Genomic DNA, 72,089 nt, shown 5'->3' with positions numbered 1-72,089 from the left:
AGGATTATTGTGCGTGGCTGTGCTCGGGCCGCGCTCGGGAGGTAGAAACTTTCAAATATGCGCGGCCGCGCATCTAACCGCACATATGATATAGGTCCAGTAAGATGGCCATAATTTTCTATGTACATATCCAAATGAGGAACGGTTTGATGCGTTGGAAACTAGACTCAACGGGCTTTAATTTGGTAGGCTGTGAATCACATAAATCTTTATAAAACTGAAGATACGCTAGTCCAAATTTTAGTCGTGTGCGTACTCGATTAGAATTTTAGTCTATCATGTAATTTTTCAACTTGGCTTAGACTTAGGCCTCTACTTAGACCCCAAATTACATATAATATGACTTATACACTTATTAGCATATCTAATTGATATTCATTATATCATTAATCCTTGTTTGCACACAAAATAAAATAATTAGCCTACCCTGGCACCACGAAATCTTAAATTACTTAGCAAAGTTTTCCAGGGCTTTACACATCTACTACAACACTCTGACAATATCAAGACTAACATAGCCATGAAATAACTGAATACAACTAACGAAGGATAAAGAGGGAGAAAAGCAGGGCTACGATCGCCATATAGCTACCTTACTAACTCCGATGGACCTGCCACTGAGTAATCAATACCCACTACCGGGTTCAAAAATACCTGGATCTGCACACAAGGTGCAGGGAGTAATGTGAGTACGCCAACTTAGTAACTAATAAAAGTAAATATAGATTGAGCAGTAGTGATGAGCAATAAAACATATACTGTTCATATCATGAAATCTCAGTAAAATATAGGAGGCTTTTAAAATCAAGGTTTTGAATCAACTCAACTCATTTAAATCCAGTTTTAGTAAAACCATTTAAAATTTCTTTCAACAGTTTTCAACGAAGTGATGACACAATGATAAAAATGATGAAAACATAAACATCCCCGCAGGCAAAACTCACTCGTATACAGCCCCTCAAGCAACATAAATCAAGAACAGCCACTCGGGCAAACATGAATCATAAAGAGGCACTCGGGCAAACTTCATAGTCAATCATATACAGCCCCTCGGGCATTACATTACAATCGCTCGTACACAGCCTCTCGGGCACAATATGAATCAAGAACGTCCCTTTGGGAAAAACATCATATCACTCACTTAGGGTACCCGCACTCACTAGGGGTGTACAGACTCCGGAGGATCTCCTACACCCCAAACGCTATAACAAGCCACCTAGTGGCATAAATCAATCAGGCCCTGGGCCTCATAACAAGCCACCTTGTGGTATAAATCAATCAGGCCCACGACCTCACAAAAATCATGAATCAATAACATTATACTGCGGTGTGCAGCACGAACCCATAATATCCTCACAACATAGGCCCTCGACCTTACTCAGTCTGAAAACTCTCATGCTACTCGGGTAATCAGTAAAACAAGGTGCTCAGCGTAAAATATTATTTTATGCATAAAAACGGATTAATAAAGACTGTGTTATGAAATTAGTAAATACAGCATCACTGACATAAGGCCCAAATATGACACTCAGCCCAATTTATAGGAAATTCTTTCTAAAACACATAAGTATCATATAATTTAAGTCAAATACGCAACTTTATAATTGCTACGGGATGGAGCAAGTCACAGTCCCCAATGGTGCACGCACACGCCCATCACCTAGCATGTTTATCACCTCAAAATAGTAAAGAAATGTGAAATCCGAGGTTTTATACCCTCAGGACTAGATTTACAATTATTACTTACCTCAAACAAGCCAATTCCAATCCGAGCGAGCCAAGCGATGCTCCAAAAAATGTCATCCCGTGCGTTATAACCTCTAAATAGCTTGAAACTAACCAAAAACAACTCAATACATCAAACAATGCTAAAGAAACCAATCCCAATTGAAAAAAGTCGAATCTTTTATCAAAAGCCCAAAATCGTCCAAAAAACTCAACCCGGGAAAGCATCTCGGAACCTGACAAAACTCAAACAAATCCGACAACCCGTTTAATTATGAGTTTAACCATACTATTTTCATTCAATTCCGACTCCGAATCAATATTCAAAACATAAAAATTTACTTTATGAAACTTTAGGCAAAAACCCCCAAATTTTACTTTGAAATCATCAATCAAATGCCCAAAAAGAAGATGGATTCATGAAATATAACAACAATCGAGTAGAGAACAATTACCTCAATACATATGATGAGAATCGCCTCAAAAATCGCCCAAATCCGAGCTCGCCAACTCAAAATATGACCAAATGAACAAACCCTTATTTTATATATTTTTCTGCCATCTATTCTGCCTCGATTCTCATGCCAAACTATCCCGAATTTTGCTTTTGATGCCTCCAATGGATTTCTAATGAAATTTTAGTCATGTTAGGGTCTTCAATCACTCCATTTGACCTTATATTGAAAGAGATATATTGGTTTCAATATTTTAAAATAATACAGATTTTTAAATACGAATTCAGTGGCAATTTCGTAATTAATCTTAAAAATCTAGCCACCCAATTCATAGTAAAATGACCATTAAATCCCCATACGATGTCTAAATTCGAAGATTCTTTTTGCTATAGCTCTGTAATTACGATACGGATCCAATGCTTTAAGAAAAACAAAAATCAAAGCTCATTTGCATAATGTAGTACCATTTATGCTTGAAAACGACGTCGAAACATAAAAAATGAGCGCAACACAACCCAAACCTAGCCGAAACTCACCCGAGCCCCTCGGGACCCTATTCAAACACACCAAAAAGTTACTTATCATAACACGGACTTATTTGAGGCCTCAAAACACACATAAGAACATTGAAATGACGAATCACACCTCAATTCGAAATCAATGAACTTGAAACTTAAAACTTCCATAACCGATGTCAAAACCTATAAAATCATGTCCGATTGACCTCAGATTTTGCACGCAAGTCACATTTGACAATATGAACCTGCTCCAACTTCCGGAATCAGAATCCGACCCTAATATCAAAAAGTCCACTCTCGGTCAAACTTTCCAAAATTCCAACTTTCGCTATTTCAAGCCAAATTCTACTATGGACCTCCAAATCACACTCCGAACACGCTCCTAAGTCCAAAATCACCCGACGGAGCTAACAGAACCATCAGAAATCCAATCCGAGATCAAATTCTAAAAAGTCAAAACTTAGTCAAACCTTTCAAATTTAAAGCTTCTAGCTGAGAATCATTTTTCCAAATTAATTCCGAATAACCTGAAAACCAACGGCAATTCACATAAGTAATATTACTTTCTACGGAGCTACTCATGCTCTCAAACAATTGAGCAAAGTGCAATTTCTCAAATGACTGATCGGGTCGTTACACTAGCAAAAGGGATGTCAGTGCGAAATAATGTATCGAGTATATAAGCCAGCAGAATAACTGAAAGCTTAAACTGAGATGACAATATAATAACTAAAAGTAACTAGGAGTCAAAGATAATCTAAAGATATGCTTACCCACTAAAACTGACTCAACTCTCTCAATATAGTAAGTAAAATAATTGTCCGGTCCTATAAGGCTCGGTATTTATAACTACTCTGCCATAATAGGCTCGCTCATAGGCGCTCAGCCATACTAGGCTTTGTATTTAGGCCATTCTAGGCTCACTCATAGACGCTCGGCCACAGTAGGCTCGGTTTATAACTTACTATCTTATTAGAGGTTGCCCAATAGGGGCCTGCCCACCGATTATAGCTCGATGGTGCTGAAAATACTGTAATACTACCCAATAGGGGCCTGCCCACCGATTATAGCTCGATATTGGTGAAAATACTATAATATTGTGTGTGTATATATATATATATATATACCCTCTGCTCTCTTGACTGAAAAAAGACAATACTTAACTTAATGTAAAGTTCCGATAAGGAGAATACTATAACTTATAAGACTAGGATAATGTATGTAAATTAATAACGAGTCCAACTATACAAAAATTACTCAATTCCGATCTCAACTCGACCTTCAAATCCTCAAATTATAGTCTATGAAGTTTCACAAATATTTCCCAATTTTTCCAACCCAAAACACTAATTAAATTGTAAAACCAATGATAGATTCATGTATAACAACCAAATTCGAGTTAGAATCACTTACCCTAATTAACTCCTTGAAAAATCCTTCATGAATCACCCAAATCCGAGGTCTCTAGCTCTAAATATGAAAAATGAGTTTAAACACTTGATTTTGATATTTAACACTGCTGCCCAGTGATTCCTCTTCAAGATCGCGGAAATTCCATCGCGATCGCGAAGAACAAAAGAATGTTGCCCTCACATATGACCATCGCGAACGCGGAAATCCAGCCGCGAACGCGATGCACAGGAACTCGAAGCTACGCGATTGCGAACCTCCTCACGCGATCGCGAAGAACAAACGCGTGCCTCAGCCCCATCCTCGATTCCTTATACGCGAATGTGGTCATATCAACGCATTCGCGATGCACACGCATCTCAAACTTCGTGTTACTTCGCGAACGTGAAGAGTAAAATCCAGCCGTCCTCAAGAACCCTTCACGATCACGATAAAGGAAACTAGAACACAAAAATGAGCAATCCCATTTCAAGAACAATTGGTCTGAACTCAACCCGAAACACACCTGGGGCTCCCGAGAAACTGTCTGAACACCAACATGTCCTAAAATATCATAAGAACTCGCTCGATGCCTAAAATTACATCAAACATCACAAAAAATACGAATCACACATCGATTCAAACCTAATAAACTTATGAACTTCTAACTTCTAAAACTAATACCGAAACATACCAAATCAACTCTAATTGAACTCAAATTTTGCACATAAGTCATTATTGACACAACAGACCTATTTCAACTGAACGACTTGAAAGCTGAGCCCGGTAACGACAAGTCAACTCTCGGTCAAACTTCTCAACTCTCCAAACTTCTATTTTTCCAACTTTCACTGATTCAAGCCAAAATAACTTACGGGCCTCCAAATCAATATCCGGACACACTTCTAAGTCCAAAAACCATACAAAGTTATTGGAACCATCAAAACTTTATTTCCAAGTCATTTACATATAAGTCAATATCCGATCGATTCTTTCAACTTAGGCTTCCAACCTTGAGACTAAGTGTCTCAACTCATTTCGGAGCATCCTCGGAACCAAACCAACTATCCCGGATAGTCATATAAGAAGAATGAGCAAAGAATAAGTAATAAATGGGGGAACGGAGCTACAATACTCAAAACGTTGGATGGGTCGTTATAAAAGACCTGCTCTCTCTATCTTGAGCAGTCCAGCTTTCAGGCTTAGATTCAGGGAGAAAACAGTCCGGCCATGAATTATAAAGTGTCACTTTGGCATGGAACTTCAACTTGTCATGATCAAACACCCAGAGACCTTGGTTTTCTAGGACAAAAAGCCACTTTGTGTATATAGGCAACATATCTTAGAAGACACAAACATGGCAATGGAGAATAAACATAACAGTAGTATGTTATCCACAAGTTTGGATTGCACTATGGTCTGCAATTTTCTAAAACCTCAGAACAAAATCAAAACCAAAAAATCCTAAGTATTAAAATAACTAACACAACCAGATAAAAGACATACCTATGAGAGCTCTAAGTGTCATAAATTTTGGATTACTCAGGTTCTCTTATGTGCCAAGTCGGGTATAGACCCATTTAAGTAATTTGTTGGATAGTTAAGACTCGAAATGGGGTAAGACCCCTCTATTTATAGGGGAAAAATTATTTAGCCATAAAGTAAAACTTTCTAAAAGATAGGCATTCACTCTAATTGCAATTCTATTCATAACACTCCCCCTTGAATGTCTACTCAACAAATAATGTGCCTCGTTAAAACCTTAATTAAAATAAAACCCAATGGGAAAAAAATTCTAAAAAGGGAAAAAGAGTACACATGTTTAATAATACACCTTTTGGTTGTCTCGTTAAAAACCTTGCAAGAAAAACCTAGTGGGACAAAACCTTATAAGGAAAAAAGAGTACAACACGTCTTAAACTCCCCCTGATGAGAGCATCAATTCACATCCTTGAGCCTTCGCATCCCAGTCTTGTGTACTAGCTTCTTGAAGGTTGACGTCGGTAGAGATTTTGTGAAAAATCAGTCATATTATCACTTGACCGAATCTATTGCACATTGATATCACCGGTCTTTTGAAGATCATGTGTGAAAAATAACTTGGGTGAAATTTGCTTTGTCTTATCTCCTTCTATGAATCCTCCCTTCAATTGGGCTATGCATGCTGCATTATCTTCGTACAAAATCTTTTGTAGTTTGTCATATTTCAAACCACATTTGTCTCGAATAAGATGTATTATAGACCTCAACCACACACATTCTTGACTTGCTTCATGAATAACAATTATCTCAGCATGATTAGATGAAGTAGCTACGATTGATTGATTAGTCGATCGCCAAGATATGGAAGTACCTCCACAGGTAAACACATAACCTATTTGAGATCGAGCATTGTGTGGATTGGATAAATACCCAGCATCGGCATAACCAACAAGATCAGGACTGCAATTATTGTCATAAAATAAGCCCATATCGGTAGTCCCTTTTAGATACCGCAATATGTGTTTGATTTCATTCCAATGTCTCCTTGTAGGAGCAGAGCTATATCTTGCTAAGACATTAACTGGAAAAGTTATGTCAGGCCTTGTAGTGTTAGCAAGATACATTAGTGCACCAATTGCACTAAGATATGGTACTTCATGACCAAGTAGCTCTTCATTCTTTTCTTGAGGCCGGAATGGATCCCTATTCACATCAAGTGATCGAACAACCATCGAAGTACTTAATGGATGTGCTTTATCCATGTAAAACCGTTTCAATACCTTTTCTATGTAGGCAGATTGATGGACAAAAATCTTGTTTGTTGTAACAATCCGGCCAGTTATTTCATGAGTTACCGCTCCGTTTCCCCCATTTCTACTTTTTTATGTCTTCTTCAGCTATATTATGTGGTATCAGGTTGGTTGGTTCGGGTTCGAAGTGGTTTTGTAGAGGAATGAGACACTTAGTCTTTTTTGAGTAAGCTTAAGTTGGAAAAGTCAACCAGATGTTGACTTGTGTGAAAAAGGTCTCGGATGTGAATTCTGATGGTTTGGGTAACTTCGTTAGGTGATTTGAGACTTAGGAGCGTGATTAAAATGTATTTTGGGGTCCGTGGTAGATATAAGCTTGAATTGGCGAAATTGAAATTTTTGGCTTTTTTCTGGTTTGTAGTGAAAATCTTGATATCGGGGTTGGAATGGAATTCCGGAAACTTGAGTAGGTCTGCTGTGTCATTTGTGACGTGGGTGCAAAATTTCAGGTCATTCAGATGAGGTTTGATAGACTTTTTGATCATTTGAGAGATGCGGAAGTTTTGAAAACCTTAGGCTTAAATCCGAGGGTGTTTTGATGATTCGATGTTATTTTAAGTGTTCTGAAGGTTGATATAAGTTTGAATAATGGTATATGACTTGTTCCTACTTTTGGTTGAGGTCCCAGGGGCCTCGGGGTGATTTCGGATGGTTATCGTGAAGTTAAAAATTAGAGTTTGCAGCTGAAGTTGCTGAGTTCCTGTCATAATCGCACCTGCAAATTGGGGACCACATGTGCAAGATCACAGAAACAGTAGATCAACCGCAGATGCGGCCATATGACAGATGTAAATAGATAGAGGAGTACAACACGGCATGAAAGTTTTCTGGCCATCGTACATGCTATCTGCACTTAAATCTTTGTAATAATGAAGGTTGTCATGAATATATATCAATAAGGTACTGACCACAAGCCTTTTTTCCAACAGAATTCTAAGAAGTAGATCCATAAATAAAACTCAAATCAATCAATAAAAAACAACTGTCAATATAAAGCATCAAATACATGTCTATGCTTAATCAAAGCAAGTAAAAAATGCAGTTAATTTGGTTTGCTAAGGTTTTATCATGCAATGAAGTCAAAAGCTCAAAACAAATAGTCATAAAAAATGCCAAGGACTCTAGTAGTTGAAAGTTCCAATATTGTCCCTCCCTCGCTCTCTCTCGGATTTGTAGATAAGTGATGTAACTGGAAGTGGAATATATTGAAAGTGGAATCCAATAATATATTGAAAGTGGAATCCAATGCCACTAACAACAGTGCAAAAAACCCAAACCATTAACACAATAATTTTTATTACAGTTTACAACAACATATTACTCATTTTTTCAATTATCCAAGTTGAGAAGAATAGTTAAAGCGAGATTTAGTATCGAAATATTATCCAATTATTAACCAAATGTCTTAAAGTTGAAGACTAATTGCTCCATCTTTGGTTTCTCGTGCTTCCATGTAAATCTATGATACATAAAGCCTTGGAAGACAGTTCAACAATGTAAAGAAAATTCGAAGTCTAACAAATAAAATTACAATTAGAAGAAAAAAAATAACACAGGTGAAACAGAAGCAAAAAGCACATTCTGCTCAACTAAAGGAATAATCAATCCTGCAAAAGTGACAATATTAAATTTTTCATTAGTTCCTCTAAGTCTTCGTATATCTCAGAAGAACTTGTTCAAGAAAATCCAACTCAAGCATTACTTGCTTTCCCTAAATTGGAAAAAAAAGTAAAGGAGAATAGTAGAGTGCTTTACCCATGCTGGTTGAACGAGACACTTTTTTCTTCTATTGTCAGATATGGTTGTTATTGCCATCTCTGTACACGGCTAAAATCGGAGAGTCTGATTTTGTAATCATTATGGCATTTCACAGCTTGTCCTTAAAAGCCTCAAAGCGCAGCTCGAGATTCGACCCCGAGGTCTCCCAATGCTTGATCTCGGGGCAGTGCAAATCAGTGATTATCTTAGACAAGCGGAAAATTTCCAAAAGGCACGTGGCTAACGTTGACCAAGTCTACAAGAATAGTACAAGTCTGTACGTGACATTAAATAGTTGTACTAGCTTCATATATTTGTAATAAATGCATATGTGCCATGTTGGGATTCCCCTCATATAGAAAGGGGACCATTGTTATTTCTTGCACACGGGATACTCAATATAAGAACAAGAACATTCTCTGCTCTCTAACAAAAACACTTTCCATTGTCTTTCCTTTGATTTATTATTTATATTTATTGTGTTTCATTGATTGTTATTCACTTAATACTCATCATTGATCATAAAGAGCCGTCATTAAGGCCCTTCGAACTGTTAGAACTTCATCGGTCAGCCCCAATCAAGCGCTCTAGCTCGACCTCGAGGCCAGAATAGGCAAGCTTGAGGCCTCGATTCACAGCCGTCTAGTTTAAATAATCATACTGCCCCTACTCTTACTTTACTTTCCTAGCTCACACTTACAATTGGCCGTATCCATCTCAGTTATACCCTATGAGGGCTAACAGGTGTAGTTTAAGAAAAGGACAGAACATCATGACATAGCTGGGGTTAGAGTAAACCAAAATGGTGAATGGGTTGTTTGTGTTAGTTGACATTTCCGAAAGATATTGCAAGTGTGCTAGTATATCTCCTTGTAAGACACCTAGATGGTGCACCCTAAAATATTAAAGCTATATATGAGCACTGGAAGCCTTGAAGGAATAAATATTACCTTAGTGTGGCTCCCGCCCCCAGTAAAGAAAGAATGTTAGGCAATTGAAAGAGCCAAAGGATGGAGCAAGGGGAGCCAAAAGCAAAAGAATGTTTTGTTCGAGTTTTCAGAGTAAAGCAGTAGACATAGATAATTAGCGGGAGATAAGAAGAGAGTTAATGAAGTATTAAGAGTAAGATGTGATACACGGATGATAATGGTAGGTCAAAAAAATGATGACAGTATTACAGAGTTTACAATCAAGTGAAGGAAAAGACAAAAGATGACAGGCCTTGAGACGATAAAAGAATGTAGGCCATAAAGTCATATCCTCATTTCGAGAAATAAGTTCACAACTCTAGCGCGATTACAAAGAGGAAAAGTTAGACCCCAGAGTAATAGAAGTTAATATGGACTGGTTAACAAGATAAACTAAATATGAATTGGGGACTGAGTGATTTGATAATAGTCAGCATCTTGAGAATTTCAGATCGCGTTCCGACAATAATAGGACGGACAATAGAAGAAGATTCATGAGAAATTCAGAGAATGGTCATTCAGGAAGATGCTTCCCTAAAGCAAGCAATGCTAGTAAAGTTAAGCTTAAGGGACTGTATGTACCAGTTACATTAAGTGTCACCCTCGCGAGTAAGGGAATTTTTCATCCTTGGTATAGAAGGATTGCCGTAAGGCGAGTAAGGATCATTGATGTTGAGAAACGACGCCAAAGATAAAGAGGTAAAACATCTATAGGTATATCCTCACGGCTTCAGCACTTAGTACACCCCTAAAGGGGGGAATATCGAGTGATGTGGCATTAAGTCAGAATTAAGTAGTTCTAGTGATTGTGGAATGGTAAAGGAAGAATGCGATAAATGAAAGGGGAATGAGATGGCACTTATCCAAATGTTACAGATACGCTACGATTCAAGAATATTGTGCAAGCACGATGTCAAGGAGAGGAAGTAAAGGTTCTTTCCCGAGTTGTTATTAATAAATAAGGAGCAAGTACGAGACATAAGTTAAGACAAAGGAAATAACCCAAGAAAGATTACGAGGAATATTTATATGATAATGGGCCAATGAGTTGTTAGTTATTGGTCAGGAAGATCCTAGTTATGGCTAAACAGGAGGTTACAGACGAGTCATCAGATTGTGTAAGATAAACATAGTAGAACATAACATGGAGAATTCAGCCTCGAAGAATATCATTATAATTATTGAGATATATTCAAACAATAGTCGAGGTAGTTAAAGGTATTGTATGAGTGCTACGGGGATAAAAGAAAGTGCCACTAGGAAAGTAGTCAAAATATCAGTTCAGAAGCAACCATACAAGCGCAAGGGCATGGATGTAAGCAACTACAGACGATTATAGGCAAGTAAGGAGATCAAAAAAGTCTGTAATAAGCTCACAGGTTTACGAGAGTCAAGGGTTCTCCCTAAGTAATACAATGAAAGACTAGCTGAGGAGATAAGAAAGAAGGCTTCAACCTAAGTACAACGACCTAAAGAGGAAATGGTCGTGTAACAACAATCTCGCAACAACATTGTAAGCATTCCAAAGGAAAATGACACCTACCGTGGCTAATGAATGGGAAGTAAGAATTTAAAGTAATATTCGAGATCATATGAGTTGTATGAAAACTCTGGAAAGTGTGGGAACTAAGATAAGCTAAGTATGGACACAATAAGGGGGCATAAAGACCAGGAAAATTAATAGCTTACGTTGAAAGAAAGCTAAGAGGGAATGAAAGAATTATTCGATCAATGATCCAGAGTTAGTACGCTATGGATTCACTCAAGATTTTGGAGCATTATCCAGGCAGCATATTTGTTGACAATCATACAACCATAGAACACTCCGGTATAAGTTAAAAGAAATAATTGAGCCCAGGGCATAGACAAAGGATTGAATTGCTAGAAGATTGTGTCATGGATATTCCATAATTCCCATAAAAGGCTAAGGCAATAACTGATGCCATGAGCCACAGATCGGAAGATAGCTCAAGCCTACGTAAAGGCTTATTAGAAGGAAGAGGAAACTAAAGAATTACATCACCCAAGTTAATTAGGAGTCTGATTATTGGACCTAGAAAAATTATAGAAGTTGTGCTTGAGAACATGACATAATCACTCTTAATATTAGATGTTCAAGAGAAATAACACAACAACTATAATCTATAATGGCTCTACAAGGAAGCCAGTTAGAAGAAGTACCAGCCTTATATGAAGTCAGTACGAAGCTCCCACCGGATTGTGTATATAGCAGAGGTGCGAGTATTATAATTGAGCTTCAAGTTATGGACGTGAATTACACCTAGGTGGAAGGGAGGTCAGGAAAGAAATAGAAGATACGATGTGAGATTTTAAGGTAAGTAAGATAAAGTTGAACAACGTACGAGATACTCAAAGGCAGAAGATCGTGAATAGTACATACTTCAGATAGAAGGCTATAAGCACAGGGATATAATAATCAGGAATGATAGCGACATCGTCAGCAGCATGTCCCAGCCTATTATTTCTAAGTACTGAGAAATCTAGCTAAGAGAGTAGAGAAGGGTCAGAGACGATGTGATGTCTCGCTTGACATTCCAAAATAATATAAGAAAATCTATAGTGCAAGTAAGTTGAAGGAAAGTTGCGAGTGGTATAAATAGATTTGTATAGGTCGCAAGCTAAAGTATAGTAAAACCACAAAGTTTAATGAAAAGCTGTAAGAACGAGAAAAGACGAGTGAGAAGGTAACGAGAATGGATTAGTCCTTAGGATTAGGCCCATAAAAATAAGAGAGCTAATGGCTTCTCTATGATATAGTAAGCTCAGTATAGCCTGGATGGACTCAAAGGAGTTACTCTTCATAAGTAGCATTTAGAAGAGATGGAATGTTTCCGTAATAATAGAATAAGAGTGTAATTGTGATAGATAAAGGATGACGTTTGGGCCTTCGATTGAGTAATGATTTGAAAAAAGAAAAGAAAAAGAAAAGAAAAAGAAAAGGGATTCATGAGTTGTACGGGATTAAAATACCCACGTGAGGTGAATCACATTGGGATGCTATAGAATACGGTTATTGAAGTACAGTATCACCGCTAAGTGGATCAGGAAAATTACTTCGAATATTCCTTGATGTAACGTAAGCCCTAGGGGAAAAGTATTACGTAAGAAGTTTCAAGTTATCAGTGGTATATTGTAGATCAATATTGAGGTGAATCAACAATGGATGGACAAAAGTCACAAAGTATGATATAAGATTAGGCTGTCATTCTAAAGATGAGCAGCAATAAGGAAGCATTAAAGGACTTAAATTTATACATATGGAATAAGCAACGAGAGTAAGCTGGGATTTGGTAGCAGACCTCAGCAACGATAAATTATGGCAGTAAAGTCATACGGATGGCTAAACGGACCTATGCGATGAGATATAGCAATATTCGTGAATTCAACAAAGTACCGAGCAGAGAACTTTAGTATACTCATAGATGCCCAAAGGGACATCTTATCAAGCTCTACATATGAATCCTAGAGATTGGGCACATTTACTAGGTCAAGATTGTACAGACTGGATGATGAAATGTAGCAACAGTTACGAGATTAGAAGGATTCCGACTACAAGTTTTGGTGTGAGAAAGAGGCCTAAGGGGAGAATGCCCTGGAATTTGGACTTATTCACAGAACAGTCGCCTAGATGGAAAGGGAAGTTCTAAACTATTCGGAAGATATAAGTTATGAAAATGATAAGTGCATCAGTCAAAATTCGAGGACGAATGTTCCAAATGGGAGAATAATGTTACGCCCCGCAGTATTATGTCGACGTTATGCTCTGCAATAATATATTAGGATGATGCTACACTCTGCAGTAATACATTACAGTGATGTTATGCTTTGCAGTATTAAGTTATGACAGTGTTGCACCCAGCAGTATTATATTACAGTGATATTACGCTTCGCAATATTAAGTTATGACAGTGTTTCACCCAGCAATATTATATTATAGTGATATTACAGTTCGCAGTATTAAGTTACAATGATGTTGCACCCTGAAGTATTTACGTTTAATTGGTCGTAAGGTAATTAACATCAGTCCAAGTAAATGATTATTTGGAGATTATAAAGATTATGCTATTTCACAAGTGATGAGTAAATTCGTGAAGGTGAATGGAGAAGCAAGTCAAAGAAAATGAATTTTCGTCAAGGTTGGGCATTTTTGGGGTAAAATACGGCCCGAGCTATAATACCCGGTATTTATGGACTAGTGCCATACAAGATACTACATGACCATAAGGTGTACAAGGTATGTTAAAAGAGTGTAGTATATTAAGTAAGTGGAGATAATTCTAAATTATATGGGTAATTGGTTAATTATTGGGTAACGGGACATTACCTAGTTAATTATTAATGAAATGAGATAAAGACTAAATGTTCCCCAAAAAACGTGGCAAAAAGCCACAAAATTAAGAAATGACTCATTAGTTTTCTTGCAGGTAGCTACCTAAGGTTAGGTGGGAATTTAACAAAACAAGACTTGTTATAAGTCTTATTTTCCATTTTAACAATGACTTGTTTTCCATTTGAACAAAGACTTGGAGAAGGAAAGTCAGAATGTTCAATACCAAGTAAGAATCCTATACACAATTTCCTAGTTTCAAATGGCTTCAAAAGCCAGAAGCTTAGTTTGACCAATTGCTTCAAAAAAGCAAAAGCTTAATTCGTTCAAGACTTCAAGAACAGAAGCAAAATTCAATCCGATTTTCGGGGTTCTAAGTTCAATCCACGAAGGTTTCCAACGAAAATTGTCAAAATCGTAGCAACGTAAAATTTTACGGTTCCAAAAGAGTACGGTGAAATCTTCGAGAATATTATACGGAGTTTTCCCCACTGTAGGTATGTTAAGGCTATCCCTTCTTTCTTTTGGCATGATTCATACAATACAAACGAAACGTGCAAATGCACAAATTTCATAAATGACTCTATTCATAGAAGTATTAGAGATATCTATGTTCTTGAATTTCCATGTGTCATAATATTTTATCATATGTTCGTGGGTCTCAGAAAAATACGGAAGTTGAAAAGAGTTTACTTTATGATATTACTCAAAGGCAAAATGGCTTATGACATCTCGAAACATTTTGTTAACGTATTTTTCATGCATTGCATTCATGTACATTGACCCATGAACATATGGCATTATATACGCGTATATATATATGTGTATATATATGTATATGGGATATGGCAAAGGTTATTGTGTTATATACGCACCACCACCAGATCAGCTGGCATACATTGATGATTTTGCCTATAGTGGCCGATATGATATGATGGGATGCCCTCATAGGCTGATGATGTTATGAAACATTTACCTATGCACGACGTGACATTCATACACATATGCATGACGGTAAAACTAATTTATGATTTACAGAGTTATCCAGACTCACAGGTTGAGTCAATTACTCTAAATTTCTTCCATGTCTATTATGTGTCTTACATACTAGGTACATTTTTCGTACTGACGTCCTTTTTGCCTGGGGACACTGCGTTTCATGCCCTCAAGTCCTGATAGACAGGTCGAGAGCCCTCCAAGTAGACTATCAGCTCAGCGGAAGATGTTGGTGCACTCCATTTGCTTCGGAGTTGTTTGTTTGGTTAGTATGAATTAGATGTGTATTGTTTGGTATGGCAGGACTCTGTTCTGACCTTTATGACATTTATTTACTCTTAGAGGCTTGTAGACATATGTCGTGTACGTGCAAGATTGTACGGCCTTGTCGGCCTATGTTTTGATTTTATAAATAATTATGTTGGCCTATTAGGCCTGTATGTCACATGTATATGATGACGTAATAAGAAATATATGTTACGTTGGTACTCGGTTGAGTAAGGTACCGGGTGCCCATCGCGGCCCATCTATTTTGGTCGTGACACTGGCTTTCTCAATGTTAGTTGAGAGATCGACACCTTTGGCTCGTGTTTCCTTGAAGGCCTGCCTCCTAACTCATAGATGAGCATGAGCAATGGCCCGAGCCAGCTTCTGCTCGGCCTTCTCGGATATCTCTTTGGCTCGATGGTTTGCGGTGGTGGTACCTCTCTTGTATGAGGATGCATTTTCTTCGGCCTCAGACTTGGCCACAAACAATACAGTGACCTCCTTCTGAGCACTTCGAAGAATATCCTAGGTCGAGGCCAACTCTCTCCGCAAAAGGTCTTTCTCCAAGGTCACAACCTCATTCTGCCTCTTCAGCTCGAGGGTCTCTGTATCCTTGGCTGCAACCTCTTCCTGAAGTTGCCCCACTAGAGCATCCTTTTGTCCAATCTGAAAAGGCAAAGCAAGATGGTGAGCACCAAGTTATAAGAATAAAAAGATGAATACATGAATGTCGTGTTACTTGCTCGGCAAAGCTAGTCCATTCCTGGTGCACCCCCTTTAGGCTTGCCCGAAGCTCACTCAATGGCTCTTCCTTTTGGGCAGAGGAAGCCTTCGACTTATTTAGCTCCGAGGTGAGCTTCTTGAGTTCCTTCTCATGATATGAAAGCTCGTCTTGGAGCTTAGAAAAGGCATGGTCATACAATTTCTTGACCTACAACAAAAGCAGAGGAGTTATAAAGACAAGGGAAAAACTTGAAGCGCAAATGGTATATCGAGAATATTATGTGTTGTTGAAGCTTCTCGGCCTCCTCGAGAGCGACGGGGGCGTCGAGGTCTGTGTCCACGTTGAACCTCTTCATTGAACATATCATCCTCTCCCTAAGAGGCCCCCACATCGGCAGCACCCTCGTTCTGAGCATCCCTTATTTCCCCCGGAGAAAATGAAGGGCCCAATTCAAAGCTACCCATGGTATCAATATCTATAGGGGTCTTTTCTCGACCCCGAGGAATTTCGAAGTCAGGCCCTCCGAAGTATCCAGTCGAGGGTTCACTGACATAGACTGTACTATGTCCAACTTGAGGCTCGGGGACTGTGCCCAAACCTTCCTCGAGGGTCTCTTCAGCATAAGTTTTGTCCACATCATCCACTCCCGACTTGTCGGCTTTTCAACCAACAGCTTGTGGAGCTTCAGCACTCTATCTTACCATTTGTACCAAAGGGCGATATTCATCATCATCCTCACAATGACTTTCCATAGCAGTCGAAGTCAAGACTGTGGCATCGGTCTTAGTTGGAGGCTCGGTCGATGCCTCCTTCTTCCTCTTCTTGCTCTTGCCAGGTTTCGAGGCTTGTTCTTCACTAGGAGGAGGCGATCTCATCAACATGCCTACCCCGAGGCCTACACATGCATGATGTATTAAACTCACCACCACAAAGAATACTTATAAGGAACTTGGTAATGACAACAATGAAAAACATATCATGGTTCTTGGCCTGCCACCGCATTTTGGCCAAATCACGCCAAACACGCTCGTTGTAAGGAAAAGCAGAGTCTAACTGTCTGATCCATTCCGGGAGGTCCTCAACCGTGTCGGGTACCAAGCGGTGGCTGCATAATCAAGAAAAAATATCATTTCAGGAGGGAAAGAAGGGGAAATAAAATGTGCTCGAGGTAGGAACACTTATGCTTCATGTTCCAATTCTACGGGAATGGTATCATATCCGCATGGATAATATATGAGGTTCTTACTTTGACAAACTGGCTCATCCATCCCTAGTCGTTGTCCTCATCGATGCTTGCAAAGAATGTCTTTGCAGATCGAGAATGAAACTTTATTAAACCTCGGATGAGACGGGGGCTGTATAATCTAACAAAGTGATTGAGGGTGAAGGCCACTCCCTCGACCCGGTTGGAGAAACATCTGAGCATGTAAACAATCCTCCAAAAAAGAAGGATAGATCTGACCGACTGTCACTCGGTATTCATGACAAAAGTAAAGAATCACCGAATCTATCAATGGGGAAGAAAGATCTACGGGACCTAGAGTGAAGGGGTATGTGTATACGCTGAGGAAGCCAGATTTGTGTTCTACTATGCTTTCCTCAGTTTGTGGATCTCCACTTGCACTTCCTCCCCCATCAGCAGTCTATCTTTACTCTTTTTGTGTCGGTCACCACACTGATGTACCGAAACACGGGCTCGCATTGGCCCGGTGTAGAAGGGGGGTTTTCTATGGTAAAATCGAAGACCGTATCGAAGTGGCCAGGGGTACATTGCTTGATACTGAGGGATAGTTTTGGTTTTCCTTTGGATGGGCGTGATGAGGAAGTGGTACCCTCTTTCTGAGGTACCATTTTTGAAGTTTTTGCCATGATTATAACTTGGTTTTGAAGAAAGAAGATGAAGAAACAAACACATAAAGAAGATAGATTTAGGAAGTTGTGAACTTAGCTCTAAAAACTTTAAGACAATGTAAACGTGTGGATGTAAAACATTTGAGGTAATTATAGAAGCCGTTTTGGCAACGTTTGAGAAGCGGAAGAGTCAAATCAATAGTAGTTCATGGGCTTCTTGATAATCGTGTTGACAGAAACCTCTACGCAACCTTTGAGTCGTGGCATTTAATGCTCTGCTGGGCCGACGTCATAATGGAAATATCGAAGAGGCAAAAGTTCGAGACAGTTTCTTATCGTTTCCCTATAATAAACGTGGGGACTATCTGTACACAACTAAAATCGAAGAGTCCGATTTTGTGATCACTATGGAATTTCACAGCCCGTCCTTAGAATCCTCGAAGCGCAGCTCGAGGTTCGACCCCGAGGGCTGCCAATGCATGACCTCGGGGCAGTGCAAATCGGTGATTATCTTAGACAAGCGGGAAATTCCCAAAAGGCACTTGGCTAAAGCTGACCAAGTCTATAAGAATATTACAAGTCTGTACCGTGACATTAAATAGTTGTACCAGCTTCATATCTTTGTAATAAATACATATGTACTATGTTTAGATTCCCCCTCCTATATAAAGGGACCCTTGTTATTTCTTGCACATAGGATATTCAATACAAAAACAAGAACATTCTTTGCTCTCTAACAAAAACACTCTCCATTGTATTTCCTTTGATTTATTGCTTACATTTATATTGTTTCATTGATTGTTATTCATTTATTACTCATCATTGATCATAAAGAGCCGTCATTAAGGATCTTGGAACTATTAGACCTTCATCGGTCTGCCCCAGTCAAGCGCTCTAGCTCAACCTCGATGCCAGAATAGGCCATCTTGAGGCCCCAATTCGCAGCCGTCCGGTTTGAACAATCATACTACCCCTTTCTCTTAGTTTACTTTCCTAGCTCAAACTTAGCATTTATTTCCTAACAAATAGCATAAAAATAAATCACGTATTTTTAGAACCACAAAATGAAATCTAATTGCAATTACCATTTTCAAGGTAAACAATCTCCTAAGGCCTGGGGAAGATTTTCTTAATAGAGATCTCGTCAAACACTTCATTATCAACAACGGTAACCCGTAATATTACAAACTAATAGAAAGTGAAATAGATTAGATCAATCATACGATGGGCTATTATATTTCACTCTTGGTACATCAGATCTACAAACATGAGATTTACTAACCATATTCAATTTTCAGCTTCACAAAATAACTTCTCAACACATGTTTATTTCGGAATTTGCGCCACAATCTTTGGGACGTGGAAGGAATCTAGCTCAGTCTATTACAAATCAATAATGGTACTATTCCAAGGTCGATGACACTCGACCTCGGTATGTATCATGCTCTATCTTCGAACTCGGGTTTGGTCTCTCGAGCTCGAACTTGGCCTTACCCAAACTCGTACTTCGGACGACCTCAATAGTATATAGATTGAAGGAATTCGATCTCGACCGTATAGAGATAGTCCCCGTGTTTCTTGGAGTAAGATGATAAGAAATGATTTGATCCTTGTTTTCCCGAAGTCTTCAGTGATGACGTCATTTTCGTAACGTAGGCGTTCGAAGTGACTAAAATGTCTCGTCGGAGCACTTCCCCCAAACATTGAATGCAAGCCAGTATTGGTCGGTCACTAGCGCTGGTGAATCGTCGTTTCCCTTCTATAAATATGAGGCTATTCCTTTGAGTGAAGAACTTTACTATTTCTTTACATCTTTCCCTTTTTCATCTCTTTCTCTAATCACATATTTCCACCACCTCTTCAAGCGCTAGAAAATGCCAAGTTCTTTCAAAAAATACCACATTCCGTTACAACCTGTATTCTTTAGCTTAAAACTATGGCTAAAACTTCCAAAAAGGCCCCCAAAAAAGATAAAGCATCATCTTCTTCTACCTCCCGGCCGGCCAAACTGGTGGGGCTGCAAACTCTTGAGGAAATCACCCCCGGCCCTTGTGTGATTCAAAAGGACTTTAGTATTGAAAATCTCCCTGACGTCCCAGGCTGATGCAAACATGCATCTTAATATCTTAGCTTGATATCGTAGTAGCACCTTAAGGATATGAAAAAGGACTGTGGATGGGGAGATGTGGTCGTGGTTCAGATCCTGAACCCTCGGGAAAGCATTACTATCCACGTGGAGGGTTTTTTAAGTGTTTACATTTACCTCTTCAAACTGGGTCCCATTGATACGGTGGTGATTGACTTCTACAAAACATAAATGTCAAGTTCTTTCAAAAAATACCACATTCCATTACAACCTGTATTCTTTAGCTTAAAACCATGGCTAAAACATCCAAAAAGGTCCCCACAAAAGATAAAGTGTCATCTTCTTCTACCTCCCGGTCGGCCAAACTGGTGGGGCTGCAAACTCTGGAGGAAATCACCCCCGGCCCTTGTGTGATTAAAAAGGACTTTAGTATTGAAAATCTCCCCAACGTCCCAGGCTGATGCAAGCATGCATCTCGATATCTTAGCTTGATATCGGAGTGGCACCTTAAGGATATGAAAAAGGACTGTGGATGGGGAGATGTGGTCGTGGTTTAGATCCCGAGCCCTGGGTAAAGCATTACTACCCACGTGGAGGGGTTTTAAGTGTTTAAATTTACCTCTTCACACTGGGTCCCATTAATCTGGTGGTGATTGACTTCTACAAAACATACGAAGTCACCCTCGGCCAGATTCACCCATCTTTTTGGCGCATCGTGATCATGCTGCGCTACTTTTCCGACAAGGCTGAGGGGTGGAATTCAACCTAAGTCACCTGATTCTATTGAACCGGCCCCAGCTATTTCGAGGGCTTATCAAGTTGCAACGTTGCATGAAGAAAGCCTTTTTTGCCAGTAGTGACGAAGCCAATTACCAAGGCTGGATGAGCCAGTTCGTTAGAGTAAGGACTTCGGATGTTATTCCCTAGGACAAAATGCCATTCCCGGAGAGATGGAATTATAATCGTAAGTGGAGTCCTTCTTCCCAATATCTATAGGTACTCAACTTCCACATCCCATAATAACATTTTTATCTTTTCTGCAGCTATTGTCCGGACACCTCACACTGTCCCCGATCTCGAGGACTGGGTCTGAAAGTTTGCCGCGACCTTCTGGTATGACGAGCGCAAATGGCATGATTTATAGAGGGGCAAATGGGAGGCCAAAGATCATGGTAAATTTTCTTCCCAAGTTTTAGGTATTTTCCATTCATTGGTGGCTTCAACTTATTCTCATTCACTTATGCAGGCATCGAAGATGTCTTCAAAATGAAGCCAGCCCCGCCCGGGGAAGGGACCAAGTGTTCGATCCCAAAATCGGACAAGGACAACAAAAAAAGAGGGTTTTAAATCTTGAAGATCCTCAAGACAAAAAAAAACCTACTCAAAGGCTGCAGAAGAGATTTGCTCATGCGGACGCATATTCAGCCCATAATTCACCGGGTGACGAAAACAATGATGGTGAAAAGTCATTGTTGGTGCCTTGAACCAGGAATCCAATCGAGGCCGCCATGCCCTCTAAACTAGAGACCTCATCCTGTGGTGAGGGAACCCCAAAGAGAGATGCGGGAACGCCCCCGTGTCCCCAGAGGTTGAGATCGTTCCTCTTCCTTCAGCAAATATACTGGAAGGGGCAAATGCAGAGACCGCCGAAGCTAATGATAACACCCCGAGTGAAGATCTAGGGGCCATGACAACAGGTCACTCCCTTTCTTTGCTAACTTATTTCGAGGAGGCAATCAAAGAAGCTAATGCTCTGCGTATGCCCGATCCGAGCAATTTCCTCGAAGAAGATCCCTTTTAGAGTTGCTTCGCTAGGATCGAGGATACTACTGACCTCAATGATGCATCCATCATTTTCGAAGAGGCTCAACATCTCCTCTCTCGGGTAAATACTAACATTCATTGTTGTAATTTTTTCTTTCCTCCTTTTCATTTGACTGATATATTTTTATTTCATGTATAGGTCATCGTCAAGTTTAGAGCTGAGCTGCGCCAATGTGAGGCCGAGCTTAGGAAAATTTTGAGCGAAGAGAAGGCCTCGAGGATCTTCTTTAGCCAAAAGAAGGAGGAGCTTAAGGACCTCTGGGCTGAATTGGCCAAAGCTCTAAAAAACGAATCGAGCTAGATGAGCAGGTAATTGTGATTTTAAAAGAGTATGGCCTTCTTGGCCCTACTTCAAAGGCTAACACTTCGATATCTTAGCTGCAGCAAAAGTTAGAGATGATTGGGTAGCTCCGAGGCGAGGTTGATCAAGTTAAAGCTAATTGCCATCGATGGAAGGAGAGCATGGATCAGCTCATTGCCGATAAGGAAACTGTTACGGCCCAACTGGCGTCGGCTGAAACTCAACTCCGAGGCATTAAGGTGAAGGTTCTAGACTAGGCCAATAAAATTGAGGAGTTAGAGGCAGAGCTCGCTAAAGCCCGGGCCGAAGCTGTACAAGATAAGGCTGAAGCTAAGAAGACAAATGATGCGTCTGATAAATCCATTGTCGTATACTTAAGGGACGCTGCAGCGGTTCAAGCTGATTTGAGGAAGGCCTCCGACTAGGAAAAATGGAGCAATGATTTTGCCAAGTGTCAGGCCCGGAGGGAGACTCTAGAAGAGATCCATGGACGAGGGTTCGACCTTGCCGAGGAGATAGCCGAGGCAAAGGCTCGGGAAATTGATGCGAGGTTTATTGTCTCCTCCGATGATGAGGATGTAGTGATTGGCTCCGGGGATGGGGAAGGTGAAGAGGATGTTCCCGAGGGAGAGGAGGCTCCCAAAAATAGAGCTGCCAAAGGTGCAGTACCTGAGGATGGCGCTCTCGGGGATATGACCCCCAGAATAGATTAGGCTTTCTTTTTCTTTTCTATGCAAGGGCCCCTTGCAGGCGTTGTAAATATGTTTTGTAAAACACCCCTTATGAATATAAAGTATCTTTTCGTTGTACCCTCAACTTGTGTTGAATTTTATTTTGTTTTCATTTGCAGAAGATTTCGATAATTCAATCAGTCCGAGTATTCATTCGGACTCAGAACATAATAAACCCTTAGGTTTTTATTGATCAATATAATACCCCTTATGGTTTTGTTAATCTTCGAGAAAAGCTTAAATCAATTCTATATGAGCTCGGGATAATGGGACTCTTGAGTCCAAGTTGAGTGAGAGAGAGGTCTCGAACTCTATACATTTTGTCCCTTAAGCTCTTTTAAGTTGGCCCTTAGGTTCTTATATATCGGCCCTTAGGCTCTTTAGGTTGGGACGATTCGGCCTTTAAAGTGGCTATACTTTTTCCCTCTTTTGGCTAAAAGACTTAGTAAAAGTTTTGTATGCCTTAGCATGTATTTTTTGTACTCGTTGGGTTTTTTTGAGGGTTCGACATATTGGAACCTTATTAGTGACTTGTTTGTATAATAATAATCGATTACCTCTCGAGGTTTTTCTGAAGGCTGATGTTTATCGAAGCCTTTAAATTATTCGAGGGCTAAATTTGTCGAAGCCCTTTAAATTATTCGAGGGTTGAATTTATCAAAGCCCTTTATATTTTGCTTTTGCCGAGGGTAGCCTGATTTAACTGGTTTTTCAATGTTTGAAGGCCTTTAATTTATGGCAAAAGTCGGATGTCTCCGAGCTGCATTATTTTGGCCGTAGCCTTTATATGACCGTAGTCTTTAGTATAACCATAGCCTCTAGGTATGTCACTTGGACTGGTTTCTTAATAACTTTTCGAACTTGTTCGAAAAGTTAGTCCCCAAGTGTATTGGCCTCGGCCTTTATTTCGAGGGGGTGACTCTTCGAGGTCTTATGATTCTGAGTTTTCGATGACTCGGATGTATTGGCTGTCGATGATAGTACCCGAGTATTAGGGGGTGCTTTTATGCTTTGGCTCTTAAGCCATTTCCCATAGAATTATATGTGTAGCGCTCATATAATAGTAGACTTCTTTGAGACACAAAGTGTTTTTGATATTAATAGAATGCTTCTTCAAATAATTAATACATACGTATATGCTTTGCTGTCGAGGCTTGACTATTCTATATGGACACGGTTCATCTGACCGTTTGGCGCATTACAAAGTTTTCCTCTACATGCCCTCTTAGGAGTGAAGTACTTTCCTTGAAAATATAACCTCCGAGGGTGAGGCCCCATAGTATTTGAGGTTGATTGAAAAGAATCCTTGGATACTATTGAGTTCTCCTTAGGTAGCACATAATTGTTGCCTCGTCAAAAACCTTGCCGGTAAAACCCATTTGGGACAAAATCCGATCTAAGGGAAAAAGAGTGCAACGCATGCTTTAAAACCTAATGCCTTCGTGTAAGAAGGGTGCCTTCGAGATCGTACGCCTTTGGTAGCTTCGATAAAAAATCTACAGTGAGTAAGTTTTAAACTCAAATGGAAAAAAGGATAAAGTCATACCTTAGCAGTAGTGTCGTTTGTTTAATGATATGTTCTAATTGTTTGGAAGTTGTTCACCTTCCATTTTGCTAAGTTTGTAAGATCCTTTGCCGACAACTACGAGGACTCGGTACGGTCCTGCCTAATTCGGGCCTAGTATCCCTTTATTAGGGTCTCAATTATTAAGGGTGACCTTTCGTAGAACTAAGTCCCCGATTCCAAAGTGTCGAAGGCTGGTCCTTCTGTTGTAGTATCTTTCGATCCTTTGCTTTTTTGTGCCCCTCCGAACAAGCGCTGCTTCTCGCTTTTTATCTAATAACTCGAGGCTAGCATTCATGTCCTCGTGATTGGATTTCTCTGATGCATGTCGAAAATTGATGCTAGGTTCTCCAACCTCGGATGAGGGCCTCAGAGCCATATACTATGGAAAACGGGGTGGCCCCCGTGCTAGACTTTGATGTCGTCTGATATACCCAAAGGACCTCGGGTAAAACTTCTCTCCATTTCCCTTTTGCATCGCCCAATCCTTTCTTCATGTTTTGAATGATGGTTTTATTTGTTGACTCGACCTGTCCGTTTGCCATTGGATGGTATGGTGTCAATAAGATCCTCTTTATCTTGTGCGCCTCGAGGAACTCCATCACCTTGCTGCCTACGAATTGTTTTACATTGTCACATACAGTCTCGGCAAGTATCCCAAACCGGCATATGATGTGGTCCCATATAAAGTCAATAACTTCTTTTTCTCTGGCCTTCTCGAAGGCTTATGCTTCCACCCACTTAGAGAAATAATCGGTCATAAACAAAATAAGCATAGCTTTATGTGGGGCCATTGGTAAGGGTCCAAATATCCATTCCCTATTTCATGAAAGGCCACGGGGATAGGACTGAATAGAGTTGTTCTCCGGGCGGATGGATCATCGGTGCAAATCGTTGACACTTGTCACATTTTCTGACAAATTCCTTAGTATCTTTTTCCATGTTATCCTAGTAGTAACATGCTATGATAGTTTTGCGGACCAAAGACTCGACACCAGAATGGTTCCCATAAGTGACTTCGTGGATTTCTCGAAGGACATAATCGGTGCCCCTACCCCAAGCATACCGCCAATGGTTCATCAAATGTTCTTCGTACAAAGTTCCATCTTCATCTAATGCAAACCTTGCAGCCTTGGCTCGTAACACCCTCGATTCTTTGTGGTCCGATGGGAGTTTTCCACTCTTCAAATAGTCGATATAGTTGTTCCTCCAGTCCCATGTTAAACTTATTGAATTTGTCTTGGCGTGACCCTCTTCAACCACATACATCAATAATTGGACGACAGCCCCTGGGACGATGTCATTTTCTTCGACCGAGGATCCCAGATTAGCAAGTGAATCGGCCTTGCTATTTTGTTCTCGAGGCAGATTATCCAGAGTCCACTCATTGTAGTGGTGCAAAGTTACCTATAGATTATCCAAGTACCATTGCATTTTATCTTCTTGAACCTCGAAACTTTTATTTACTTGGTTTACCACCAATGGAGAACCGCACTTGGCCTTGATAACTTCTGCTCCCAAACTTTTAGCTAGCTCGAGAACTGCAATCATGGCCTCATACTCTACCTCATTTTTAGTTAATTTTGGAGTTTTGATAGATTGCCTAATGGTATCACCCATAGGTGGCTTTATGACAATGCCGAGCCTAGACCCCTTCACATTCGAGGCACCATCCATCCCTGATGTTGTACCTGAGCTCAAAAGGAATTCTTTCTCCACTTCGGGCATGAGGGTTGGCATAAAATCAGCCACGAAGTCAGCTAGGATTTGAGACTTGATGGCCATTCGGGGTTGATATTCGATATCCTACCCGCTAAGTTCGGCGGCCCATTTGGCCAATCGTCCCGATAGCTCGGGCTTATGCAAAACATTTCGAAGGGGGTAAGTGGTTAATATACATATAGGATGACATTGAAAATATGATTTTAACTTTCAAGATGCGCTTATCAATGCAAGTGCTAATTTTTCTAAGTGAGGGCACCTAGTTTCAGCATCTCGTAGAGTTCTGCTTACATAATAAAAAGGAAACTATGTACCTTGCTCTTCTCGAATCAGTACCCCACTTACTGCTACCTTAGACACTGCCAAGTATATATAAAGCTTTTCATCTACCTTCTGGGTGTGAAGCAAAGGTGGACTCGACAGATATCGCTTTAATTCTTATAAGGCTTGCTGACATTCCGAGGTCCACGCAATATCCTTTTTCTTTTTGAGCAAGGAAAAGAACTGGTGACTCCAATCCGACGACCGCAAAATGAATCGACCCAAGGCATCTATTCGCCATGTTAGCCTTTGCACGTCCTTCACACTATCAACGATCATGATATCCTCGATAGCCTTGATCTTATCGTGGTTGATTTCGATACACCGATTTGACACCATGAAGCCGAGGAACTTACCCGAGCCAACTTCGAAGGCACATTTCTCCAGGTTAAGCTTCATGTTGTATTGCCTCAGAATTTTGAATGTTTCCTGAGATGAACTAAATGGTCCTTTGCGCGCAGGGACTTAACCAACATATCATCAATAAAAACTTCCATTGTTTTGTCTTTTTGTTCTTCAAACATTTTGTTAACTAGGCATTGGTATGTTGCTCCTGCATTTTTTAGCCCGAAGGGCATTACATTATAACAAAAAGTCCTAAATTTTGTAATAAACGAAGTATTTTCCTGGTCTCCCGGATTTATCTGAATCTGATAGTACTCGGAGTAGGCATCGAGAAAAGTTAGGATCTCGTGGCCAGCCATGGAATCGATCATACGATCGATGTTTGGCAGTGGGAAAGAATCTTTTGGACATGCTTTGTTCAAGTCCTTATAATCTACGCACATTCTAAGTTTGTTTCCTTTTTTAGGAACTACAACTACGTTGGCTAGCCACTCGGGGTACTTTACCTTCCGCATAGATCCTATTTTAAGGAGTTTGGTTACCTCGTCCTTTATGAAAGGATATTTTACCTCGAACTGAGGCCTCCTTTTTTGCTTCACCGGTTTGAACCTGGGATCGGTGCTTAGCCGATGTGTGGTGATTTCCGGTGGAATCCCTGTCATATCTAAGTGGGACGAAGCAAATCAATCCATATTATCAATAATAAATCGAATGAGTTTTTTTCCTGAGTTCGAGGGTTAATCCCGTTCCTAGGTATATTTTTCTCTCAGGCATATACTCGATCAAAATGACCTGCTCCAGCTCCTCGATAGTTGATTTGATTATATCAGATTCTTCTGGAATGAGGAATTTTCGAGGAGTAAGGAAATCCTCATCTTCGTCTTCGATTGCTTGTTGCTCCGATTCCATCGAGGCTGGAGGCGGTGATTGCTACTTGGCCGCTTGTTTACCTTCGATGCTTGATTTCTCCAAGGCTGAAGGCTCTAGTATCGGCACCACTTCGTCGATCGCAAACCTCTCCTTTGCAGCATATTGCTCTCCATAGGTCGTTTTAACTCCTTCCTCTGTTGAGAACTTCATCATCTAGTGAAGATTTGATGGCACGACCCTCATGTTGTGTATCCATGGTCTCTCGAGGAGCACGTTATACCTCATATTACTTTCGATGACATGGAACTTTGTATTTTGTATGGTCCCTACTACGTTTACTGGCAATATAATTTCTCCCTTTATTGTTTCACTTGCCATGTTGAATCCATTTAGGACCCGTGATGTAGGTACAATCTGATTTTGTAGGCCGAGTTGTTCCATGACCCTCGATCTGATTATGTTTGTTGAGCTACCTGGATCCACTAAAAACACGTTTAACTTGAACTTTATTCAAAAGGATAGAGATTACCAGGGCGTCGTTGTGAGGGTGAGATATGCCTTCTGATTCCTCGTCACAGAATGATAAGATGTCCTCGGGCACATAGCTTCGAGTCTGTTTTTCTCTAGTGATTGATACTTTGGTGCGCTTGAACACAGGTCGTTGAGGGACATCGACTCCACCGATAATCATGTGGATTACATGATGTGGTTCTTCTTGCTCAGTTTTCCTTGTGTCCATTTCCCTGAAGTGATTCTTAGCTCGATCACTTAGAAATTCTCTAATGTGGCCCTCATTGAAAAACCGAGCCATTTCTTTCCTTCGTTCCCTGCAATCTTCTATTCTACGACCATGCGTGCCATGATACTTTCACATCAAGTTCAGGTTCCTTTGAGAAAGATCGGTCTGTATTGTCCTGGGCCACTTGGTGTCATTGGTTTTCCCAATTGCTGAGACAGCCAAATGTGGAACCTGTTGATGTTAGTTCACACATTGCTTTGAATGCAGATCTAGGCGCGGACCCCGAAGGAGATATACGCAGGGGAGCCTGGTCCGATAGCCAAAGAACACAAGGAAGGGAAGAAGGGAGAGTCAGCCTCCAAAGTGATATTCGAGATGCTGCATGCTTAGGAAATTGCCATCGCTCAGCTTCAGAGTCAAAATATAACTCTAAACACAGCCGAACCAGTAAACTCTTGGCGTACTGAGCCAGCAATACAAAAGGCCCGGTGAAAGTGGCACGAGGACTGACCCCATAATTATGAGGATGCTCGAAGAGATTAATAGGAGGATCGAGTACGGGGAGAAGAAAATTGAAGACAACGATAAGAAGGTGGACACTTACAACTCCCGTGTTGACCAAATACCGGGGGCACCTCCAGTTTTGAAAGGTTTAGATGCCAAAAAGTACATACAGAACCATTCCCCCGAGTGCGGCTCGATGCCCATTCCCAAGAAGTTTCGCACGCCTTATATACCCAAATATAATGGGACAACCGACCCTAACGAGCATATTACTTCATACACTTGCGGGATCAAAGGGAATGACTTGAATGACAATGAAATCGAGTCCGTTTTGTTGAAAAAATTTGGGGAAACACTATCAAAGGGAGCCATGATTTGGTATCACAACTTAGCTCCTAACTCTATTGATTCATTTGCTATGTTAGCAGATGCCTTTGTGAAAGCACACGCCGGGGCCATAAAGGTGGCCATCGAAAAATCGGACGTCTTCAAAATAAAGCAAAGAAACGACGAGATGCTAAGGGAGTTCATGTCCGGGTTTCAGATGGAAAGAATGGAATTACAATAAGTCTCCGATGACTTGGCGGTACAGGCCTTTATGTAGGGTCTGAATGAAAGGAGCTCGATCACATCTCGGCAATTGAAATAGAACTTGATCAAATATCCAGTTGTGACATGGTCGGATGTGCACAATCGTTACCAGTCAAAAATCAGGGTAAAGGACGACCAGTTAGGAGCCCCCTCAGGTTCAGTTCATCCTAACAAATTTGCAGCCAAGCCCCCGAGGGACACAGATCGAGAATCGAGATTCAACAAAGAACAATATCAGCTATATGCCGATCCAAGGAACAACGGCCCGATCTGCAACACTCCTCGGAGCGATCGGAGAAATGATCGAGGTCAGAGTTCTTGGGGACTCATGAGTAAAAGAGGGTTCGATAAGCACACCGACCCCACCAAGGCCCCTCAATTATCAAAATACAAATTCAGGATAGATGCATCAGGGAATTGATGAATATCCATAGGTGGTGGGAAATGTTGAGGAACAGGTTGCCAGGCATGGATCAAAGTAGGAGTGTTTTGATTCTGTGGAGCAAAGAATGAGAGCTGGTAAAAGAGTTGCATGTTCTGTAATGGATTGTAGTGGTGTGAAAGATTCCAATGAGCTTGCATGTTGTGGAGTAGAGCAGGTGCCAATGCTGGGGCTCTGTGGTCGAGAATATTCATCACCCAAAGGTGGTTGATGTAGTTTGACATTGCTAGCTTCATGCCCTCTGAAATTAGCTGGGCTAGAATCTAAGGGTTTTAGAGGACAAACAGAACGTCCTGGTTCTAGATGTTCAATGTAAAGAAGGTTGCTTGTCCCTGAAGGCCTTGTTTTAACCATGTCATTAGTTGATGATCCTGGGGGAGGGTATTCGTATATAGATTGGAAGATTTGGATTTGGTACTTAGTTGTCCATTCTGGATAGTATGGATGGACGTTGGTGGGGGAATAATTGGTTTAGTGGTATTCTCCTTCGTGTGAAAGGTTGTGGTGGATTCATTTTGAAGAGTGGAATATGTAGAGGCAGTAGGAGCTTGGGGCTCGTGAGGTAATGATTGATTAGGTAATATAGGGTTTTGTGTTTGCATGCTTTGTTTAGTTGATTCCGATTCTAGGTTATCCCTCATTGGGGAATTAGTTTGCATGGCCACGTGGCCATTATTGTGTGGCAAGTAGTTAACCAGTGTATTAGGGGAATTATGTGTAAGAGGGGGGTGTGCCAAGTATGTGTTTAGGGAGTGGGGCCGCTGGTTTATCTGTAGTGGTATTGCATGCAACAGCATTGCCACGTGGACTATCAATTTGGGGGGTAGTGGAGTGGTTTCTTGTGGGAGAAGAGTGGAATTGTCTAAGAAAGATATCATCCAAATCCATTCTAGCTGATTCCTCTTCCTTAGTTAAATCATTGCTATTAGCAAGCAATGATGAGAATATATTAGAGGTTCGAGTAGGAACAGTAGGATTAGCCTTAGGATTATGCAGTTCTGTAGTAAAGAAACTTAAATCCTCTAATTTTTGTTGCTCAGAAGTAAAAGGATTTTTAGGCTTAAAAGATAATTTTTTATTATTTAGGAACTTACCTGACGTTGCATAAAAAATATTGACACTGATACCTGTTTGGTTACCCGGGTTTCTGACCTTTGGAGGAGTGTTCCTTACCTGTTGAGTTAGAGGATATCACCCAGGGTCCCGTTTGTGTCTGCTTCACTGTCTTTGTGTTAGGGTAGATGTATGAGGGTGTTGTGTGACCTAAACGACCACAGGGTTTCCACAAAAATCTAATAACCTTTCAATGTGACCTCTTGCAACAAGAAAGGAAAATCCGACGAGAATTATTGAAACTTTAGCAACGTAAAAATTTGGTGGTTCTATAGGAGTACAGTGCAACCTTTTTCAAGAGCATCATACAAATTTTTCCCTACTCCAGGTATGTTAAGGCTATCCTTCTTTCTTTTGGCATGATCGAAGCAATGATACGTAAACGTAATGTTATTCCATTAATTCCTGCAAAGAGAATTTGAAGTTAAACTTTTGGAACGTTAGGCTTTTAACTTATAAAGATGGACAAATATTGAGCGAGCTGATGGTTAGAAACTGGAAAGCAAATATCATCTGTTTTGCGGGAACAAAAATGAAGAATGTAGATTTTTCCTACCTAGAAATAGGGGGCAGTACATGAGCAGGACTAATTGTGGAAGCCTAAAGCAATTATGAAGATATTTTACTATTGCTGGACAAGAAAATATGGATACGTAACGATAATAAATTGATGGGTCTATGCGGCTTGTTCGGTTGAAGGAGTTGATCTTTGGGTGACTACTATCCTTCTCGTAGAAAAAAAAAAGAACTTTGGCATGAATTGTTCTCTATTAGGGGTTGGCAGATATGCATTTACCACTGTGCTATGGTCGGTCGGACAGTTACCACCGGTTGGGCAGTTATGTATCATTATTTACCACCAGTTGGGTTGTCATGCATTTACCATTGAGCTACGGCAGGTTGGGCAGTTACATATTTACCACCAAGCTACGACCGATCGGGCAGTCATGCATTTACCACCAAGCTACGGCCGGTCAGGCAGTCATGTATTTACCATTGTGCTACGGCCGGTCGGGCAATTACCACTGATCAAATGGGCAGTTAATGCCACGAGAATGATGTAATCAGTACTACTATATCGTAGTTTTATTTATATATGAATGGGTTTTATTCTACATATTACGGCACTCAGCAGCAAGTCAGAAGTTATAAGTTGACTCTTATCTCTCCCCGAGATAGTATCTTATTATTATTAAGTTCATTTCTGGCTTACATACTCGGTACATTCTTCCTACTGACGTCCCTTTTCCTGGGGCGTTGTGTTTCATGCCACGCATGTGTAGATAGGTGAGGTGAGGACCATCCACTGTAGGCTGCCTCCAGATATCAGCTTTTGGTTGGTGAGCTCCACATTTTCCTGTAGTATTGCCGAGTCACGTTCTATATATGTTACTTTGTTTTGTGAAGATGTCGGGGACCCTGTCCCGAATTATATATTATGATCATGTTTTTTAGAGGTTTTGCAGATAGTGTCTTGTGTATAACTTTAGGTATGACATGTCAACGGCCTTGTCGGCCCCTATGTATCTATATAAATCTTATTAGATATGTGAGTTAAGTTCTAATATTGTTAATTATATATATAAATGTGGCATATCATGGCCTTGACGAGTCTTATAGAAAAAAAAGGTACGTGACAAAATCAGTTGAGTAGGCACTGGGTGCCCGTCGTGGCCCTCTGATTTGGGCCGTGACACAGAAATTAAAAAAAATAATAAATTTACAACTTTAACCAGGCAAGACCGGGTTGTAGCCCGGTAAAGGGCAACTGGGCTAACCGGGTTTCGGGGTACCGATTACCAAAATTTGTTCGTGCAAGCCCGGCTCCCCGCCCAACCCGTCCCCACTCCTAGCGTACCAGGCTGACCCGGGTCGAACCGGGCTGTGATTGGGCTGGCCTGGCTCGATTAACCGGCTTTCGCTCAACAAGCTCCTGTTACTCCTTATCTCTCTGGTTGGTCTACTGGCTAATTTATTTGCGTCATTATATCTGTGAACTATGGTGATTTTCCCTCGCCACTTGCCATTTTTACTCACGAGGTCTTTGATACTACCCAGAAAAACCCAATTTAATTGCAATATGGACAAAGCGCCGCAACCAAAGACATTTATGGGAAACATAAGAATCCTTAGGAACAATGTATGATGATATGTTAGAGGCTCTGTTTCTCCATCTGGCGTAATTGAGCTTTACTTTCATCGTACAAATTCTAATTTCCTTGCATGCTTTTATTTTATGCACTTTTATGGGATTCTTATTGTTTATGCATGCATGTCATAATTTTTATTTTATTTCCAGTGGTTTCGGCAGCCATGAACCTTTCTATGTGAGCATAATATCGCTCTCTCTTTTAGGTTGACTTTGTGTCTATTTTAGCTTCTTAGCTTTTCTTCACCATTCAATTCTTCCATATGATCAAGTTTTAAGAACATGGGGAGTGGGGACTGATATTAAGCAGTTGACTAGGGTAGCACTGAGGTACCCACTTATGTCAAGTGCAGTTCTCCTTTAGCTCCATGAAACTTTTCATTTGTTTATATTATCATCTGTATCGTCAAAAGGTTATGTACTGAGTTAAATTGTTGTACTTTTTGTAGGTTTCAAATCTCAAGCTTTTACATGTACATAGTTGATATTCGTTCCAGTTCGAAACTTAGATGCTTTGATGCTAAAGAAGTTCATCCTCTGTTACAAAATGTGCTTGGATTATGACGTTGTTTGATATCTTTCTGTTTGCTTTTTTCTTATTCTAGATGTTTTCTGGGACAATGGTGTTTCATGAACATTTACTTTCCATGTGCAGATTAAATGGTTTAGTTTCGTATATGAATGTTACATATAATTGGTGTATGATGTCATATATGACTGTTGTATGTTGTTTCATTCGTTGGTATATTCGTTTTATTTGTTATATATAACACTCCATGGTTCTCATCTTTCTACTTCATTGGCTGATGGCTTTAGAAGAAGCTTTACTGAACACTAATAGTCGATTGAAGCGTGAATCGTAGGTCATGCACATAGTGAACAATGTTGATTCTTCCAGTAGAAGGCTTCCATTCTTGCACTAGATTCTTTAGCTGAAGGAACTGATACAAGGTTGGTAGGCCATTTCTTAATAGCTTTGAATTCTTATAGTGATTGTAGGTATTTATATGTTCTGTCTTTAAAGTTGAGGGTGAGAAGTAGCTGTAAGATGGCATAAACAGAAGAGTAGAAAAAAAGAGAAAGAAAGATAAAAGCAAGAACATTTAAACAAATACAAAGCAGATAGGCCAAGTGTTAAGTATTAATCTGTAAACAACTACTATTGGTTTTTACCGTTTCAATTCTATGTATATATAAGATACCATGTATGTCCATATTATATGTTGTTTAGTTCCAATTTCTTTATATCATTAAGCTTCTTCTCATATGATCCTGTTTCCTACTGTTATTTTTTAGGATAATAGAATCTGAACATTGATCTTCTCCTTCCTGGAGATATGGTAAGTTTTCTTTAGTCCTTTCCGAGTTATGGTTCATTTTTTAAAGGTAATTTTCATGCTTCTATCCTTAAAACTCTTTTACAACTATATTACTTCTTTGCTAGCGGTATCATATGTTTTATCTGCTGTAATTAGGTTTTTATTGGAGTGAAGCACAATAATTAAAGCTCTAGCGAGAAAGGTAAGCGACTATGGGTGTTTTTGGTATAACCGAAAATGTTTTCTAGGAAAACAAATAGTAATCTTATTCATTTGTCAGTGTTTGGTACGCAAATTAAAGAAAATGAAGTATTCATAAATAATTTAGATATAATAAACATAAAACCATAAACTTTCAAACCAACAACCTTCCGAACCCGCAAATTTCATAAACTTTCGAACCGCTCAACTTTCAAACTCCCGAAATTTCGAACCCGTAAACTTCCAAACACATAGAACTCCGAACTCATAATTTTGGAACTGGTAAAATTTTGAACTTTTAAGCCGATAAATAAAAAAATTAAAACTGAAAAATATATTTAAAAATATTTTTTTCGGGGGTGGGGGGCAGTAAAACCAAAAATATAGAAATTTAAATTACAAAATTTTTTTGAGCGGGTGGGGGAGAGTGTGAAAAAAATAAAGTTAATTTTTTGGAATAATATAGAATTCTCTAGAATGTCCTAGTTTAGTATACTTGATATTTATCTAGTGGACATATCTAGATGTTCTAGAATGTTGTAGGAAGATAAGACATATCTAGATATTCTAGAGTGTTGTTAGAAGATAAGGTTGCTAGAATTTTCTTTGTACATTATCTAGAATCATATCTAGAATCATCCATAGGCTAGTATAAATAGGGGGTATCTTGTTCATTTATAAGTAAGCCAAAATCAAGAAAGCCTTCTTTCCTAAATAAGTTCTCCTATCTAAAATCTCTCTTCTTTTTTCAAGCTTCCCCTTCTTTAGTTGAATCCTCCAATCTTGGTTAACGATCTTGGGCTAGCAGAAGGTCTTCGAATAATACTCTTCTTCTGTTATTCTTTACATGGTATCAGAGCCATAAGTCGGCTCCTGGATTTCAAGGTCGGGTTAGTGGTTGATTCAACTGGTTTCTCTAAATGGATTTGGGTGGTCGTGCTAATGGACTGGGGATTGAGTTATTGAACCAGTCCAACTACAAGGTATGGAAGACTTGTATGGAGTCATACCTTGTTGGTGAGGATTTGTGGGAAGTTGTCAATGGGAGTAACACAAGTCCTCCTACTGACGCATAGGAAAATAGCAATGCACGTAAGAAGTGAAAGCAGATTAATGCTAAGGCGGAGTTTATCCTAAAGAGGTTCATCTCTCATAATTTATTTGATCATATTATAAGGTGTAAATCAGCTCACGAAATATGGAGGACCTTCGATCGGCTATTCAACAAGAAGGATGAATCTCGGCTACAGATTTTGGAGAATGAGTTAGCTAACACCACTCAAGGTAATCTCTCAATCGCTGAGTATTTTTTGAAGGTTAAAAATCTATGTTCTGAAATTTCTCTATTGAATCCGGACGAGTCTATCTCTAAAGCACGAATAAGAAGAATTATTATTCATGGCTTAAAGCCAAAATATATTCCCTTTGTTACATCGATTCAAGGATGGGTTCAACAACCATCTTTGGAAGAATTTGAGAATTTGCTATCGTCACAAGAGCTATTAGCCAAACAGATGGCTGGTGTATCCATCAAAGAAGGGGAAGGAAATGCTCTTGTCGCCGATAAGAGGAACTTTAAAGGGAAATCAAGAGATAGCATGCACTTTCAATCCTCAAGTAGTTCGAGCTCGCTAGGAAAGAAGGGGGAGTCTTCCAGCAACGGTAAAAAGCCTTTAAAATGTTACCGTTGTGGCAAAGTCGGGCACATAAAAAGATATTGTCGAGCCAAAGAGAGCAATATAGCTCAAATCGAGGAAGTTGCTGAAGAAGAAGAAAAAGAAGAAGACTGGGGAAAGTGCTTCACAGCGGAGACTCGAGCAATAAATGCCATGGCTTCCATAAATTTTGAAAGAGACTGGATCGTGGATTCAGGATGCGGGCACCATCTCACTGGAGATAAATCCAAATTCTCCACATTTTGCGAATACAACGGACATGAGGTCATTGTTACAGCAGATAATACAATCCATAATGTGGAGAAGGAAGGCACTGTTGTGATCAACGAGAAGCAAAAAAACACTATCACCCTCAACAGTGTCTTTCACGTTCCAGGTATGAAGAAAAATCTATTTTCAGTTGCAAATGCTGTAGATGCTGGAAACTATTTGCTATTTGGCCCACGTGATGTGAAGTTCCTCCGAAATATCAAGGTACTCAAGGCAGATATCGTTCACTCAGGTAAGAGAGTTAACGATTTATATGTCTTATCTGCCTCTAATTCATATATTGAGAAGATGAGTAGCAATGATAATACACATATTTGGCATGCTAGACTTGGACATCTAAGCATGGATAAATTAAAAGCCATGGTAAAGTTGAATCTAGTAAAAGATTTGCCTAACTTAAGAAATTTTGATGGAGGAGAGGTTTGTGAAGGATGTCAATATGGAAAGGCACATCGTCTTCCATTTGACAGATCCTTGTCAAGGTGCAATGCCCCACTAGAACTTATTCACAGTGACTTAATGGGGCCAACGAGAACTCCTTCATTTTCAGGCTACTCCTATATGCTAATTTTCATTGATGATTTTACTAGATTTACTTGGATTTATTTTGTGAAGCACAAGTCAGAAGTTTTCAGTAAGTTTGTGGAGTTCAAAGAAACTGTTGAAGGTGAACTCGATTCCAGAATAAGGCGGCTACGAACTGATAATGGCGGTGAGTTTACATCAGATGAGGTTCTTTCCTTTTGTCGTCAGCATGGCATTAAAAGAGAGCTGACATGCGCTGATACGCCACAACAAAATGGAGTGGTGGAAAGGAAGATCCGACACTTAACTGAGACATGTAAGAGTTGGCTTCATGCCAAGAATCTACCTAGATCCTTGTGGGCTGAAGGTATGAAATGTGCAGCGTACGTGATTAACAGAATGCCGCTTTCTCCAAATAATATGAAGTCTCCCTATGAATTAATGTTTGGAGAAAATCCTAGCATGAAACACCTCAGGGTTTTTGGCTCTATTTGTTATGTTCACATACCGGATTCTCAAAGGAGCAAGTTAGATGCCAAGGCAAGGAAATGCATCTTTGTCGGATATGATAAAAGGAAAAAGGGATGGAAGTGCATGGATCCTAAAACTCATCTCTTTGTTGTCTCAAAGGATGTCATATTCGACGAAGTGTCTTTGTATTATGGAGCTGCATTGAATGGAGCGAGTTCAAAAACTTTAAATAATGGAGATTCAAGCTTGTCCATTGCAGGTGCTTCTCTAGATAATACAACTGCCGAGGAGTTAAGAGAAAGGGGGAGTCCTGTACCTCAACAACATGAAACTCAACAAGAAGATGATTCAAGTGGTTCGGGAAGGCCAAAAAGAACTATTATCAAGCCAGCCCGCTTTAGAGATGAAAATTTTGTCAGTACGTATTCCTGTTTCTTTGCAGGACCAATTGATGATGATGAACCTTCCTCATTCGAAGAAGCTAAAGGAGTCAAAGAATGGGAGCTTGCTATGGATGATGAAATGGAGGCTCTGATAAAAAATCAAACTTGGAGCCTTGTACCAAAGCCGAAAGATGTACAACCCATTTATTGTAAATGGGTTTACAAAATCAAAAGAAGAGCCGATGGCAACATAGATAGATATAAAGCAAGGCTAGTTACTCGGGGATTTTATCAAAAGTATGGTGAAGATTATGAAGAAACCTTCAGTCCGGTGGTTAAGATGATCTCTGTCCAAGTTGTGCTAGCCTTGGCAGCCTCGCATAATTGAAAGTTATGGCAACTTGACGTGAAGAATGCTTTCTTATATGGAGAGCTTGACAAAGATATTTATATGGAGCAACCACCCGGGTATGTCTCTAACTTACATCCTAATCATGTCTGCAAACTTAAGAACACCCTTTATGGCCTCAAGCAAGCTCCACGAGCATGGTATGGAAAAATTGCTCAGTATCTACATTTCTGTGGCTATAATGCATCACAATCAGATCCTAGCTTATTTGTTAAAAAACAAGGAGACTTGCATATGGTTGTTCTTTTGTACGTGGATGATATGATAATAACAGGAAACAATGAAGATGAAGTTGCTAGGCTTCAAGATGAGCTTTCCATAAGATTTGACATCAAGAAGTTGGGAGAACTACACCATTTTCTTGGCTTAGAGGTGACAAACATGAACAAAGGGATCTTTGTCACTCAAGAAGGATATGCCAAGAAACTTGTTGACAGGTTTGGATTGAAGCAAAGCAAAACATGTTCTACTCCTCTTGAGATAAGCACAAGGTTAAGGCGGGACGAAGTCTCACTTCTTGCAGATTCCAAGCCTTTTCGAGCTCTTGTTGGAAGTCTCCTGTATTTGACTATTACAAGGCCGGACATTGCATTCTCGGTGGTATATGTCAACAGATTTATGCAAAGGACAAGAAAGCCTCACTTAGAAGCTGCAAAGAGGATTCTAAAGTATATCAACTCAACATCAGACATGGGCTTGTTCTTCCAAAAGAAGAATAATTTGGTGTTGGCTGGTTATACGGATGCTGATTTTGGTGGTGATTTGGATGACCGAAGATCAACATCGGGCTATATTTTCCTCTGTGGTAGAACAAGTGTTTCTTGGTGTAGCAAAAAGCAAGACTCAGTTTCTTTGTCAACCACGGAGGCAGAGTATAAAGCAGCTGCTCTCACTACTCAAGAATGTGTATGGCTACAAAGACTTGCTGAAGACTTGCATCTACCTATATCAAAGCCAACTATGATATATGGAGATAATCAAAGTGACATCAAGCTTGCAAACAATCCAGTATTCCATGCAAGAACTAAACACATTGAGGTGGAACACCACTTTGTTCGGGAAAAGGTTCTTGATGGAACTATCAATACTTTGGAAGTGAGAAGTCAGGAGAATATCGCTGATATCTTCACCAAGTCACTTACTAAAGCTTCGTTCGAGTTCTTCCGTGACAAGCTTGGAGTAGTTTCCAAAAAATCACTTTAAGGGGGAGTGTGAAAAAAATAAAGTTAATTTTTTGGAATAATATAGAATTCTCTAGAATGTCCTAGTTTAGTATACTTGATATTTATCTAGTGGACATATCTAGATGTTCTAGAATGTTGTAGGAAGATAAGACATATCTAGATATTCTAGAGTGTTGTTAGAAGATAAGGTTGCTAGAATTTTCTTTGTACATTATCTAGAATCATATCTAGAATCATCCATAGGCTAGTATAAATAGGGGGTATCTTGTTCATTTATAAGCAAGCCAAAATCAAGAAAGCCTTCTTTCCTAAATAAGTTCTCCTATCTAAAATCTCTCTTCTTTTTTCAAGCTTCCTCTTCTTTAGTTGAATCCTCCAATCTTGGTTAACGATCTTGGGCTAGCAGAAGGTCTCCGAATAATACTCTTCTTCTGTTATTCTTTACAGGAGGGGGGAGGGAGGTTTGGGGTGGGTATTGCAGAAAAACGAAAAAACATAAATTTAAAATTAAAAAAAAATTAAGGTAAAAAAAATTAATTTTTTTTTTGCGGTGGGTGGGAGTGGGTGGAGGGGTAGTAGGGTGGGCGGCAACAGAAAAACTGAAATTGAAAAAAAAAAAAATTTAGAGAGAGGGTGGGGTGGGTTGGTGAGGGTGGGAAGGTTGAGAACGAGTTTTGACAAGGAAAATATTTTCCTCCAACAGGAGCAGAATGAGTTCATAAGGAAAATTATGTTCCATATCTGTTTTAGAATTACATAGCGCATACATCTCCTTTTGGCCTTTCAGGAGTTTCCATAGTTGGGTTGGTAGTTTTGATGTAATGGGGTGAGTGAGGAGGGTAGAGTGAGATCATAGGATTTAGAGATGACGCGTTACAAGATTTTTAATCTCTAATCACAAATCAATACCAAATGTTTTAACCATCCTTTCCTTTCCAATGAAAGAGAACCCGACATATTTTCCATCGATCAACTTTCCGTAACCTGAAATAGCTTTAGAAGCTCGCCCTCTCTCATGGACATATGGCCTTCTATAAAATTTTATAGCTCTCTTCTCAGATCCTTTCCGCTCTATTTTGACTGTTTAGATGAAAACTAATGATACAGTACTGCTAAGTCATTCCTCTATTTAATATATAACTTGCTCACCTTTTAAAAAAATAAAAAAATATACTAGTACATTACTGAAGTAATGATCTGGAGTAAGTTGAGTTTGTTATTTTTCAGGCGAGTTCAATCTGTTTGGAAATTATTGCTACTAGCCAGCTCATACGGCTCTTAAAAGTGAAGGAGCTTAATTTCTCCTGAGCCGGGAAAAATAGAAAAAAGTAGGTTCATTTCAAATATATTAAAGGAACATGAGGAATGATGATGCACTTCAGATAGATAGATAATTGTATATGGTCGAGATCGAATCCTTCGATCTATATACTCGAGAGGCCGTTTGAAGTTCGAGTTCGGGTAAGACCAAGTTCGAGCTCGAGAAACCAAAATCGAGTTTGAAAATGGAGCACCATACATATCGAGGTCGAGTGTGATCGACCTTGGAATAGTACCGTTATGGATTTGTAACAGACTAAGCTAGATTCCTGCCATGTCTCCAAGATTGTGGTGCAAATTCTGGAATAGGATTGTACGATTCCGTACTAGCCGGTTAGATAGTTGTACCAAGAATATTCCTTACTGTAAATAGAAATATTCTTTATTTAGGGGTTCCCCTATTATATAAAAGGGATCCCAATCATTTTTAACATCATCTAATCATTGAGCAAAGAATATACTCTCTATCTTTTCGCCTATTGTTCATCAATATTGTCCTTTAGCTCTACTGTTCTTACTTTACTTTTCTTGCTTAATTGTTCCTATTGCTCTAAGTCCACCTCGAGGTCACTCTTGTTGAGTAGCTCTTGTTTGATTCACTTCTATCTTTCATTTCTACTTCTTATTTCTTGATTATTAACTGGTATTGAATTAAATCACATATCTTTAAAACCACTAATCAAATTTAATTGTTACTCGTATTTTTGAGGTAAACAGTTTGGCACCCACTGTGGGGCTAAAGATAATAGTGATTATTTCTTTACTGATTCTCATTACCCACGTTGCTTTTATACTTTTTGTTGTCAAGATTTTTTGATTCTCAGGTTGAAACATGTCTAGCTCACAAAATGCAGCCATTCATGACAACGAAGGTCTTGTAGAAAACATCAATGCAGGAGTCGGTGTACCACCAATAAACCTAGGGGAAGTGGATAAGAAGTATGTGTGCAAGTGCCCATAGGAACTGTCTAAATGTTCCCTCGACATCAGACCACCACTAAACGAGGCAGAATGCAACTTCGCAGTAATTCTAAGCCCATCAGTGAAGGGAAATGTTCTATAACATCCCACCTCGATCCCCCAATGAGTAGACTTCCTAATTTTGTGATTTGGAACATCAGGGGTGGAAACAATAATGAACTTAGGCGTCATTTTAGGGACCTACTGACTACCCACAACCCTTTCCTAGTTGCCCTCTTAGAAACTCGTATGACCAATCACATTGGCATTAGAGATGACTTCCAATTTTCCAACATGGTGAAGATTCCTGTTAAGGGTCAGTCGGGGGGTATTGCCATCCTTTGGCATGACTCCCATATCCAGGTCAGTCATATTCGTCTTGATGGTCAGGAAATCCATGCTATGATCCAGGTACTACCTAATCACCATCCTTGGTTGTTTAGTACTATTTATGCTAGCACCCATGTAAATATTAGGTCCCAACTTTGGTTAAATCTGAAAATTATATCTAATAATGTTAAGGGCATGTGGTTCCTAGGTGGCGATTTTAATGAAGTTGTTAGTCAACAAGATAAATGGGGTGGGAAACCTATTAATCACAATAGAGCATCTAGATTTAAATCGTGTATTAATCACTGTCAACTTATGGATCTTGGTTTTAATAGGGCTAAATACACATAGTCTAATCATAGATATAATCGTCCTGATTTAATTTTGGAACGACTTGATAGGTGTTTTATTAACGAACAATGGCTTGAATATTACTCGAATGCGTTTGTTACACATCTGGCTAAGACTTATTCTGATCATACACCCCTCTTAATTTCCCTATCTCATTGCACTAGGCTTTACACTAATCGTATTTTTAGGCTTGAAATTTACTGGTTCCATCACCCTGATTTTATTTCTATGGTTATGGATACCTGGAATGGTCAAAACTTAACATATGCCACCACTATTTTCGCTAATAAAGTTAAAGACTGGGCTACCAACAATTTTGGTGATATTATTAGGAAAAAGAAAACAATTCTTGCACGACTTAGTGGAATCCAAAAATCTACCAACTATCCAACGAGTGTTTTCTTAAAAACTCTCGAGCAAACCCTCACTAACGAGTATATCACTCTTTTAAAAATAGAAGAGAATTGCTGGAGACTTCGTTCCCATATAAATTGGCTTAGTGAAGGTGATGCTAGTACCAAATTTTTTCACATAAGTGTCCTTAATAGGAGAAGGAAAAATTGTATCTCCTTTTTTAAGGGTACTCATAATAATTGGACTAATGATCCCTATCAAATCTTTCAACACACCTTTAATTATTTCCACAGCATCTACCAAACAAGCCATGAATCCTCAAATTGGCTGACCACCCAAACTTCCTCAGTCTCATCCAGTGCTACTGATTTATCAGCATTGGATAAACCACTGCACAACCATGACATTACTAGGGCAATTTTCTCGTTTAAACCTTTTAAAGCCCCTGGTCCGGATGGATTACATCTTTTTTTTTTATCAAAAATATTGGCACATTGTCCAAAAAACAATCTATGACTACTGTCAATCTGTATTTGATAACCTCACCATCCTTGAAAAGCTTAACACTACTTTCCTTTGTTTGATACCCAAATTCCCTAATGCCAATGAACTGAAAAATTTCAGGCCTATTGGACTTTGTAATACTACCTATAAAGTTTTGACCAAAATCATTGTTAACCAACTAAAACCCTTTTTAGATACCCTCATAGGCCCTTTTCAATCAAGCTTTCTCAAAGGACGACGGGACGACTGATAATGCCATTATCATTCAAGAAATTATCCACCACTATAAGAAATTAAAAGGAAATAAGGGCAAAATTCTCCTTAAAATCGATTTGGAAAAAGCTTTTGACCGCTTGGAATGGTCTTTTATTCGTAGAGCCCTCCACTATTTTCATTTCCCTCCTAAAATCACCAAGATCATAATGTTTTGCATTACTACCTCTAGTATTGTTGTCTTGGTCAATGTATCTCAAACGGAGTTCTTCAAGCCATATAGGGGCATTAGACAAGGTGACCCTATGTCACCATATATATTTTTATCCTTTGAATTGAATTACTATCTACCCTTATCAATCACCAAGTTGATTTAACTCTGTGGGATCCTATTAAAATAAGCCCAAAGGGGTCATCCCTTTTCCATTTATTCTTCGCGGATGATTTAACATTAACAGCTGCAGCCAATGAGAAGTCCGCTTCCACAATCAAACGTTGTCTTGACTACTTTATTAGATTATCAGAACAACAAATAAATCATTCAAAATCAAAACCACTCTTTTATATTAACTGCTCAAGCTCTCAAAGAAATTCAATGTCTGCCATTCTAAATCTCAAAATTAGTGACACCTTTGGGAAATACCTAGGTTTTCCAATTCTGAGTACCAAACCTAAACCAAGGGACTACAATTTTATCCTTGACAACCTCAACAAAAGACTTAATAGTTGGAAAACACAATCTCTATCATTAGCAGGGAGAGCTACTCTTATTCAAACCACTCTCAATTTTCTCCCTAATCACATCATGCAATACACCATGCTGCCCAAAAGAATACACTGGCAAATTGACAAAATTCAACGCGATTTCCTTTGGGGTAGTAATCCCACATCCAAAAAGATTCATTATATAAAATGGGATACTGTCTCATTGCCTAAGCCAGATGGGGGCCTGAGGATACAAATATCCTTGGATAAGAATAAAGCGGCTCTTACAAGCCTCACTTGGAGTTTCTTTAACCATCCCACCACTATCTGGGCAACCTTACTTAATTCCAAATACAATGGTCGGTACTCAAATACTTGGTCGGTACTCAAATACTTCACATTCTTTCATATGAAAAAATATCCTCACAGGATGGACCATTTCTAAAGATGTTACAGCATGGCATATTGGAGATGGTTCCCAAATAGATTTTTGGCATGCAAATTGGCTACCATGCATTAAAAGCCTAAGGAGCATGATCCATGGTACTCTACCACACCAAGAGTCAACCCTCAAGATTTCTAATATCTTCTACAATGGGACATGGGACCTATCACGACTATCCTTTGAATTTCCTCCCCATATTCTAGCTCAAATCCACTCTATTCAACCCACTAATAACGAGAACCACACTGATAATCCAATCTGGGCACCAACCACTAATGGTATATTCACCACAAAATTTGTATGCCCTCTTATTACTGCTAATGAAACCCATACCCAAGGTAAGAATTTCCAATGGCTCTGGAAATTAAAAACATGAAATAAGCTCAAATATTTCCTTTGGCAATGCTACCATGATAGATTACCTACAAAAAGCTTCTTGAATAACATTGGAGTAGCCACTTCCTTGTATTGCCCAGTATGCCCTACCATAGAGGAAACATCTCAACATATTTTCCTATTGTGCCCAATAGCAAAGCAATTATGGGAAGCTCTAGGTGTGTGCATTCAATTAGTTGACACCCTTTCTACCCACTGGCTAGATAGTCTATATAAACAAAAACCTCACACCAGTTGCCCTTCCTTGACATGGGATTGTCTATTCTCTTTCACTCTCTGGCTTCTATGGATTAATAGAAATAGAAACAGCTTTCACAATCTTTGTAACTCAATGGATAGTAATCATGTTATCTCAAGAGCCATGGAATATTTGCATTGCAGTAATATCAACTGTAACAAACTTGATAGACCCTTACAAGTTGCTACCGAATGGGAACCCCCTACTATACATCAATTGAAACTCAATATAGATGGGGCCTTTAAGAGTTGATTCGAGCTAGGTGGGATAGGGTGGGGTATTCAGGGACTCGACTGGGAACTGGATTATGGGCTTTAGTAAAACAACTACTGGTCCCTCTCCTCTATACATTAAGCTCGAGGCATTATGCCAAGGCCTAGAACTAGCAATAACTTAACAATTCAGAAATTTGCAAATAGAGACAGACTCTGCCTCTATACCATCACTAATTGAATCAAATTACTCACCACTCTATAATGCTTTTCTTTGTAAATGCAGGTACTAGATGAAGATGTTGGGGAATCCACCCATCCTACACAATTTCAGGGAAGGCAACAAAATAGCGCATGATCTGGCGCAACAGGAAATTCAGCAAGCCAACGTCTATCATAACCAGATATATCTAGAAGTAGCTGACTACCTTAAAGAAGCTGTGCAAGCTGACAAAGAAGGAATCACTGTTACTTAAACTACCACCACTAATACTTGTGTGTTAAATAATTTGGCTATGCTGGGCAACCCTGTAATGTCCTCTTTTGGTTGTAATGCTACTTCTAATGGTATGACTTCGTCTGCTTCCAATGGGAGAACCAGGCCATGTAACTATGCTACTTAGTATTAAACAAAAGTTTATATTCCTTGCCAAAAAAAAAAGAAAGGTTATTAGATTTGCTAACTTTTTCCTTTCTTGTTGCAAGAGGTCACGTTGAAAGGTTGTTAGATTTGCTAACTTTTTCCTTCTGATTGAAGTCTTTGTCTTTTAGATAATAGAAATGAAGGGTATTACTTACAAGTCTTTGTAATTATGATAAATGGGTGTCTTTGTTCTTAACACCTTATTTGCCACCTAACCAAAGACAATTAATAGTCATTTAGTTAAGAATTGGCATGTTGCCACGTGGGATGGGGTTTTCTTTAATCCTTATCACTTATTAGGTAATTAAGTAATATCATATTATCCGGTAATTAACCAATTATCCACATAATTAAAAATTATCTCACATTACTTAAAATTCTACTTATTTTAATACATTTTATACATCATACTAACATCGTCATATGGTACCTTGTATGGTACTAGTCCATACATATCGGGGATTATTGCTCGGCCCGTAGTTTATCCCAAATCGACAACCTTCAATGAAACTCATTTTTTTTATTTGCTTGCCTTCTTTCCATCACGAATCTACTCACCACATGCTTGAAATAGCCTAATCCTTATAATCTCAAGAAAATATCATCCCTGAGTCAACGCCCATTAATTGAAGATGAAACTATAACGTATAAAACGCGAGATATAACATTTTGGACCATTGCCAACGGTCAAATTCAAAAATGACCGTTGAGCAACATTCATTTTTTTTGCAAAAATGGTCAGTTTGGCCTACCCTCTTAAGAAAACAGCCCCTCACCCCATAATATTTGATAAATTATAATTTAAAACCTTTTAAAAACTATAAATAGCCCCCTTCTTCTTTATTTTGTTCTTACAATTTGCTCTCTTACTACTCTAATTCTCTCTCAATTCTCTCTTGATAATATTGCATATTGCTCTTAAATTCTCAGTTACTTATTATTTCAAGTTTCATCAATTTATTTACTTTAGTCACTACAAAATTATAATTATCAAATATCAAGTATTTAAGTGAAGCGTTATATCAATATTCAATATTATCAAATATCAAGTATCAGTCTATCAACTGAAGTTTGATATCAAATTTATTGCGGCATCCAAAATCTCGGTACACACGTTCCATCACTTTATCTTCTTTGGTATATATTTTTATTTTATTATTTAAAATTATTAATTTAATTTACATAATGAATATATTTAAAGCAGTCAAAAAGCGTGTACTAGTAGGGTGGTAGTAGTAAGAGTAAAACATCTAAAAAAATCAAGAGGTGGTACTGATGCTTCTAGTAGCTTTACACATATTTCTGAAAGTTCACCTAAGAAAATTAAGATATAGATGATAATTTAGATGATATACAATCACCTGATAATCTTGAAACACCACCAACTACACCTAATAGTGCTAATCAAACTCAAAATACTAGGGTGAAGGTCGTGGTAATACAGGTAGGCCTCCCCTCCCAATTAAGAGGAATCGATGATTAAGAAGTAAGTGTTGGATTTTTTTTGAAAGACTAAAAGAAGATAAAAATTATGTAAGATGTCAAATTTGTAAGGAAGTTTTTAAACATGAGACCGGAGGTAAGGCATGGGGAACGGGTCAACTTTGTAGGTACATTGTAGATAACCATCCTATTGCATGGGGTGCTTGTCACACCTCCTTTTTTCTAGAGGGGATATGAAGTTTTTTCAATTAAAGTGACATTAATCGAAATGGGATTGTTCATTTAAATAGAATCGCCACTTGGGATAATTTTATGGTGTCCCAAGTCATCGATTTATTTTAAATCCCAAATCGAGGAAAATTTGACTTCTTTTAAAGTCTGCGAAGCCAGAAAACTAAGTAAGGAATTCTGTTAACCCGGAAGAAGGTGTTAGACATTCCTGAGTTCCGTAGTTTTAGCACGGTAGTTTAGCAATTTATACTTGGATTATTTTATCTAATTACTCATTTTAGGACCTATGCTTATTTTACCGTTTACCTCTACTAATCACTTGATAACCCATACTTAAAGAATTAACTTAAGACGAGTTATGAGTACGTTTACTCATTTTAGTTTGGTGCATCAAGAATCACATCACGCTTACGTGTACACACTTCACAATACTTAGTTTATTTAAGAAAAAAAGATTGGTCAAAGTCGCGCAAGCGCGTACTTTGAATTTATTTAGAAAAAATAATCACAATCACGTCAGGCGAACATGTACACAATCATGATAGTATTTTAAAAAATCGCGCCTAAAAGCATTTTTAATAATATTTGATTAAGACATTTTATTTACTAAGAATGTTTTACCATGGTCACACGAACATGTACCTTGGTTTGTTTTGGCATCACAACTATGTCATGCGTGCATGTACATAATTGTAATAGTTAGTTCAATTATAAGTATACCTAAAGTTATGATTATGTCTCTAAGCTAAGTACCCTATGTCATGTAAACTAGGTGTAAATGTTCAATACTATGTGAGACATTTGTTTGAATTAGATGGGGCAGGTTGTGTATTAGCTGCCAAACAGGCACGTATTTAAGAGCTTAGACCTCCTAATGGCAGTGAAGGGCAGTGTTCTACAACATCCCCACCTCGATCCCCCAATGAGTAGACTTCCTAATTTTTTGATTTGGAACATCTGGGGTGGAAACAATGATGAATTTAGGCGTCAGTTTAGGGACCTACTGACTACCCACAACCCTTCCCTAGTTTCCCTCCTAGAAACTCGTATGACCAATCACATTGGCATTAGAGATGACTTCCAATTTTCTAACATGGTGGAGATTCCTGCTAAGGGTCAGTCGGGGGGTATTGCCATCCTTTGGCATAACTCCCATGTCCAACTCAGTCATATTCGTCTTGATAGTCAGGAAATCCATGCTATGATCCAGGTACAACCTAATCACCATCATTGGTTATTTAGTACAATTTATGCTAGCACCCATGTACATATTAGGTCCCAACTTTGGTTAAATCTAGAAAATATATCTAATAATTTTAAGGGCATGTGGTTCCTAGGTGGCGATTTTAATGAAGTTGTTAGTCAACAAGATAAATGGGGTGGGAAACCTATTAATCACAATAGAGCATCTAGATTTCAATCGTGTATTAATCACAGTCAACTTATGGATCTTGGTTTTAAGAGGGCTAAATACACATAGTCTAATCATAGATATAATCGTCCTGATTTAATTTTGGAACGACTTGATAAGTGTTTTATTAACGAACATGGCTTGAATATTACTCGAATGCATTTGTTACACATCTGCCTAAGACTTATTCTGATCATACACCCCTCTTCATTTCCCTATCTCATTGCACTAGGCTTTACACTAATTGTATTTTTAGGCTTGAAACTTATTGGTTCCATCACCTTGATTTTATTTCTATGGTTATGGATACCTAGAATGGTCAAAACTTAACCAATGCCACCACTATTTTCACTAATAAAGTTAAAGACTGGGCTACCAACAATTTTGGTGATATTATTAGGAAAAAGAAAATAATTCTTGCACGACTTAGTGTAGTACAAAAATCTACCAACTATCCTACGAGTGTTTTCTTAAAAAATCTCGAGCAAACCCTCACTAACGAGTATAGCACTCTTTTAAAAATAGAAGAGAATTGCTGGAAACTTCGTTTCCGTATAAATTGGCTTAGTGAAGGTGATGCTAGTACCAAATATTTTCACATAAGTGTCCTTAATAGGAGAAGAAAAAATTGTATCTCCTTTTTTACGAGTACTCATAATAATTGGATTAATGATCCCTATCAAATCTTTCAACACACCTTTAATTATTTCCACAACATCTACCAAACAAGCCATGAATCCTCAAATTGGCTGACCACCCAAACTTCCTCAGTCTCATCCAGTGCTACTGATTTATCAGCATTGGATAAACCACTGCACAATCATGAAATTACTAGGGCAATTTTCTAGTTTAAACCTTTTAAAGCCCCTGGTCCGGATGGATTACATCTTTTTTTTTTATCAAAAATATTGGCACATTGTCAAAAAAACAATCTATGACTACTATCACTCTGTATTTGATAACCTCACCATCCTTGAACAACTTAACACTACTTTCCTTTGTTTCATACCCAAATTCCCTAATGCCAATGAACTGAAAAATTTCAAGCCTATTGGACTTTGTAATACTACCTATAAAGTTTTGACCACAATCATTGTTAACTGTCTAAAACCCTTTTTAGATACCCTCATAGGCCCTTTTCAATCAAGCTTTTTCAAAGGACGACGGGCGACTGATAATGCCATTATCATTCAAGAAATTATCCACCACTATAAGAAATTAAAAGGAAATAAGGGCAAAATTCTCCTTAAAATCGATTTGGAAAAAGCTTTTGACCGCTTGGAATGGTCTTTTATTCGTAGATCCCTCCACTATTTTCATTTCCCTCCTAAAATCACCAAGATCATCATGTTTTACATTACTACCTCTAGTATTGTTGTCTTGGTCAATGGATCTCAAACGGAGTCCTTCAAGCCATATAGGGGCATTAGACAAGGTGACCCTATGTCACCATATATATTTATCCTTTGTATTGAATTACTATTTACCCTTATCAATCACCAAGTTGATTTAACTCTGTGGGATCCTATTAAAATAAGCCCAAAGGGGCCACCCCTTTCCCATTTATTCTTCGCGGATGATTTAACATTAACGGCTGCAGCCAATGAGAAGTCTGCTTCCACAATCAAACGTTGTCTTGACTACTTTAGTAGATTATCATAACAACAAATAAATCATTCAAAATCAAAACCACTCTTTTCTAATAACTGCTCAAGCTCTCAAAGAAATTCAATGTCTGCCATTCTAAATCTCAAAATTAGTGACACCTTTGGGAAATACCTAGGTTTTTCAATTCTGAGTACCAAACCTAAACCAAGGGACTACAATTTTATCCTTGAAAACCTCAACAAAAGACTTAATAGTTGGAAAACTCAATCCCTATCATTAGCAGGGAGAGCTACTCTTATTCAAACCACCCTCAATGTTCTCCCTAATCACATCATGCAATACACCATGCTGCCCAAAAGAACACACTGGCAAATTGACAAATTTCAACGCAATTTCCTTTGGGGTAGTAATCCCACATCCAAAAAGATTCATTATATAAAATGGGATACTGTCTCATTGCCTAAGCCAGATGGGGGCCTGGGGATACGAATATCCTTGGATAAGAATAAAGCGGCTCTGACAAGCCTCACTTGTCGTTTCTTTAACCATATCACCACTATCTGGGCAACCTTACTTAATTCCAAATACAATGGTCGGTACTCAAATACTTCACATTCTTTCATATGAAAAAATATCCTCACAGGATGGACCATTTGTAAAGATGCTACTGCGTGGCATATTGGAGATGGTTCCCAAATAGATTTTTGGCATGCAAATTGGCTACCATGCATTAAACGCCTAAGGAGCATGATCCATGGTCCTCTACCACACCAAGAGTCAACCCTCAAGATTTCTAATATCTTCTACAATGGGACATGGGACCTATCACGACTATCCTTTGAATTTCCTCCCCATATTCTAGCTCAAATCCACTCTATTCAACCCATTAATAACGAGAACCACACTGATAATCCAATCTGGGCACCAACCACTAATGGTATATTCACCACAAAATCTGTATACCCTCTTATTACTGCTAATGCAACCCATACCCAAGGTAAGAATTTCCAATGGCTCTGGAAATAAAAAACATGGAATAAGCTCAAATATTTCCGTTGGCAATGCTACTATGATAGAATACCTACAAAAACCTTCTTGAATCACATTGGAGTAGCCACTTCCTTGTATTGCCCAGTATGCCCTACCATAGAGGAAACATCTCAACATATTTTCCTATTGTGCCCAATAGCAAAGCAATTATGGGAAGCTCTAGGTGTGTGCATTCAATTAGTTGACACCCTTTCTACCCACTGGCTAGATAGTCTATACAAACAAATACCTCACACCAGTTGCCCTCCCTTGACATGGGATTGTCTATTCTCTTTCACTCTCTGGCTTCTATGGCTTAATAGAAATAAAAACACCTTTCACAATCTTTGTAACTCAGTGGATAGTAATCATGTTATCTCAAGAGCCATAGAATATTTGCATTGCAGTAATATCAACTTCAACAATCTTGATAGACCCTTACAAGTTTCTACCAAATGGGAACCCCCTACTATACATCAATCGAAACTCTATATAGATGGGGCCTTTAAGAGTAGATTCGAGCTAGGTGGGATAGGTGGGGTATTCAGGGACTCGACTGGGAACTGGATTATGGGCTTTAGTAAAACAACTACTGGTCCCTCTCCTCTATACATTAAGCTCGAGGCATTATGCCAAGGCCTAGAACTAGCAATAACTTAACAATTCAGAAATTTGCAAATAGAGACAGACTCTGCCTCTATACCATCACTAATTGAATCAAATTTCTCACCACTCTATAATGCTTTTCTTTGTAAATGCAGGTACTAGATGAAGATGTTGGGGAATCCACCCATCCTACACAATTTCAGGGAAGGCAACAAAATAGCGCATGATCTGGCGCAACAGGGAATTCAGCAAGCCAACGTCTATCATAACCAGATATATCTAGAAGTACCGGACTACCTTAAAGAAGCTGTGCAAGCTGATAAAGAAGGAATCACTGTTACTTAAACTACCACCACTAATACTTGTGTGTTAAATAATTTGGCTATGCTGGGCAACCCTGTAATGTCCTCTTTTGGTTGTAATGCTACTTCTAATGATATGACTTCGTCTGCTTCCAATGGGAGAACCAGGCCATGTAACTATGCTACTTAGTATTAAACAAAAGTTTATATTCCTTGCCAAAAAAAAAGAAATGTTATTAGATTTGCTAACTTTTTCCTATCTTGTTGCAAGAGGTCACGTTGAAAGGTTGTTAGATTTGCTAACTTTTTCCTTCTGATTGAAGTCTTTGTCTTTTAGATAATAGAAATGAAGGGTATTACTTACAAGTCTTTGTAATTATAATAAATGGGTGTCTTTGTTCTTGACACCTTATTTGTCACCTAACCAAAGACAATTAATAGTCATTTAGTCAAGAATTGGCATGTTTCCACGTGGGATGGGATTTTCTTTAATCACTATCACTTATTAGGTAATTAAGTAATCTTCGCCTCTTTGTTGGACCGCCGGCGCGAACACAGTGGTCTCTGACCAGGACCAGATCTCCTGCGGTTCGGAGAGGACTCAGCTGTTAGTTAGTACCCCCTTGGTTTCGGGGTGGACCTTTTCACTCTATTTTATTATATACGCTTAGCGAAAAGAATGTTTTTTGATACACCTAGGACATGGATTCTATATGAACCATATCATATTATCCGGTAATTAATCAATTATTCACATAATTAAAAATTATCTCAAATTACTTAAAATTCTACTTATTTTAATACATTTTATACATCATACTAACATCGTCATATGGTACCTTGTATGGTACTAGTCCATACATATCGGGGATTATCGCTCGGCCTGTAGTTTATCCCAAATCGACAACCTTCAATGAAAATCATTTTTTTTATTTGTTTGCCTTCTTTCCATCACGAATCTACTCACCACCTGCTTGAAATAGCCTAATCCTTATAATCTCAAGAAAATCTAATCCCCGAGTCAACGCCCATTAATTGAAGATGAAACTTTAACGTATAAAATGCGAGATGTAACATTCTGGACCATTGCCAACGGTCAAATTCAAAAATGACCGTTGGGAAACATTCATTTTTTGCAAAAATGGCCAGTTTGGCCTACCCTCTTAAGAAAATAGCCCCTCAACCTATAATATTTGATAAATTATAATTTAAAACCTTTTAAAAACTATAAATAACCCACTTCTTCTTTATTTTGTTCTTACAATTTGCTCTCTTACTATTCTAATTCTCTCTCAATTCTCTCTTGATAATATTGCTTATTGCTCTTAAATTCTCAATTACTTATTATTTCAAGTTTCATCAATTTATTTACTTTAGTCACTACAAAATTATAATTATCAAATATCAAATATTCAAGTGAAGCGTTATATCAGTATTCAATATTATCAAATTTCAAGTATCAGTCTATCAACTGAAGTTTGATATCAAATTTATTGCGGCATCCAAAATCTCGGTACACACGTTCCATCACTTTATCTTCTTTGGTATATATTTTTATTTTATTATTTAAAATTATTAATTTAATTTACATAATGAATATATTTAGAGCAGTCAAAAAAGCGTGTACTAGTAGGGTGGTAGTAGTAAGATTAAAACATCTAAAAAATTAAGAGGTGGTACTGATTCTTCTAGTAGCTTTACACATATTTCTGAAAGTTCACCTAAGAAAATTAAGATATAGATGATAATTTAGATGATATACAATCACCTGATATTCTTGAAACACCACCAACTACACCTAATAGTTCTAATCAAACTCAAAATACTAGGGTGAAGGTCGTGGTAATACAGGTAGGCCTCCCCTCCCAATTAAGAGGAATCAATGATTAAGAAGTAAGTTTGGATTTTTTTTGAAAGACTAAAAGAAGATTAAAATTATATAAGATGTTAAATTTGTAAGGAAGTTTTTAAACATGAGACCGGAGGTAAGGCATGGGTAACGGGTCAACTTTGTAGGTACATTGTAGATAACCATCCTATTGCATGGGGTGCTTGTCACACCTCCTTTTTTCTAGAAGGGATATGGAGTTTTTTCCATTAAAGTGACATTAATCGAGATGGGATTATTCATTTAATTAGAGTCGCCACTTGGGATAATTTTATGGTGTCCCAAATCACCGATTTATTTTAAATCCCAAATCGAGGAAAATTTGACTTCGTTTAAAGTCTGCGTAACCAGAAAACTAGGTAAGGAATTCTGTTAACCCGGAAGAAGGTGTTAGACATTCCTGGGTTCCGTAATTTTAGCACGGTAGTTTAGCAATTTATACTTGGATTATTTTATCTAATTACTCATTTTAGGACCTATGCTTATTTTACCTTTTACCGCTACTAATTACTTGATAACCAATATTTAAAGAATTAACTTAAGACGAGTTACGAGTACGTATACTCATTTTAGTTTGGTGCATCAAGAATCACATCACGCGTACGTGTACACACTTCACAACACTTAGTTTATTTAAGAAAAAAAGATTGGTCAAAATCGCGCAAACGCGTACTTTGAATTTATTTAGAAAAAAAAATCGCAATCACGTCAGGCGAACATGTGCACAATCATGATAGTATTTTAAAAAATCGCGCCTAAAACCATTTCTACTAGTATTTTATTAAGATATTTTTATTTACTAAGAATGTTTTACCATGGTCACACGATCATGTACCTTGGTTTGTTTTGGCATCACAACTATGTCATGCGTGCGTATACATAATTGTAATAGTTAGTTCAATTATAAGTATACCTAAAGTTATGATTATGTCTCTAGGCTAAGTACCCTATGTCATGTAAACTAGGTATAAATGTTCAATACTATGTGAGACGTTTGTTTGAATTAGATGGGGCAGCTTGTGTATTAGTTGCCAAGCAGGCACGTATTTAAGAGCTTAGACCTGATAAAGGCTGAGTCCAAATGAACTCCGGCCCAAGACACACTTTATGAACAACTAAATGAAATTAATCCAAGATAATTTGGGCCGGATAATGACTGAGTCCAAATGACTGTGGCCTAATGCAGAATTTTAATGAATTTGAGACTGATATTTTGTGGTTTATTTGTTGTAATATCAATTATAACATCTGACTTATATCTCATTTGTGTTTGGAAATATGATGTTAAGAGATATGAGAAATAATCAACACAAATCATTTATTCGAAATCATTCCCAATTTTATAAATTGTACAGATTTTCTAAGTATTTTTATTTCTTATGTTAATACCATGTCAAAGTGATAAGTTGAAAAATCATATTGTTTATCAAAAACTTTTAGAGAATTATCTTTAACAAAACTACCAACTCAATTCATAGCAAAAATTTTAAAAATACAATTCCATGGAACCTAATTGGTTTGGGCCTGAAAATGTACCAAGTCTACTGTCCAGTTTGCTCGTAAAAACCCAATTTTCATGATCCTGAAACAAACGAATTGGAATTACCATGTTTAATCATTTTGAATAAAAGAGTAAAGCTATTAATATCAAACTAACTCATTATACAAGAAAGGTATAGAAAGGACTAACTTATTAACTAAATAATGAGATTAATTCCTTAACGATGACCAAATCTACCTATTACTGTTCTAACAAGTTTCCAAAAAGAAAATATTGTTTTTTCCTTCTTCTATTACATGGAAATGTATAAATCTTCTAGATGAACACATGAAGCTTAAAAAGATTTTTTTACAATTTTTAGAACATTTTTAACATAATGCTAATATAACTTAAATAGAATAAACAGTGTAAATGACTAGTTCTACATGGGTTCACACATAACTTCCAACTAAACAACTTTAAACCATATGATTCATGCAGTAATTTAAACCATACACCAGACAATATTTAAACAAAACACAACTTTTGATATACAACAAATTCATAGTCAGGATAACAACGGGATTAAATATTTACATTGTTTAGAATAGTACCGTGATAATAGCAAGAAAACAAACGTAAAGATAGAAAATATGTCTCTGAAAATCTGAGCAAAAGCAGCAATAAGAATACCAAATAGGAAACCAAAATAGCTTCAAATTTCAAACTTAGAAATCCTAGCAAAAGTATGAAACCATTAGGAGTTCTTTGCTAAAAATGAAGGAAAGAGACTCAAAAGCTGTGCAGAATCAGTGTATTTTTCTCTGTGTGTGTATATTCTATGTCCAACTCCAGGTGTTTATAATGAAGAAAAATGAGTATTTATATAGAGTGAAGTAGTGAAAAGAGATAAGGATTAGGGTACCAAAAAAGAATATACCGGAATTCCCTAAAATCATGGAAAAGGCATCTTTCCTAATCAGAAATATGGACAGATGTCCAATTTCTAGTACCTTCTTATCATAGAAAATGGACAGCTGTCCAATTTCTCGATATTTGGGATCTTATTCTTATCCTTTCCTACTTAGCTTGGAACAGTTCTCCCTGTTCTAGAAGTTTCCTAATATTTACTGAAAATCTTTCAAATTAAAATTCCAAAGTTGACCCTGAAGGGCCTTGGAATTGCCTCTGAACCAGACTGGTTCTGGGACTGAGTCATGTGACTCACAGATTTTAACAAAGCTATGAGTCTGTCTATCAGACAAGCACAATTTATGAGCCAAGTGGAATGGGCCACTTCAGTGAAGCCCAACTCCTAAACAACTACCCAATAAAATAGTAAATAAACAAAACAACAACAATTCTACTTAATTAATTTAAATAAAATAAACATCAAACAAAAATAAAATAGTAATACTAAAAAATAAATAAACATAAATAAAACACATAATAATAAAGATAAATGAAAAAATAGAAAATAAAAAATAAAAAAAGAAACTAAACCTAATGAACATTTTGGCAAAAAGATCAAGTTGTTAAAGACCCTCGTGCCCAGACACTCACCTGGAATCTGAGATCCCTGGTGAGAGATCTTGGCACGAGGATTATTATACGAACTAGGTGAAATCAAAAAAAAAGTGGGGAAAAACAGATGTAGGGTTTAGGAAAATCAAATCTAGAGTTTTTGATGGGGTATTTTTTGGGATCTATAGATAGAATAGGGTTCTAGAAGGTGTCGGGGTTATAGTGTAAGGTTTGTTGTACATTTAAGGCTCTGCCGCCTCCATAGGTAAAGGTTTGTTGTAGCTTTAAGGCTTTGCCGCCGCCATAGGCGAGTGTCGGCGATGCTGCTAGGGTTTATGTATTTATAGATTTAGGATTTGAGATTTTTAGTGAGGTTTTTACATGTTTAGTTGGTATGGTGGGGTTTAGGAGATGTAGGGAAGTGTATGGGGGAAGTTTGGGTGGTTTTGGGGTTCCGCTGCCACCATAGGCGATTCTCGGTGGTGGTGTTCGACGGGGCTAGGTTTTCTGGTCTTAGATCTAGTGGTTTTATGGATTTTTTTTTTGGGCGGGGGGGAGAGGAGTTTACTTAGTGGGGTGAAGATGGGAAGAGTGAGGGGAGTAGATACGGGTGGTTTTTGGGTGTCGCCGCCGCCGTAGGCGATTTTCGGCGGTGGCTCAGGCCAGAGGGGATAAGGCGGCTAGGGTTAGGGTGAGGTTAGAGAGAGATGGTGTGAGAGAGGGGGAGATAGAAATGAGGGGGTAGGGGTCATTACGACAGTTTTATATTAAAGGGAGGGGGAGTATTCAATCGTTAGATCTGTGGAGATCAACGACTGAGGTTAATCAACACCAAATGGTGTCATTTTGGTTAAGTGGGGATTGGGACCAAACTGGGGTGTTGGGCTTGGGTGGTCTGGATTGGGTGAATTTAAAATTTGGTCCTTTTCAGAAGAAATTTTGGCCCAAAACAAACCTTTTTCCATTTCTTTGCTTTCTTTTCCCTTTTTTGATTTTAAATTCTAATTGAATTAGTTAAAAATCCTAAATTAAGTTCTACATTAATCTAATTTGTAAAAATAAACTAATTATCTATTTATACTATTTACATAATTAGCCATCCTAAATTAACAAAAGAAAATTACTAATTTAAACGTTAAGAGCTAAAAATATAAAAATGAACAATTTTTGTGATTTTTCTTTTAATAACACAATCAAATTATGCAATTAGATGCTGGATGCAGTCACGACCTACTGATGCTACATAATGAAGATACTTTTTTTCTATAACTTAAAAATGCATGAAAAATGCCATTAAATGCAAATAAATGAGAATAATTATCAAAATTCAAAAACAAATAAGAAAAATGAATTTATTAATTTTTTGGGAGTAGTTTTTAGTGAAGTAAAAATCACTTGCTCACAGCTTCCCCTCTTTTCTCGGGGACACGAAGAGTTTTCGGGCAAAGATAGAGTGAATAGTCACGAACAATTTATACATGTTGGATACTCCATGGGAAGCATTTGAAAAAGTTTGACCGAATCTTGCTTCGAAGGTTGCCTACATATCTGTATACGAGTAGAATCAGAGAGTTCGATTTTAGGGTCATTATGGATCTTCATAAGACCGTCCCCTGAAGCCTAGAGGCTCAGCTCGAGGTTCAACCCCGAGGGTCTCAGTGTTCGACATCGAGGCAGTGCAAATCGATAGCTATGATGGACAAACGAGAAGTTCCCAAGGCACGTGATCAAAGCTGACCAAGTCTATTGGACTAGTTCAAGCCCATAGCATGGCATTAAATGACTGTACCAGCCTCATACCCTTGTAATAAATGCATTTATACTATGTTGGGATTCCCCCTTATATATAAAGGGGACCCTTATCATTTTGTAAACAGACAACATTCAATACAAGATCATTCTCTACTCACTAACTTAAACACATTCTCATTTGATTCTATTACTTACATTTATTGCCTACATTTATTGTGTTTCATTAATTGTTCTTTATTTATTACTCATTATTGATCATAACGAGCTTTTATCAAAGCTCTTAGAATTGTTAGTCCTTCGTTGGCCGTTCACAGCCTAACACTTAGCTCGACCTCGAGGCTCCGTATAGTCCAGCTCGAGGCCCCAGTTCTCAGCCACTCGGTTTTCTTAACATACTGCCTTCAAGCTTTTATCTTATTTTCCATTCTCACACTTAGCATCTACTGCCTAACAACTAGCATAAAATAAATCACGTATTTTTAGAACCACAAAATCAAATCTAATTGTAATTACCATTTTCAAGGTAAACAGTATCCACTGTGGGGCTAAGAGTAATAGTGATTGCTTTCTTGCTGGTTACTAGATAATGCAAGTTATATTTCACCCTTTTTCTTGTCCAAGAATCTTTGATTTCAGGTCAAAATGTCTAACTCAGTAAATACATATGAAAATGATGGTCTCGAAAATCATGGAGAGAACGATGTAGTTGTTCCAGGCATCGGTGTACCACCGCAAAACCCTGACGACACACTAGATCCAATCCCCATGGATGTGGTCTCACGCAACGCCCAACACGTCGATATAAACTCCCACACTAACAGGAGTATACGCCAAGAAGACTAACGGGAGATTGAGAAAACCCCAGTTTGGGAGGAACAAGAGGTTAGCCTTCACGTCATTTTTGAAATGTTGCAGGCACAACAACTAGCAATTGCTCAACTACAAAGCCACCAAAAAACTCCAAGCACCGTAGAACTGGAAACTACTCCTCGAGCTGAACAGGTACCGAAAAGATCGAGTAATAACGGGTCAGCAGCTGACCCCGCTATTATGAAGATGCTCGAGGACCTCACAAAGAGGATTAAGTTGGGCGAATATATGATAAAAACTAATGATAAAAAGTCGTAGACCAACAATTCAAGGGTCGATCAAATTCTGGGTGCACCCCCGATCCTGAAGGGTGTGGATACAAATAAATTCGTACAAAATCCATTCCCACAAAATGCTGCTCCAAAGCCCATCCCGAAAAAATTCAGAATGCTCGATTTTACGAAATACAACGGAACCTCGGACCCAACGAGCACATCACTGCTTACACCTGTGCGGTGAAGGGCAATGACCTGAAGGACGACGAGATTGAATCTGTCCTACTAAAAAAGTTCAGAGAAACACTTTCGAAAGGGGCCATGATGTGGTATCACAACCTAGGATCGAATTCGATGGACTCATTTGCCATGCTAGCAGATTCTTTCATAAAGGCACATGCTGGTGCCATCAAGGTGGCTACAAGGAAATCTGACGTCTTCAAAATCAAACAAAGAGAAAACGAGATGCTGCGGGAGTTCGTATCTCATTTTCAAATAGATCAAATGGAATTACCACTAGTCTCCGATGACTGGGCAATGCAGGCCTTTACCCAAGGTTTGAAGGAATGAAGCTCGGTGGCTTCGAAGCGGCTGAAGAAGAATTTGGTTGAATATCCCGTCGTGACTTGGTCGGATGTCCACAACCGATACCAATCAAAGATCAGGGTTGATGACGACTAACTAGGATCCCCCTCTGGCTCAGTATATCCTAGCAGGCTTCCGACAAAGGAACCAATGTCAAACAAAGAAAGGTACCAACCATACACCGAAGATAGGAGAAACGCCCTAAGGCGTAACATACCCCGAAATGATCGAAGGAAAGATCGAGGTCAGAATCCTCGAGGACTCGTAAGAAGAGCCAAATTTTATAGACACAAAGGACCGACGGAGGCACCCCGCTTGTCTTAATACAACTTCAACATTAACGTTTTAGATATCGTATCTACCATTGGTAAAATCAAAGACACCAGGTGGCAAAGAACTGTACTATCAGATCCATCGTAGAGGAACCCTAACTTAGTGTGCGAATTTCACGACACACAGTCATAGGACAGAAGATTGCAGACAACTCTGAGAATAAATAGCCTGGCTACCCAACAAGAAGCACCTCCGAGAGTTCCTTAGCGACCGAGCTAAAAATCAGTTCCGGGAAAGAGAGGCGAATAGGAAAAATGAAACAGATGAGCTGTAACATGTCATCCACATGATCGTTGGAGGAATCGACATCCCGCAGGAACCCATTGCCAAAAGAACAAAAATATCCATCACTAGGGAGAAGCGAACTTAGGGTTATATACCCGAAAATGCTCTCACATTCAACGACGAGGACATCAAGACCCTGTCTCAACCTCATAACGATGCTTGGTAATTTCTTTTCTTGTGAATACATTTCAAAGTAAGCGTGTGCTTGTGGATCCAGGTAGCTCGGCCAATATTATCAGTCAAGGGTGGTGAAACAGCTCGGATTGCTCGACCAGATCGTGCTCGCCTCTCGAGTCCTCAATAGATTCAACATGGCGAGTGAAACGACCAAAGGAGAAATGACCCTCCCAGTCAACATGGCCGGTACGACCCAAAATGTCAAATTTCATGTCATCGAAGGAGACATGAGGTACAAAGCCTTGCTCAGAAGGCCATAGATGCACTGCATGAGAGCAATACCATCAACCCTTCATCAAATGATGAAGTTTCCGACAAAGGACAGAATAAAAACCATGTATGGGGAACAATATGTAGCGAGGGAGATGTTCGTGGTGCATGATGTGGCACCGGCATCGACGCCTTCAACATCAAAGGAGTCTAAGGACAAGCAAACAGTGAAGCGCAATCAGGAGACACATTCTCGGCTATACCCAAATAAAACAAGCAAAGGACCGTGCTGCATTATCGGAGCAAACATTTGAAGCATATCGAGGCTCAAAGCGCCATCGCCACTAAGGTATAACCGTCTCCCTTTTTATTTGCATCTTACCCTAACCTGTGTGCAGGTGTCCAATCAGAACAGTCGAAGCGCTGTCCAGCTTGAAGACCTTAGGTTTTAAAACATATGTTGCACTCTTTTCCTTCGATCGGATTTTGTCCCAAGAAGGGTTTTACCGGCTAGGTTTTTAAAGAGGCAACACATATATTCTACCTAAGAAGAACTTAACACGTATTCTAGGATTCTACCTTGAATACTAAGGGGCATCCACCTGGAAGATCACCGTCTCGAAGAAGTCAAGATGAGCCAAAAAGGGTCTCGATAGGAAAATGATATATTGGGCCAAACCGTCGCATGAACCATGCCCGCGTAGAATAATTGAACCATTGACGATGAAACATGTATACTTGTACCAAGTAATCAACGAATATTTTCACTTTATCAAAATGCTTTGCGCTTCAAAAAAGTATGCCACTTTTACGAGAAATGGCTCCAGAGCCAAAAAATCTCCCGAACACTTGGGGATTGACGCCAAAAACTCAAAACGATTCATATGACCTCCGGGTCAGAAACTTCACACTCATAAGCCCTCAATGAGGCAGCACCAAATTTACAAAGAACGGCTCCAAAGCCAAAAAACGTTCGATGTCTCGGGGACTGCCGTCGACTGTCATCCCATCGAGCTATCATAAACTCAATGCCATAAGACCCCAAACGGTCAACCTCGAGCCCGAAAGCCCTCCATGTGGCAATACTATAAAATGTTAAGACCTCCACTAGGCATTATCAAGAGTATAAGACCTCTATAAGGCAACACAAAAACTACAAGACCTCAAGCAAGGCATGAGTTACACTTGTAACAACTAACCAAATCTGTAAGACCTCAAGTAAGGCATGTTAAAAATTATAATACCTTACAAAAGGCATAATCCTGATCTTAAAGCTAAGGCTATACATTCGAACTTGTAAGACCCCTAAAAAGGCATAGCCTCGATATAAACGGCGCCAATACTTCACTCAGGGACTGAAAGGCTACGGCCAAACACAATGACTACGGTCACAAGGATCCGGCCAAACTCACGCGACTCAGGGACGCCAGACTGTCGCTATAAAATCACAGTCCTTCAAATTACTTCAAAAATACTTCGAAAAGAACTAGTTAATCAGGCTACCCTTGGCATAATCAAAAGAGCTTCGATCATGTCAATTCCAAAAAAGAGGCTTCGAAACGATTCAACCATTGAGCGAAACCTCCCATGGTGCTTATTTATCGCTGCATAACGGTTCACAATCGAGGTTCTTATTGAACCGTCGAAGAGTCGAGCAAATACAAAAATTTTAAAAAGTCTTTAGCGAGGGAAAAATAAAGCCTACATAAGAGGTCGTACCGACCCAACACGTAAGAGCCCAGACGCCAGCCTATATTAAGAGGTCATACTGACCCAACGCGTAAGAGCCAAGATGGAAGCCAATATTATAGGTCGTACCAACCCATCGCATAAAAGCCGAGATGCCAGCCTATATTAGAGGTCGTACCAACCCAACGCATAAGAGCCTAACAGCCAGCTTAAAATTCAAAAACTTAAGGATCAATGAGCTCGAGTCGAAACCCGATTCAAAGATTAAGCCCGAAATAGTTAACTAAAAAATGCTTAAGGGCAAATGCGTAAGAGCCTATGAGCCAGCCAAACAAGCCTCAGGGCCGATTTATAAACCTAAGGGTTTTTTACCTCGAAGTCCAGTTCACCTGGCCAATCATCGACAAACGTATAATACAAGGCAAAGAAAGACATACTCAAGCAAATGGAAATTCATGAAAGGAGAAAACCAAAAGGTTTCTTTATATATGCATATATGAAACAATGCAAGGCTATATTTGCAAACGCTCTCTGAGAGCCCTCTACAAATAATCAAAAAGAAAAAGTCTAGTCTACTTTCCCCTGGGGGACTGCGGCCCCATCGGTCTCTGCCTCATTATCTTTGGCATTAGACACAAAGAACTTGGTGTCGTATTCATCCTCCTTGGCCTGCTCAATTTCTTCCGAGAGATCGAAGCACCTAGCATGGATTTACTCGAGGGTTTTCCTCCGGGATTTTCACGGGGCATACTTATTGCTTCTTCTCTCCCAATCGAAAGCCCCTTTCAACTTAGCTCGAATATCAGTAGCGTCTTTTAAATAGACGACCACTTTCTTATCGGCCTTAGCCCGAATCTCTTCAGCTTCAGCCCGGGCATCCACGACCTCGACCTTCATCTCCAAAAGGTCAGACTTGAGCCTTGCAATCCTGCTCATCTGAACCGAGTTGTTTTCACGGGTGTTTCGGATCTGTACCTCGAGGGTAGAAACCTTGGCCAAAGCATTATTCTTAGCCGCAATATGGGCATCTATCTGAGCCTTTAGCTCATTACATTCATATTTGGCCTGGCCAACCTCGCCCCAAAGGCGTCCAAATTCTCTGTCTTGCCCTGCAACTGAAGAATCAAAATATGAATCTATGAGGATAGAAGAATAATCATCATTCCGTTGGAGCAAAGGTTACCTATTTCTCGAGGTGGCTTTCGTAGTTCAGGCTTCAATTCGCCTTGTACCGAAGGTGCCTCAATTCTTTTCCCTTTTATCACAAAGAAGCCTGAGGGATTTCTCCCTATCCAAGGCTTTCCTCAACCTGGCTTCACAGCGGAGCAGCTCAGACTTGAGCCTCTCAAAGGACTATGAAAAAGAATCTCAATGAGAAAATGAAAATATAAAATCAAAATACCAACAAATTCAACTGAAGCTCACTACAGAATAAATCCGCTGAGCCTCCTCAAATGTTGAGCGTGCATCTACTGGCCTAGTCTCGCTGGCCCCAGTTAATTCGATCTCGGTAGGGACATGGTTGATCGAGACCCCACTTGATTTAGGCGACCTCTGGTCTCGAACATCCCTCGAAGCACCTTCGATAGGAGGCAAAACCAGTGGTAGAAAACATGTATCCCCCGAAGTACCTTCGGTAGGAGATGAGGATGACGGCTGAATACTTGTATCCCTCGAAGTACCTTCGGTAGGAAAAGAAGATACCAATAAGGGAGGAACCATTTTTCGAGGCTAGAAGCCTTAGATGTTGCAGGCTCAGCCGATACATCTTCTTTGAGCCTCCGAACAGGTCTTGCCTCGTTATGTGCACCCTCGTCCTTCAAGCACTCCTTCTGTTTGTTATCAGTCCTCAACCTCAAAGCCGACGACCCTTCCTTTTCCCCGAGGAGGCACGGTCTCATCTCAAAAAATTCTCCAATGTCTGCGGTGATGGAGTTAGTACACATAAAAGAAAGTACCTTACAACAGAAAACAAGCCACACAACACGTACAATGATGTTTTGCCTCCCATCTACCGTTGGATAGATCTCGCCACTTACCCACATCGTAAGTCGAGTAAGCTGCCAGTTTCTGAGACCAATCTGCTAGGTCGGGAACCTCGGATGGCATCCATGGGATTGATACAACAAAAAAGGAAAAAGAAAGCATCTTTACAAAATCTGCCTCCACAATGGACAAAAATAATAAGAACACGAGTGTACCACTTACGTGTAAAATTCCATTTCTCAGAAATGGAAGGAACTCTACGGGGATAATATCGACAGTCTGCACTCGGACGAAACGACTCATCCACCCTCGATCCCCATCTTCTTCATTGCTGGAAACAAAGGGCTGAGTGGATCGACATCGTAGAGTAATCAGGCCTTGGTAATGCAAAGGCCGGTACAATCTAATAAGATGGCTGAGGGTGAACTCGAGTCCGACTTTATTTGCAAAATACATTATCATCAGCACTATCCTCCAAAATAACGAGTGAACATGTGTCAGGGTAACCTGATATCTTCTACAAAATTTGAGCACGACCTTATCGAGAGGGCCCAATGTAAAGGTGTACGTATATACGTTCAAAAACCCCTCAATATGAGCCATGATGCTCTCTTCCGGGGAAGGTACCTGCAGTACCACCTTTTCTCCCCATCTGCAATCTTTTCTAACTACCTCGAGGTGTTCTTACCCTATTGAGGAGATAAACCTCGATGTATGCTCCTGATAGAGGGGTCTCTCTTACGTAAAGTCCCTCCTCGAGACAAAGCACCTCGAAGTTAGCTCACCAGACACTGGCGGTGTACCACCGACTGAGTGCGAAGCAGAGGCAGAACTTTCCTCTCCCTATTGAATGGATTTGGACATAGCAGTCATGGCTATGGTAAAATAAGAAAAGGAAGGTGAGGATTTGGGCGAAATATTTAAGTTGAAATGGTAACTGGTGCAATGAATAAGAGCTCTATGAAAAGGATAGTTTTTCAATGTAGCGGAGTCCCCAGATAAGAAATAAGCAAATGCATATATAGAGCAAGCAGCGGTTGTTCGCCTATCCTGAAGGCCAATTAATTTTGACCATGTCAGTACCATTTTTGGGGAAGTGTACTGGTGGGGCCACCCCGGTCACTTCACAACCGTGTCACATAAATGACACTGTCATGCAGTGCTCGAGCGCCATTAAGATCCCGAGGACTTCTGTTATTACAAGAACTAACTCTAAAAAAGCTATCGACCTAATCTCGAGATGGCGCCCGATCTCGAGGGCCCTGATTACTCCATGTATGGGATCCAAAGAGCCAACATCAAAGTTCAAAGGCTAACTTTGCATAAACACTGAAATATGAAATTCGAAGACTTGAAGAAGAAAAATATTTTACATTCCTAAAAAATATATTTACAAGGAGGTGTCCTTACAAAGCCTTTTCCCCCCTGAGAAATTCATAAACAAAAAAGAAAGGGGGAAGACGACATGAGTCTATTCTTCACCCTCACTACTCTCTGGATCATCTCCGGAACCCTCGTTCGAAGTGATCGAAACCAATTATTCCTCCAAGATTTGGGCTTCCTCAATCTCAGTTGAGAGATCGGCGCCTTTGGCACTTGCTTCCTCGAGAGTTTGCCTTCTTGATTTCGAACGAGCGTAAGAAACGGCCCGAGTCAGCTTCTGCTCGGCCTTTTCCGATATCTCTTTGGCTTGATCATTTGCGGTGGCAGCATATTTCATGTATGAAGATGCATTTTCTTCGACCTCAGACTTGGCCACGGATAGTGCAACAGCCTCCTTATGAGAACTTCGAAGAAGACCCTGGATCGATGCCAACTCCGTCCACAAAAGGTCTCTCTACGAGGTTACACCCTTATTTTTCCCCCTCAGCTCGAGGATCTCCGCATTCTTGGCTGCAACCTCTTCCTAAAGTTGCCCCACCAGGGCATCCTTTTGCCCGATCTACAATGGCAAAACAAGTTGGTAAGCATCGAATTATAAGAATATGAAGGGGAGTTCATGGATGCCATGTTACCTGATCAGCAAGGCCAGCCCTTTCCTGGCGCGCTCCCTCCAAACTCGCTCGAAGCCCACTCAACTACTCCCTCTTTTGGGAAGAAGAGGCCTCTGACTTCTTCAGCACCGAGGTGATTTTTTCAAGCTCCTTCCTGTAGCACAAAAGCTCATCTTGGAGCCTAGAAAAGGCATAGTCATACATTTTCTTAGATTGCAATAACACAGAAAACTTAGAAAGTCAAGAACAAAGATTTAATATGTCAAGAGTATCACCTGCTGCTGAAGCCTCTCCACCTCCTCGAGAGAAACGGGATCATCGAGATCAATATTCTCTTCAACACCATCGAAGAGGTTTCCGAGCACATCTTCCCCTCTATGAGAGGACCCCACATCGGTGGTATCCGGGTATTGTTCATCCCTGATTCCCCCAGTCAGTACGAAGGGCCCAAATTAAAGCCATCCAAGGCATTGATTTCTCTATGGATCTCATCTTGCCCCCGAGAAACTTCGGGTCCGAGCCCTCCGGTGTCACCAGTAGCAGGTTCATCGGTACGGACTGTACTATGTCCGACTTAAAACTCGTAGACTATGCCCGAACCCTCCTCGAGGGTCTCCTCAGCACGGGTCTAGTCCATATTGACCACAATCGATTCGACGGCCTTCTGCCCAGAAACTTGTAGAGCATCCGCATCCCGTCTCGCCCTTTGTGCCAAAAGGAAATCCTCATCATCATCACCTTCATCCTTGGTATGAGGACTTGCCACAATAGCTGAAATCGAGACCGCAACATCGGTCTAAGGCTTGAAAACTTTAGGTTTCTCTAATTTGGGAGACCCGGCTAATGTCTCTTTCTTCCTCTTCCTACCCTTTCCGGGTTTCGAGGTCCCTTCCTCACCATCAGGAGACGGTCTCACGAACACTCCATCCTCGAGGCCTACACAAGCATGATACATCAAACTTACGACCACAAAAGATTCTTATAAGGAAACTTTGTAAAGATAGCAATAAAAATCATATCGTAGTTCTTGGCCTACCACCGCGTTTTGGCCAAGTCACTCTAAGAATGCTCCATATAAGGGAAAACAAAATCCAACTATCTGATCTATCTCGATAGGTTCTAAACCGCGTCGCGGTACCAAGCAATGGAAGCATAATCAAAAGAAGATCATTTTTCAGAAGGGGATGAAATGGCAATAAAACGTGCTCGAGGTGGGGCACTTACGCATCGTATTCCATTCCTCCAGGAATGGCATCCTATTAGCCAGGATGATGTCCGAGGTTCTCACTTGGATAAATTGACTCATCCACCACTGATCCTTGTCCTCATCGATGCTTGAAAAGAATGGCCTTGCGGATCGAGGATGAAGCTTGATCAAACCGAGGAAGAGACGAGGGCTTTATAATCTGACCAAGTGATTGAGGGTGAAGGTTATACCTTCGAACTGGTTGGAAAAGTACCAGAGCATATAAACGATCCTCTAGAAAGAAGGATAGATCTGACCGACTGTCACTCGGTACTCAAGACAGAAGTCGAGAATCACCGGATCTATCAACGGGGAAAAAAGATCCGAAGAATCTATGGGACCTAGAGTAAATGGGTATGTATACATGCTGAGGAAGCCAACTTTGTGGTCTACTATGCTTTCCTCATGATTGGGGACTTCTACTAATGCTGCCTCCCCCTATTGATAGTCTTCCTTCACTCGGTTCATATCGGTCACCATGTTGATGTACCGAGACATGTGCTCACATCGGCATGGAAAAATTCGATACAGTATCGAATTGGGTAGGGGTACATTTCCCGATAGTTTGGGGTATTTTTGGTTTGCCCTTCAACAGGCGTGACGAGTAAGAGGTGCCCTCATTCTGAGGTACCGTTCTAGAGGTTCTAGCCATGACTATAAAAAAGAGGGGTTTCTGGGAAGAAAAGTGAAGAAGCAAGCGCAGAAGGGAGAAGAATGCAGAAAATGGTGAACTTAGCTATAGAAACTTGAAGATGTTGTAAAAGTATGAATGACAAAACGGTTGAGGTATTTATAGAAGCCATATGGGCAGCGTTTGGGAAGTGGAAATGTTGAACCAATAGCGGTTCATGGGCTTCTTGATAGTCGTATTGACAGCGAACCCTGCGCATTCTTTGAGTCATGACATTTAATGCTCAGATGGGCTGACGTCATGGGGGTAGTATCGAAAAGGTAAGAACTCAAGACCGTTTCTTATCATTTTCATTCTAAGAAATGCGGGGACTATCTGTATATGGCTACACTCTGGGAGTCCGATTTTACGGTCATTATGGCACTTCGTAAGATCGCCCCCTGAAGCCTCGAGGCTCAGCTCGAGATTCGACCCCGAGGTCTCAGCGTTCGACCTCAAGGCAGTGCAAATCGTGTCTATGATGGATAAACGGGAAGTTCCCAAGGCACGTGATCAAAGCTAACCAAGTCTATTGTGCTAGTTCAAGCCTGTACTGTGGCATTAAATGGTTGTACCAGCCTCATACCCTTGTAATAAATGCATATGTAATATGTTGGGATTCCCCTTTATATATAAAGGGGACCTTTTTCATTTTGTAAACATACAACATTCAATACAAGAACATTCTCTGCTCTCTAACTTAAACGTATTCTCCCTTGATTCTGTTAATTACATTTATTGCCTACAATTATTGTGTTTTATTAATTATTCTTCATTTATTACTCATTATTGATCATAACGAGCTCTTATCAAAGCTCTTAGAATTTTTAATCCTTCATCGGCAGTTCACAACCTAACGCTTAGCTTGACCTCGAGGCCTCGTATAGGTCAGCTCGTGGCCCCGATTCTCAACCACTCGGTTTTCTTAACATACTACCTTCAAGATCTTATCTTATTTTTCGATCTCATACATAGTATCTACTGCCTAACAACTAGCACAAAAATAAATCACATATTTTTAGAACCACAAAATCAAATCTAATTGTAATTACCATTTTTAAGGTAAACAATATCCTTGGCTATAAAGGAATCAGGTCAGTGTAGTTTTGGAAGTTTTGGTAGCTGGGACTACTGGGAAGTTGTGATTTCACTATTGTTGAACTCCTTATTACACCAAAGTTAAAATGAAGAAAACTAACTAAGCCTATCATCTACGAGTTACAAGATTACTATCTATAAATCTTCTGAAGCTTGGTATTGAGTCTCGGCAGGTTCTATATGCGCACTCTGATCTGGATATTGATGCTTGTTAGCTGCAGGTGCTAGTTCAATCTTCTTCAGCTTTTTTAGATCAAGACGAGACATGCAAAGCTTGTGATTTCAATCTTGTCTTGTGCAGTCCACATCTTTTCCGCTTTTGTACTTTGGGTTCCACTTTTCTTTTCTCCTTTTCTTTTATTTTGGATTGAGACTTCTTCTTTGGGTCGTCTCTAATCTTTCGTCTCGAGGTATCACCTACTCAGGCATAAAAAATAAACGAACGTAATTTTGCTGCCCCAGTTTTCACTAGGAAAATTTCGTGAATTATTGTAACAAAATTTTATACTACTTCATTATTGAAAGTTATAAAAGGGCGGGAATGGTGTACCCAAAGTAAATGTAGACTAGGTAGTGGACACCCTATGTCTAAAAGTAAAATCAACTAGGGATTGGAAACCCTATGTTGGGAAAATCACCAGGTTATGCTGGCATCAACTAGGGAGTGGTGACATTATGTTGGAAAGTCATCAAGTTATGCTGGCATCGACTAGGGAGTGAAGACCATATGTTGGAAAGTCACCAGGTTATGTTGGCATCAATTGGGGAATGGAGACCCTGTGTTGGAAAGTCATCAGGTTATGGTGGCATCAACTAGGGAGTGGAGACCCTATACCTATGTTGGAAAATCATCAGTATATGTTGGCATCAACTAGGGATTGGAGACCCTGTGTTGGAAAATCGTCATGTTATGTTGGCATCAACTAGGGAGTGGATACCCTATGTTGAAAATTCATAAGGTTATGTTGACATCAACTAGGGAATGGAGAACCTATGTTGGAAAGTCATCAGGTTATGCTGGCATGAACTAGGGAGTTGAGACCCTATGTTAGAAAATCATCAGATTATGCTGGCATCAACTAGGGAGTGGAGACCCTATGTTGGAAAATCATCAGATTATGCTGTCATCAACTAGGGAGTGAAGACTCTATGTTAGCATTAACTAGGGAGTGGTGACCCTATGTTGAAAAATCATTAGGTTATGATGGCATCAGGTTATGATGGTATCAACTAGGGAGTGAAGACCCTATGTTGG

This window comes from Nicotiana sylvestris, chromosome 8 (genome assembly GCF_000393655.2).
Source record: "Nicotiana sylvestris chromosome 8, ASM39365v2, whole genome shotgun sequence".
Taxonomy (NCBI): Eukaryota; Viridiplantae; Streptophyta; class Magnoliopsida; order Solanales; family Solanaceae; genus Nicotiana; species Nicotiana sylvestris.
The sequence above is the reverse complement of the archived record's forward strand: the minus strand, read 5'-3'. Positions refer to the sequence as shown.